This window comes from Dipteris shenzhenensis, chromosome 30 (genome assembly GCF_047967505.1).
Source record: "Dipteris shenzhenensis isolate YYH24624 ecotype China chromosome 30, Dip_SZ_1.0, whole genome shotgun sequence".
Classification (NCBI taxonomy): Eukaryota; Viridiplantae; Streptophyta; class Polypodiopsida; order Gleicheniales; family Dipteridaceae; genus Dipteris; species Dipteris shenzhenensis.
The window spans coordinates 39,035,126-39,107,214 of NC_141625.1; the positions used below are offsets into that span (position 1 = coordinate 39,035,126).

At 42.5% G+C, this 72,089-nt stretch overlaps 1 protein-coding gene across 1 annotated transcript; it reads left to right on the forward strand.

Annotated features, from left to right (window-relative positions):
• Positions 1-35,722: 35,722 nt before the first annotated feature.
• On the forward strand, positions 35,723-40,760 carry LOC147882089 (pentatricopeptide repeat-containing protein At5g27110-like). Its single transcript, XM_087402109.1, has one exon. It carries the CDS (start codon positions 37,118-37,120, stop codon positions 40,565-40,567), a length of 3,450 nt encoding a protein of 1,149 aa, XP_087258235.1. The 5' UTR covers positions 35,723-37,117; the 3' UTR covers positions 40,568-40,760.
• The last annotated feature ends 31,329 nt before the right edge of the window (positions 40,761-72,089 follow it).

The following is a 72,089-nucleotide window of genomic DNA, read 5'->3' on the forward strand; positions in this document are numbered from 1 at the left end:
ACTCTCTTCAGATCTATCTTACTACTTAACCAGACATTCTTTCCATATAGTATGTCGCATTCTTTTTTCTTGTGTATCTAAAATTTTTTCTGGCTCGTGTGGTAAAGATGCGGGTTGAATAAGTTCAACTAGGACTTCATTTCCAATGAGATTATCATCATCTCCTAATTTTCTTTTTAGCCTACTAACATGAAAAGCTGGATGTACTCTACATCCCTCAGGTAAGGCTAATTTGTAAGCAAGTTCTCCAATCCTCTTAAGTATTGTGAATGGTCCACAATACCTAAGAGACAACTTCGGACATTTACCTGTTTTTAGAGATTCTGAAGATTCAAGTACCTTAAGGTAGACTTTCTCATTTACTTCAAACTCCAACTTTCTACGGTGGGGGTTTGCATGACTTCGTGCTCTATCTTGTGCTCTTCTTATGCTATCTTTAGCTAATTTAAGCGTTTGATTCATATCCTCAAGAAAGTCTTTGGCCGCTTGAACCTTCTCTTTTTCGAGTCCCACTGTCATTGGGGCTCTTGGTTGAAATCCATACATCATCATGAATGGATTGAAACCTGTAGCTGAATGTTTGGCACTGTTATATGAAAATTCTGATAAGGGCAAATACTGTTCCCAATTAGTTTGCCGTTTACTTACATATGCTCGAAGCGTATCCTCAATGATCTGATTGACCCTTTCAATTCGACCATCACTCTGTGGATGATCTGCGGTGCTCATATTGAATGAAGTTTTTAGTCTCTTAAACATAGCCCTCCAAAAATGGCTATTAAATTTGCTATCTCGGTCACTAACAATACCGGCTAGTAACCCATACAATCTATAGATATGCTCCACAAATAGCCTAGCTAATACTAGAGTTTTAACATCTTCACTGACAGGAATAAAATGAGTCATCTTGGTCAACCGATCCACAATTACCCACACAGAGTTGTGCCCCCTCTATGTCCTAGGTAGTCCCACAATGAAATCCATGGAGATGCTTTCCCATTTGCTAGATGGAATCTCCAATGGGTGTAGGAGACCTCCTACCTTAAGGTGTTCAACCTTATTGACCTGGCATTTTTGGCACTTCAATACATAATCTTGGACGTCCTTACCTATTCCAGGCCAAAAGAATTGTCTTTTTAGAAGCACATATGTCTTCTGAATTCCCGGGTGTCCAGCACACTCGGACTATCATGACATTCAAAAAGGAGTTGGCGCCTAATGTCATTATCATCCAGGACACATACTCTACCCTTGTAGAGTAGGCAGCCATCTTCAATAGTATATTTTCTCCACTTGAGTCCTTTATCACCAACTTGTGGTGTGTCGCCATTTCCATGCGACTCCTCAGTGAAAGCCTCTCGATTAGTTGGATCCCTGTTTTTAATTGCTTTCCATATTTCAGAGAAGTGAGGATCAAACTCACATTTCCCTTTTAAGGACTCTAGGAAATCATTTTGAAATTGAGTAAAACTCAATTCATTAACAGTCAGCATTCGGCTAAGAGAGTCTGCTACCATATTAAACTTCCCTTTCCTATACGTCAATTGTATATCAAACTCTTGCATTAACTTAGCCCATCTAGCTTTTCTACCTTTAGGCTCTGGCTGATTACAAATCCATTTAATGCTCTCCTGATCAAAGATGATCTCAAATTTTGCACCATATAAGTAGTGCCTCCACTTTTTTAAAGCATAGACTATAGCATATAGTTCCTTCTCATATGCTGAGTAATTCCGTTGGGCACGATCTAGCTTTTTGCTTTCAAAAGCCACTGGTTGACCTCTTTGTATAAGTACTGCCCCAACAGCAAAATCATTGGCATTTGTCTCAACCACGAATGGTTCATTGGAATCCACTACTTTTAAGACAGGAGCTGCCGCTATAGCTACCTTTAATTTTTTAAAACTTCTCTTTTGAGGTTCATCCCATATGAAGGTGCTTCCCTTCCCCTTAAGCTGGTCCATCATCCGAATAGCAATCTTAGCATAATCTTGGATGAATCTCCTACATAATCCTAATAAACCTAAGAATATCTGTAATTCTTCTAGATTTGTAGGATGTGGCCATTCCAATATTGCCCTTACTTTGTCAGGGTCCATGCGAACCCCTTCTTGGGATATTATATGTCCCAAGTATTTCACTTCTTTTGCAAAGAATTCACATTTGGATTTTTTTGCAAAGAGTGAATTATCTCTAAGCAATTAAAACACTTTTCGCAAATGTTCCAAATGCTTTTTTCTAGTTTTACTATAAATAAGGATATCATCTAGAAATACAACAACAAATTTCCCTAGATATGGCCTTAAGACACTATTCATAAGTGTCATGAAAGTTGCTGGAGCATTTGTTAATCCAAATGGCATTACTTTAAATTGATAATGCCCATACCTAGTATGAAATGATGTCTTAGGGACATCCTCTTCCCTAATTCGTACTTAGTGATATCCTGATCTTAAATCAATTTTAGTAAAGTATTTTGCCTATTGCAATTGATCAAAGAGCTCATCAATGCAAGGCATATGAAACTTATTTTTTATGGTGATTTTATTTAGTGCTCGGTAATCTATGCATAAATGCATAGTACCATCCTTTTTCTTTACCAGTAAAACTGGTGTAGACCAAGGTGAGCTACTTGTTTGGATTTGGCTCTTCCTAAGATATTCCGTTAACTGTCTTTTGACTTCCCGTTCCTCCATTTGACTAAGCCTATATGGGGGTTTACAAACAGGGGTAGATCTAGGAATTAAATCTATTTTATGATCTACTTCTCTCTCAGGAGGTAAACCATCAGGTAAATCAGACGAAAAAACATCTTTAAATTCAAACATTAAATCATTGAAAGAAGATTTATACTTTTTAACATTATAAAAAACAACATTACTTTTTTCCGATGCAGAAGACATAAAATCACCAATAAAAGTAAGTTCACAAAGATATACCTCGCATTCTTCTTGGTGTAGTAGTCGTTCCAATTCCATCGAACAAATAAGAGGAGAGTTAGGCACATCATGTTCTCCTTGAATCTGGTAGACTTTACCCTCTTTTTCAAACATAATGGAGTTATTAAGATAACTCCTCTGTAAGCTATGCCCAAGACTGTACAGCCATTCTCGACCAAGCACTGCATCTGTTCGGTTGAGATGCATGATTTGGAAATCCAAGGCATCTGATAGCCTTAAATATCCATCTCTACACCATATATCATGGTGTCCCAAACTTTTTTATCACTACCCTTCACCAAAGAGACCACATATTTATGCGCACAAGGACTCTCATGCAATTTGAATTTCTTAACTAATGCGTAGTTTAAGAAATTATGTGTTGACTATCATCGACCATCACTCTTACTCTTTGCCCCTTAATTTTTCCATGCATTCTCATTAAATCATGAGGACCAAAGGTGGGCTACCACACTACCGATGATAGATAGCACATATGGGTGCTATCCTCATGATAGACCTCTACCTTAGTGTACTTTTCAGTACCATTGAGCGGTCTCTCCAAAACCCACTTCAATGTCTCGTGGCACTCTTTGGGGTCTCAAAGGCTGCAAGCCACCATATGTCCTTCTCAGATTGGACTGAGAAACCCTGCTCAACTTCCTCATCCCCTTGAGCAAAATGCAAGGCGTCGTTCATAATACAAATGCTCACCCTCTCTAGCTTGTGCTCTTTTACCAACTGAGCTTCATCCATTTTTATAACAAATACTAGCTTGCCATCTGTACAATGAAAGAGAAATTCAGTAAGGATATGGAAATCAGAAGAAATAAAGTTGAATGTGAAGAGGGAATTTCTCTTACCTTCTTCTCTCATCCCATAGAATTTGACCATGGCTCTCTGCAAATTCTCTACATCCATGTAAACATTATTGAAAGCATTCATCTCAAACATTTGGATGCTATATTTCTTTTTACTCTTCCAAGTCATTGTGCCACTTACACAATGGTATCCTCCAAGCTTTTCTCTAGCACATTGGTTTGTTTCTTGATGTGCAAGCCTTACAGACCATGGTGTTGGCAATGACATTGCAGATATCTTATACTTTTCCTCCATAGCAGACTTGAAAATTTTAAAAACAGAGTTGTAAGCTTCACGACTTACACCAGTAGCATCACAAGCTCCAAGCACTCCTTTGCTTGGACGAGGCCCTTGAAATCCTTCATTAGCTCTCTAGCAACTTGTTTACGTAGCCCTTTTTGTCTAGGTTCCTTCAACACTTCCATGACATCACTTGGCTTTATTAAACTTCTTAGAACATATGAAGGATCACTATCATCCATTTCCATTGTTCCCATCACATCCTCCATGAAATTCCTAAAGTAGAGTACAAATGAGTCTTAGTGGAAAGAATGCAACACCACAAATATTTTGGGGTAAGAAATTTCATTGAAAATTTGGGGAACTAACCTTGCAGCCCATATTCTCCTCTTTCAGGCACCACTATTGGTGGACAATGCATCCATAGACTGCAATTGTCTTTTCCTCTCCTTCAGTCCCAAAGGTGTTCCCTTCAACTTTTGTACTCATTCTATCGACTTCTCTTGTTCCTTCTACACAACACGTTGAACTTGGCCATAGATAAACCTTTCCAAATCTTGTTTGCTGTCAGCAAGCTTCTGGATTGATTCTTCCAATTCATGTCACTCCAAGTCCAGTGCATGTGCTTTGTCACTGAGTTCTTTGTTTTGCAATTGGAGATCCTGCATACTATTATGCATTGCCACAATAGTAATATTTCCCAAATGTGCAAGTTCTTCTGCTTGGGCTCTCTGCACCTCGCTTGCTTGCATAGCCAATGTCTGAGAAAGGTTCAATCGATTGCAATAACCAAGCAATCCAACATGTCCCTTGCCAACAAACCGAAAAACATCATGCATTGTATGAAAAGGAGGACTCTTTTGGGTGGCAGGGTCTAAAGGGTACAAGTTTCCATCCACCCAAAGGTCAAGATGCTTCTTCCCTTGCAATCGAAGACTGTGGAGCACACTTTGAGGAGTTCCATTATATCCCAAAGAACGTGTGCTTACATATTCTGCCTCCAGTTGTAGGTTCACATGGTACTTGTTGGATATGTCCTCAAATGGTGCCATGAGTACTTAAGGAGAGGTATCAGTGATGCAGGCTAAAATGTAGGGGAGAGCTGGCAAAGATGGAGCAGTGAGAGGGAGAGAGTAGCAAGGAAGAGGGAGGAGGAGAAGCAGATGAGGGCAAGAGGAAGAGGAGGAGAAGAATAGGGTGACAGGTGTAGAAGGGAGGGAAGGAGCTACTGTAGAAGGGAGGAGGAGGGGAGAGATGCTACAAGAGGGAGGAGGAGAGGAGAGATTCTACAGGAGGGAGGAGCAAAGGAGAGGGATCCTGGGCAGCTGGAGAAGGAGGGGAGAGGAAGGAGGGAGGAGGAGTCAGGAGGAGGAGGGAAGAGGGAGGAGGAAGGAGGAGGAGCAAGACAGAGGAGGGGAGAGGAGGAGGGAGGAGGAGGAGGGAGGGAGGTAGGGAGGGAGGGAGAGAGAGGGAGGGAGGGAAAGAGAGAGAGAGGGAGGGAGGGAGATTCGAAATTTGAAATTCAAATTTCAAAAAGTGGCCCCCTCCCCTCATTGATGGGGGGAGAGATGGGCTCAAATGTGGGCTTAACCCACCTAGGTTGGGTTGGTTAGGCCTCTTTGGGACCTCCAAGCCCCTTGCATTAGCCCACTAAGCATTCGCTAATCCATTCCTTATGAGGCCCTTTTGAGACCCCAATTCTCCCCTAATGTATACCAACCTAGGGCCACCAGCAACAAGGACATGTTCAAAATGGCAGAATGTCACCCAGGAGAGCTTAAGCAAGCCTGATTAGTTTTTTGTTGATTTCTCCTCATCCACTAAAGCATTGGTGCTCATAATTCATCAGCATATTCCTCAAAAGGATGCTTTCAATAGCTAGGAGGGATGGATAAAATTTGTCTCCAGTAGAGAGAATTTGACGTGAGGTCATTGGGCAGAGAGTGTCAGCATGGATAGTAGAGAGGATATTTCTCTAATTCCTCTAAGCCAGAGGTGCGCCCTATTAAGGAGAAACTATAGCTGATAGGGCTCAAGAAATGGTGTGGAGATGAAGGAGAACAAGCTTAAGCAAAAAATCGGGGCAGAAGAGGGAAGAAATATGAAGGAAAGAGATGGGAAGAAGATGGTGATGTGGCAACTAGGGGGCTAAAGGGTTTTCTAGAACTAGAGCTTTGATACCACATGTTGGGGAGTGGTGGGAGATAAGAAATGCATCATGACAAGAGTTGAGAACACAACAAGAATCCAAAAGAGTGTTCTATTGATTGTGAGAGAGAAGCCTGTCATATATAGAGTGGGAGAGAGGGTTTCCTAGGTCATAGGCACCTCTCCTACATCAAAGGAAATTGGCACTACATCATAGGGACTTCTTAAATCATTGGCACCTCCTTAAGAGGGCACCTTCTACTGCATCATCACTTGTGTCATGGTCCAAGATAGTACTAAGTGTGCTTCACTACACACACACACACACACACACATGTGACTGCTACTAGATGCACACATGCACCTTAGAGACCCAGCCCTTGATCACAAATATTCCAACAAGTACCCCTGCCTAGTTGTTGTCATATGAGGACAAATGTTTCAATGACAAAGGGTGATGGATCTCTAGTATCCATGATAGTATGGTGATGGATCTCTAGTATCCATGATAGTCGATTCCAACGAGCAAAAAATTAGAAGCTAGTGCATGCGGTGGACTTCACCAATGTGAAGTTACATGTCAAATGACTATCCCATCAGATCATCCTCATCTTAATATTAATTTATCAACATGTCATACAAGACTTTGCACATCTGGAAGGATTTCCCATACCCAACATCTCTTGTCCTACTGCCTTCAATGGTCTTGGGGGTGAGCCTTGTTGTGTTGGGTTGTGATGCTTAATTTATAAAGACAAGTCAAGATCACATAGCTTTTGTGAGGTGGAAGTGATCTTCAAAACAATGTCTTAATTGCTATGTTGTACAACTCTTTGAGATCTGAAGAATTTGAGGGAATTCGACGTTGTCTAGTGTCAATAAAGTTTTGGAATTAGTTAGGGTTCTAGGCCTTAGATCAATGTTGTGTATGGGTAGAGTGATTTAGAATAAAGTTATATTTATTAAATTATTAAAAGTGCTCTTATTTTCTTCTCTCTCAAGCTAAGCTCTTCTGCTTCTTCCCCAAGCTACCTGGGTGCCCAACTTGTCTCTTGCTTCTTTCTCAAGCTACCTGGGCACCTAACTTATCTCTTGCTTTTTCTCAAGCTACCAGGTGCCTTACTTATCTCTTGCTTCTTCCTCTTCCTCAAGCTATTGGGCACCTAACTTATCTGGTTCTTCCTTAAGCTCCCATAATTTTAGAAAGGCCCTTCTATTTTTAGCCCTAGCATTCCCCCTAGATGTCCCATAAATTAAGGGCTAACCCTCTTCTAGGATTCACTGTTAGCCTGATCTCGTGCTCCTTCCTTGTCCAGGGAATCAACCTTGCTAATATATTATCTACTTTAGATATCTTTGTGCCTATATTATGGTAGAGATTAGCTTCTTGTAGTTTCAAGGGCTTTTGTATTTCATGATCTTGCTATTTTCAATGATCCTGGGTACTTTGTTGTTAGATTACTTTGGTCTTGTATAGCATTTAACTATATTATAGGTTCAATGTGGCCATCATTTTGAAACATGTCATAGAATGCAAGATTATATGTGCGAATGCTTTTACAGGTATATTCAAAAAAAGGACAAGCCATTGAGTATGACCAAACTATAATATTTATATCAAATGCTTGTGAAATCCAATATAATATCACCGAGTCACCCCATAGTCCACCTTCTTTAGAAATTGTAGCTATTCTTAATAAATATTGGTCCCTGCTATCAACTTGTATAATGTCTTCGACTAGTCGAATGATAAATGTATGTGTATCTTCAAGTGCACTTGTATTGATTTGTAAAAGTATTTCATGGTATATTTAATTATTTCTTAGATTGTGTGTACATAATTAAGCAATTAAGCAATGCTATATAAAGGCAATCTCTTACATTGTAGCTATTTGAACTTCGGAACAAAACCCATTTGTTCTGAAGTTCCAACTCTGAATTTCCCTGTCGTATCATGGTATATTTGGGCATACTTAATGGCTTCCTCAAAGGTTTTTGGAGAATTTCTTTTCACCTCAACGTTATAAGTATCTTTGAGACCTCTCAGAAAACCCCTTATCTTTTGAAATTCATCAATTCCCTTCAGCTTAAGGACTGCCTCCCTATAATTCGCTAAGTACTAGACTAGAGTGTTTTTACTCATTGTGCAATTGTCCCAAGCCTCCCACGCTCTTTCTAATTGATTTTCCAGTAAAAACTCTTTTAGGAAGGCTTGTTCAAACTCAGTCCAATATCTAGGAATTTTATCACTCTCCCTGAGGCTCATCCACCATTTATAGGCTTTATTTCCAAGGGAAAGACTTGCTTCCACGACTTGATTTTTAGGAGGTGTATTCCTGAGTCGATGAAAGTCTTGCCATTTTTGCAAGAACGTATTAATCGCATCTTTATTATGCTCCTTTTCTTCCCCATTGAAAATTGGCAGTAAGTCCTTAAGGATGTTCGAGGTTTCTCTAAGTCGAGAGGTAGACCTCTCAACTTGATTAGGAGGAATCGGTGATTTTTTAGTAATAGATACCGATTGAGAATTGGCTATCTTAGTTATAGCTTCAGCCAGGGTTTTTAGTGTTTCATTGATAACCCCTAACTGTGTTTCTATATTTTGCATTCGAGTTTTAAGTTAAGTGAATTTTGCATACGAAATTCCATAATCACCGTAATCAATATCCTCCTTTTCCAGATTATCCTCTTGAGTTTCAGTTTGTACCTCCTTATGTATTTCCTCTCCAACTATTGCTTTTCCCTTTCTAGCCCTTTCCTCAGCCTCCCTAATCATATCATCCCTTTCTGGAGTGGTCATTATAAAGACGTATATTTTCTAGAAATTATAAAGCAAAGCGCTTTATATCAGAGAGAAAAATGTACTGCCCACTTCCCTGGTATTTGTTCGAGGCATTGGATTCGTCTTGAAAGTTGTTGCGCTTTCTTTGATTCACGAATTTGCCTTTCAATTTTGCTCTTTCCCTTCTTTGGATCTCGAACTTCTTAGTCTTTGACTTGAAATCGGCAAGGCTAAATGTTGGAAAACTTTAGGATCTTGAAAGAGAAAGAGGGGTGTAAAAGACCTTAGATCCTTTGGAAAAAAAATCTTAAACTATAAGGAGGGGTACAAATTCAATGATGACATGGCTTTTATCAAACGTTGGGAAGCCTTAGAAAAGACATGGCAAAGGGAAAAATGACAATCTGTATGCAGAGAAAAGATTTTTTGTTGTCGCATGCAAGCTGTCAATTAATGACTTCGCTCACACAGTGCCCTGCTGACTTGAAAGCAAGATGTCTAGGTATATGCAACTGTTACCGTGGTAGTTGACTCTGCTTCATTCTGAAAGCAATGGAGACTTAGAGTCTCTCAGTCCCTGGACTGCCCTGGACTGATTGCGGAACAAATAATGTTGTGATGTCTTAGCAAAGATACCAAATCCCTCTTCCAAGAATTCATCTCAACTTCTTCACCTCTCGGTTTACTGTGCCTGTATTAAGTCGCTTCTTCAACTCTCGGTTTAAAGATCCTAGAATTCAGCGTGCTGCTTGCTGTGCAAGCTGTAATGCATTCATTGGAATATACTCCATATTTGAGGGCCAAGTTCCAACGGGCTACGTACGCAACAGTCCGCAAGTGTCAATGTTACAGTTCCTGATCTCTGGAGTCTGTGCCATCACTTAAGCCTGCTGCGCTTGCTATCACACCAATTCACGGATCCTTCCTTTAGTAGTAGATTCAAGTGCGCACAGTTGCTGTGCTATTTATCAATGTCACAAGTCCCCAACTTCAATAGCTACCTTCATGATTTCGCTCAATCTCCTCAAGACCTTCTTGACTCACAACTGAAGATGTCCAACCCACACAAAACCTACGAAGCTCTGATACCAATGTAACATCCTCGTAAAGAGCCGATTCCAGTTCTCCACCCAGCCATGGTCTAGACCTTCAGCTGCTAGCTCACCAAAATAGTACATGAGTTTTCTCTCCCTCTTCTAGCCAGCTTCCCACCCAGATCCTCCCACACAGCCCAATACCTCCCAAGTGGCCAACCCTCATGGTGCCATGTGTCCAAGTGGACCTTACCATTAAATCCCTCTTTAGGTTCAACTAATGCACCCTTCCATTAATTGCCTAGGCCTAGGATTTTCCCCTAGACCCTAGCCCTCATTAGCCACACAGGTAAGTATTGTTAAGCCCTCATGGTTTCCCTCTTATACCGATGTCACGGTATTACAGTTGACGTAACAGACCTAGTGCTATGCCATGAACTGTCAAATCGATTGGAGAGGTAGAATTGCAATTCTCACGAACAGGGGGAGAACTGCAATAATAAGTTCATTCCACTTCCCCCATAGTACAACCACTTGCAAGAGACAAGGAAATTGTAAATGAAGGCAGGCCCAAAGCTCCAAAAGCCTCCAATGCCCCCTCGTGGTGCTAATCCTCATAAGGAAATCCATATGAATGCAACTCAAAGTCCTAATCTTGATAATGGCAAACACTTGTCACGAATTGCTCTCCCACCCCTACTTTCCACACCCAAGACTAGACCCTTGGCCCAGAAATCCCATGAACAACAATTGGACAAGCCGTCCTTTGTGCACAATGCTGCTTCAAAAGGGAATAACAACCCTAGAAGCCTGAAGCTGTGGACGGGTTTCCAACCCCTTCGTGTCCTATGCCAACACTAGCAATCCCATCAAGGAGCAGAGCTCGACGTCACCAATTGCCTCGCCAACAAGGTGAACTTCCAAACACCCCTCGATCAAAGGTTTTACAAGCATTGGGTCACGACAAAGCTCTTGGAAGCCTAGGGCTACTATCAAGGTGAGCGATACGTTTGGGTCCCAAAGCTTCCAATGACATCGAATACGTGACCTCAACTTAGGATTCTTAAGGTAGTAATACCAAAACCTGCGACAACTCTTGATGCAGTCCCACAAGAACCTACCCTCAAGCCCCAGCATGATGAACAATTCTGTGAGCCTAGGAGTGTTAAGAGTCCATGTATAGTGCAACTCAATGAGAAGGCTGCCAAGGTCCTCGAGGAAGCAACACAAGAATCGACCCCAAAAAGTGGGGTAGTTACATAAGAACCTTCCTCCAGGCCCCCGTACACATGCCATCAATGCACACTTTACTCAATGGAGCACTCGTGGTGTTACCTGAGCATAACTGGCTTGCCGCATCAAGGGTCATAGCACCACAAGAACCTATTTTTGCTTCAGTTATAGCCATACAAGAACCCCTATGCCTTACCCCAAGAGAGTTCCATCAAAGTGAATTCCATAGCATTGATACACACCTGACAACTAGCAAACTCAACATGTACTCTACTTGGTGATGATGCAGTAAGCTGCTACTCGGCATTCATCTCCATTGCATTCCACATGATGATCAAGTCCAGGTCTGGGTGAGTCTGTACGGTAGGCATATCACCCACATGCACCAACAACTCACAAGTCCTTAGTATTCCAATGCACCCACTCACATTTACGATAAGCATTAGGTGAATAGAAAATATATTTTTTTGTGTGCATTTTCTTCATGATTTGCTTCAGGGCATGCTAACAGCACGAGTCTATGCATCACCTAGTCCGTCCACCTCGTTTTCCTTTCAGGAAACACCCTCAGCATTCAATAGCCCCTCTTCCTTTCTTTTTTCCCCTTCCCCCTCTCAGTAATTCTAACATTTGTCAACCTGACAACCCGTTGCCTTATAGCTATCCCCATAGATTGTTGCCTTACAACTATCCCCATGAATCGTTGCCTTATAGCTATCCCCATAGATCATCACCTTACAGCTATCTTGATGGATTATCGCCTTCCTCCCATCCCATTGGCTCATCGTCCCAACCCACCGACCCATTGCCTTCCTTCCATCCCACTGCATCACCTTATCTATCCACCCAGCCATTGGAATATCAAAAACTATAAAAAGGCACCCTATCGCCTCGGATCGTTGCCTTAACAAAAACAACAAAAATTCGACCATATTTCCCATAGCCCCCTGCCTCTTCCATACTGCCTTCTAGCCACCTTTTGGATGTCCTCAGCCTCGTCCTCCTCCGTTGACTCGCTTATCACCCACCTACTTTCTTTCTTCCACATGGATCTCGACAACAATGAGTGCTTCAAATTTGGACAGAACCTTGGCCTCCACCCCCCAAATCCACTTCCCATTGGCCCTTTTGAATCCCAAAGCACACTCTCTGGGACTATCAGAATGCCATTAGATATCCCGGCAGAGGAGCTCCAAACCGAAGAGGAGATCTCAACCCAATAGGCCTCCCAAGAATTGCCAGCAACAATTGCAACCATGCCCCCGAAATCATCGGGGAAAGGCATGTCAGCTCCAACACAGGGGAGTACAAGGTCGTAAGGTCCATGACACACTTGCCGCTAGGAGAAACATGGCTCCAACAACTCAACAGTTATGCCATCCACTCAAACTATATGTATGAGGGGCACGATTACACCATCTACTACCACAACATGGCCACATACCAATCTCTTAAGGAGCCAGAGGTACAAGCCCATTGATTATCTACCATGTCACCTCGACATGAAGCTCCTCATGAACACCAACAACTCAAACTCCATCATCATCATTCTTCGCGATGCAATAGGCACCCCCCACTTCTACCACTGCAATGTGGACATGGTGTGCTCTACCTTCGGCCTCCTTGTCATTACAGACAAATACTTCCACAAGAAATCCCTGCACGAGGCCCTCAACAAGATTTGCAATTATGATAGGAAGAAGAGCAAGGGCCACATTCACTTCTATGAAATAACAAAGTTTGAGATAAAATATGGCCATGAGTGCTCCAGTAGTACCCAAGTCAAACACATGGACCACCACCAAAATCGATCGTGCCAACCATCCTTGCAAGGTTGGCAGCACCATAGGTCACCAACTAGGCTGATTACTTCTGCACGTAGATGAGGGAAGACCTCAAGATGCACGGTGAGGTCCTGGGAAATCCAATGTTTTATATGCATGTGCTTTGCCACATGTTGGGGAAACAAGCACCACAGGACTCATTCCAGTTGAAGAACAGGAGATGGTGGCCAACCCCAAATGACTAAGAACAGATCCAAGCCCCACCCCCTCTAGCTATACCACTCAGCAACCACTTGACAGCAAACTGTGCGAACATTTGACAACTCCAACTATTGCATTTAAAATTTTCACTAAATTCACTTCTCTTATGCACATCACCTGTGCCCTACCTTATCACTCTATCACTTGAACCCACTGTCACCTGAACATTCTTCCATAATCTGAATCTCCTAGAATGTGATTTACTTGCATCCATAACCTTGGATTTTTTCCCTCCCTGCTGAAAAAAAAAATCCCACGCTTCTCAATGCATTTGCCCCTGTGACTCTCCATGCTCTTAAGGCTTTCTTGGAAGGGAACGTGCATAATTATTGCCACCGTGAAGCTTTCACGCAAGTCCTTGTTTCTCTTCAAAAGCTATCTCATCTAATAATAGAAATTGTCTCTTTGGCTAGCCAGAGGTGCGCAGATTCTCATTCTTAGGTTGTATGGTAATGGTGAGGGCTCACTCCTATGAAAGGAGATCCTGAAGGGTTTGGATTTGTCGGTCAAATCCCTGCTTGAGCCTAGCATTCTGGTCCTCAGCTTGTGCCCTTCATTCGTTTGCGGTACGAAGGTTGGATTCCACCTTGTCCAACTGCTCCATCATGGTTTGAACCAAGGATTCACTGGTAGAGAGCTCATCCTTGAGCTTTGTGACCGTAACTTCTAGCTCTTTGACCTCGATACTCCTCTGCCCTATCGAGGGTGGTTTGCCTTGTAGTTTGTGCAGCAACCATGCGGGTGTGCATGCACTGAGTTGTGCTTGGAGGAGGGAGGAGGACAATTGGGAGGCTTGCTCTTGCCTCCACTGCAAATTTTTTTGTACAACCTAAGGGAGCTAGGCCATTGCATTTAGCAGCAGAGGTGGAGCTCCATGTGGTTTGCCTGTGGGAGCTGTTGGGTTGATATGGTACTCTAGCCTCCAGGGGCTGTAAAACTATAGGGCTTCTGTGATCCCAACCCAGGCTAAGCTGCCTGACCACTTATCATTGCACAACCTTTTGCTGTAGCTTTGCCACCTGTCTCACTGGGCACTACACCCATGCAAATCATTAAAATTCAAGGTTCGCTTGGAGAGACAACCACGCTGGTTCTTGGCATAATATTGAGATGAAATTTATCATTCTGAACACCTTCGTCCTCGCAACACAGTCTCTGGCTTGACCACCTATCATCGCACAACCTTTTGCCCATGCAAATCATAGGTTCGCTTGGAGAGACCACCCCGGTGGTTTTTGGCATAATAATGAGATGTAGTCTATCATTTTTAGCATCGCCTGAGCACAGTCTCTGGCCGAACACTTGTCATCGCCCAAATATCAAGGTTGTCTTGGAGAGACCACTGCGCTAGTTTTTGGAGTTATAGCTCCATTATCTATTTTTACATATTAAAGGAGGAGTTCTATGATGACTAGCATGATGGCAAACAGAAGGAGATCTATGATAACCATCGGACTGGTTCTTGGAGTAATATATTTGTGTACCAAGAAAAATGTATTTCCTTGTGCAACCAAGCAAAATGCAATTGACGATATGGTCCTTGAGGGGTCCCCTTTAGGGGCAAGGGCCATATCGACCAGATAGATATGGCATGTCGATATGGCCCTTGCCCCTAAAGGGGACCCCTCAAGGACCATATCATCAAGAGCATTTTCTAAAAGTTTAATTGTATTTTTCTAGATGTATCTCCATGCAACACAATGGTGGGTCATTGGAGCTATTTTAGCATTATTTTGGTCATAAACCAAGGAAATTATAGTCCTGCTTTACAAGCATTTTAGTCCTTGTTGTAGTAAATATAAATGAGGGCAAAATTATTCTGAGCCACCGTGGTGACTAGAGGCCCGGTGGTGCCATTCAGATAATCAACTACAATTGTGAAGATTGAGCAAAAGAGATTACAGTGTATATCTACATCCAATAACACCTTATATAAAAATTAACAACTTATACCGAGCAAAATTTGAATAGAGAATCTTACATTTATAAAAACTTGGCAATTGTTGAGAGCCTTAAAGGCCAAAAGATTATAGCTAGCGACCATAACCATTCAAATATAAAAGTTAACAATAGTGCATACTAAGAGCCTCAAATTGAACAAAAAAAGATTACATAAATGTAATAAAAACTTAGCAATTGCTAAGAGCCTTAGAGACTAAAACATTACATCCAGTGAGCCAAAAGATTGTTGAGAGCCTTAGAGGCCAAAAGATTACATTTAGCCATTGCTGAGTGGTTATGAGCCTCATCTGAGCAAGAGGGAATTTGTATAACTCAGTATTTCCACCAGTCTAGCTTGTTATGGAGCCAAAGGAGGAGACGATGGAGAGGCCGAAGACCATGCACATTGCCAGGACTCAGATTACGGCTCCCCCAACAAGTCGAGAGTCCTCTCCTATGAAAATACTGAGGCCTTTATCGACATCTAGGGGGAACCCATACAACACAGACATAAAGAGGCCAAAGGTGAGCATGTCATCTAAGGTGGTAACATGCAAATATGGGGGGACTCGACTATGGGAACGAAGGGTCTACACTAGTGCCAGCATTTATACTCTAGGTGAGGAGCACAATGCATCGAGGGGGGGTGGTAGTAGGGATGGTGAAGATGAGTGGGTGAGCAGAGATGAGTAGGGGAGCAGATGAGTGACGAGAGTTAGAGAAAGGAGCATGGAGCAAAGTAGAGCAGGGGCAGAAAAGAGCTAGAGGAGGGGTGTGGAGCAAAGTAGCAGAGTGTGTGGAGCAAAGTAGCAGAGCAAGGGTGAATGAGAGCAACGTAGTAAAATGCCAAATGCCACGAGTCTTATATATTATACAGTTTGAGCCACCGTGGTGGTTGGAGCCCGGGTTTCCATCCATATTAACAGCATGCCACTACGGTCATATTAACTGCAAGTCACCGCAATGGAATCTTAGGCGCCACCCCAAACTCGGGCTGGTAATTATGAAGCAGACACCATGTGGTGGCTAGTAATTAACTGCCAGCCTATTGGAATCTTAGCCACAATAGACATGGCTAATGAGAGCCACCACCACTAGACAGTAATTCCCACAAAAGTAAATCATGAAGCCTAATCACCTCTAATCACTCCCTCTAATCACTCATTAGTACTCTACTGAGCATGCAAGCCCAATATTGGTAATTTTTACTGCACTTGTAGTGATCATGCATGCTTAAGCCCGATGGTGGGTGAGTAGGCCTCTACGGTAGCTGGTAATTAATTGCGAGCTTGGTGGAATCATTGCCACGACAGATGTGGCTGATTAGAGCCATGGTGCCACCACCACCAGGCAATAATTCCCACAAAAGTAAATCGTGAAGCCTAATCACCTCTAATCACCATTACCATGCATTCTAGTACTATCCTGAGCATGCAAGCCAAGTGATTGGTAATTTACTGGACTCATGGTAGTCATGCATGCAAGCTCGGCCATAGTAACAGGAAGGTGAGTAATTGTGGGCCACTGTGATGGCTGGTAATTAACTGCCAGCCTGATGGAATCTTAACTGCCACCATAGACATGGTTGGGAATCTTAGATGCCGCCACCTCTAATCACTCATTACCATGCAAGGTAGTACTGCCGCCTTAAATTAATCAAAATTCGAGCCAACCACTATGGTGGCTCTCACCTTGACAGTGTAGTCGGGCTACAAACTTAAGCCTCCACTATTCCATTCCCTTAACTATTTCGTCTTTTATCCCTCTCGATCGTTTCTTTCTCCCTTGCACTCGGACTACAAACTCATGCCTCCACTATTCCATTTCCTTCACTGTTTCATATTCTATCCCTCTCAACCATTTCTATCTCCCTTGCACTCTTCTTGCAACTTCTATCCCCTCTCGTAATGGACCGTGCACAATCCGAGACCTCCTCACACAATCTTTCCTTCCCCTATGCAGCATAGTGCGAGAGACTCTCCTCCCCTGATCTTGAAATCATGACATATGAGAGCTCCTCTCTCACATTTCAAAAGCCCAATTTGAATTCTCTCAAAAACTTCACCAGGTTGGTATAGGAGGTGAACGTGAAGGAGGGGTAACTAGTCTGTCAAGGTTAGAAGATTACCATCACTGAAAGCGTGATTGAAAATGTGCTCCGCATTCCTGGAGGCGATTTGCAAGCACACTTCTTTGAGAAGCAGTGGAAGAGACAGGATATTCTACATGTATACCCCAATGCTTAGATTAGTTAAGATGGTGAAGTCAAGCTTTCTAGCTTGCCAACACACCTCCAAGATGTGCTAAAGAAGACCATTCACTTCTTTCCTGATACGAGAGGAACCGTGAAGTTTTTCAAGCAACAGTAGAGCAACTAAAAGGATGTGATGTATCTTACTCAAGGGTGATCTCTAAGAGCATGATAACGAATGTGGAGAATTGCATGGATGGCGAATCCTATTTGTCATCTCAATCCATTGGAGTTGCAATGCACTTGATGGCATCTACCCTTAGAGGGATTTTTTAGTAATACGATAAGAAGATGTCTCAAAAGTGACTTTTCTACAAGAGAAAGCCATTGATGCAGCAAAGGCAGTGCAACTTGAGAAAATTCTCAAGGAAGGTGCGGAGGCCAAGGTAGAGGAGGCACAAGCGAGGGCCTTGTAGGCACAAGAGCAAGCTGAGGCCACTGCAAAAATGGTCAACATGAAAAGGCATAAAAGAGAAGAAGCAAAGAAGCGCATCAAGGAGCTCTGAGATAGGCTTGAAGAAGTCAGAAGTGATGGGGACATCGCGGACAAGGAGCTAGCAATGATGCAAAAGGAGCTTGAAGATCAAAGAGCTAAAAAGGAGGGTCTTTACAAACGGCTCTGCAACATGTAGAATGCATTGAACATTGAAAAAGACTAGATGATGGAGGAGCTGAAAAGGGAAAATGTAGAAACCAAAAAGGTGATGCAGGAACTACGAGAGAGCTTCAAGGCCAGGAAGGATGGGGCAGAGAGTTGCCAGGGTGGAGAAGACAATGAGGTAGCTTTCCAGCCCAAGAAGGATGTAGAGAGTAGCCATAGTGGAGCAAGTTGCAGCAGCCATGATGAGGGTTGTTTTTTCAAAACACTATTGGAAGTTCAAAGAGTAATATGCAAGACCTTGCAACAATAAGATTATGATAGGGGTGTGCATGAGCTTGTCGTGGCTTTCGATAGTTTTGAAAAGCATTCCGTCATCCTGAGAGATTTCCAAACTAGAGTGAAAGTCTTGGAAATGGCCCATTTTGATGTTTTTGAGCAATTTAAGTAGCTTCAACAGAAGCTGAGGGATACAGATGAAGCTGATGCATAGAGTGAGCAAAGAGTGGAGGAGATGAAGGAGAACATCTGCATACTTAGGATGAGGGAGGAAGGAATCAAGAAGCAACTTTGTCATGTACAGAGCAAGATTGTGGTATTGATGGTCACAATAGTTAAATCGAATGCCTATTCTACTATGTAGTAGGGTCTGAAATGCATGGTCTGCCATACCCCCATCATAGATGACTGCATGATCCGATGGCCTGTGTGCTACCACCCTGTGCATGTTTTTTGCTTTGGGGTGTTTGTGCATGCAAGATCACTATGTAGAGACTGCCATTTGCCATTGCCCAGGTCATGGATAGATTAAATGTGCTTGCCTGTTATAGCTATCTACAAGATGAGAAAGTAGATGTTGTAGCTCAATTTGCCATTTGAGAAAAAAATGCAAAAGACAAGGACTTCAAATTGAAGAAGGCCAAGACCGAGCCTAACTGCGAGGAAAAGGAGCCTTAAGGGAGGAACCCCCTTCAAGAAAGGAGCAAGAAGGGCCAAGCGTGCAACAACCAGGAAGCTTAAATCAAGGAAAGAGGAAGCGACATGAAGGGAGGGGCCGGGCCCCTAAAGGAAGGAACCAGACCCATTCTCGAAAGGAGCAAGGAGGGCCAAGCCTACCAATCAGGGAGCTAAAAAAGGTGACCTACTCAAAGCAATGTAGAACCAGCCCCCTGAAGGAAAGGAGTCCTTGAGATGTAATTTGAAGGAAAGGAGTATTTGAGATATAATCTATGGAATTTGTGTGTAATCTATTGAATTGTTAATCTTCTCTAGAGTTTACTTGGCAATGTTTTCTCAGTTATGTGACAAGATAGTGTCCTTTGACATGCCAAGGACCATAATGTGAGATGAAAGATTTCGATTAGACAACTATTGTGAGACTAAAATATTTTGATTAGTCAACTAATGTGAGACAAAAGATTTCAATTAGATAGATCTATGGTGCTCGTAATAACTGATTTTGTATCTACTTGCTTCCACGTTCGTACTTAAATGTTTTAAGTAGCTCGGTGGGTGAAATATGATGGTTAAAGATAACCAATCTAAAGGGGACTATTTTAGTATAGCTTTATGCAACAGATTTTAGGATAGCACGGCAATAGTGTAGGGATAGCACTGTAGTAGTGCTTGATAAGTGATCGCCAACACAGTGGTTGGTTGCACTAGGATATTAACACTCACGAGTGCAGTGGTTTGCTTCTGTTATTACAAGATGATGTTAATTAGTGTTTAAATAGAGCTTGCTTAATAATAGCACCGCATCCATCATGTTCACTCTTGCCATGGCTAGACCCAAAGAAATTCCACATCATGTCTAGACCGTTCAGGGATTTGAACCTTGAGACAAAGTAGAATCCATGGGCTGATTTAAATTGAGAGGCAGCACCATCTGACCACATCCAATGTTGTTTTATATTTTTTGTATGGGGATTTTCCTTTTTCAACCATTTTCAATGCAGTAGAAAAGCATGCTACACAAACAAGGTATCATGTTCCCTATCATCTGAAATGTAGAAATGGTATGTGCATTGCACTGATATGGATTCCTATGAGTTAACAAAGCAGATTGGCATCAGGCATGGAAGAATCAAGCAAATGACTGTACGTGATATGGAAAAGAATTGTTATCCACTTGTTGTACCAGTGAGCAGTTTGTATCTCATCTTGTTTTGGAAATGAATAATTTTCAACAAAATCTATGATAGAGACAATAGTGTCATGGGGAAAATTGGCAAGGCATGTCCTTAACTACTTATCCTACCAACTAGCTGTGAGATTGTGAAGCACATATTTTGGAATGGATTGAGCCACGTGACCTACAAGCTCCCTTGGTTGAGTGCTCTTATATGACAGTAGCCATCTCTTTTTATTGGATCCTTCAACATTGAAATATTCAAATCTCTTCCATTTTAGAGCAACATGGTTGTCTTCCCTCATTTCATTTTGGACAGACATGAAATGTCTTCTTCTTTAGCTTCAAACTGCAATGTGGGGATGGGCAAGAAGCGAGTTTTTTGAGCGAGTTTTGAAGCGAGTTTGTTTTGGCAACCACCACATTTTGTTCCACCTATTCCACTTGTGACACCTCTGTGGGTGTGTACGTGTGTGCATGCATAACCCCTCTACGTGTGTGTGTGTGTGTGTGCATAACCCCTCTCTCTATGACCTCTGTGTGTGTGTGTGCATAACCCCCCCCTCTGTGTGTGTGTGTGTGTGTGTGTGCATAACCCCTCTCTCTATGACCTCTCTCTCTCTCTTTCATGAATGCAGACGAAGAAATCACATGCAAGCACTGGAGATAAGTCCATGCTACTTGCGTTTAAACCAAAAATTTAGTGCTTCGAGTCTTAAACAATAATAATTTTACTAACATTTCAAAGTAGCATTACAATTTTGTTTATTCTTCCATGGGCGGCACATGGAAGGGGTTTTTGGACACAAAATCCTCAACAGTCCCGGCATGGTTTACCAATCGGTGTAGATAGGGCAAGAGACTTGATTGGAGAACTGTATCCATGCAATCCCCCATAAAAGTGGGTGGGACAATGTATGTGTCTGCAGGATTTTGGTCCATCTTATTTGCATTTTCATCCACAAACAACGTTGCTGAAGGGTCAAAGTGTTGCCAATCGATGTCGGCCAAGTGCTTCCCAAACTTGGACTTCACATGCCCCTGTCCTCTTCCTACATCTGTGACCTGTGTGGTACATTTATCCTGGCTATACTCAAACATAAAGAAGGGTGTGTAGCCAGTGGCTTGGTGACATTCTCCCTTTAGCAGGCCCAACAATCTCTGCAGATTATCCTATTGTATCGAGCTCCAAATAGCCACTTCAAATTGCCTCCGTACCTCTTGTAGGAACTCGGCCACACTAGGTCTTAACAGGACCCAGTGGCTCTGCAGCTCTAACACCTTGGCCAGCATGGCACCCTGAGTCCTTAGCCTCCTATGGTAGCAAGACCCCGTTCAAATAAAAAATCACTAGCTTCCTTGAAGCTGGGGGCAACTGTTCATAGCCACAAGCTTGATGAGATTACAAAAGTGCAATATTGCATAAAGGAAAAACCAAATTGTACGTAGTTGAATTTCATCAAACATTCATGTAGATGTCAAACTCGAATCCATACTCTGCCTCTTAGAAATCATGCTTCCCTTCCCTCTGTGGTGAGGCACAAGACTCTTTGCCCCTCTTGCACTGTGGGTTCTGCCAAATCTCTACACCCTAGAAAGTTGGCAGTATATATAACCATATAATCATGTGAAAACATGATCATCTCGGCACAAATTTCACATTATATATAACCACATGTTCATGTAACTACACGTTCATGTGGGGGGAGAGTTGGCACACTTTCTCTCCAAAAATTATAAGACCAAGGAATGTGTTGTTTCTTGGGATCTTGGAAGAGCGTGTATCCATGTTCTGAGAAGGCCTACAACAACCGCATCCAAAACAATTGTCTGCATTGCATGCCACCTACCATAACACTAAAATGCAATGCAAGCCCAACTTGTGTTTTAAACTTTGCCAAAGCTATTACACAATTGCTAAAGCAGGACCTCACATGGGGATATCATTCGCATCGCCCCATTCCACGATGCTGCTATCATCATCCATGAAGTCATCCAACGGGTGGCCCTATGCTCCTTACCTTGGTGCACATACATCATTACATGCATCATGTGGAGCTACATATAAACATACTTGAATAAATCATAATATGTGTAACATGTGCATCATGTGATCATGCTTGAAAACCCCTTTCATGATTACAACACGTACCTCTCTCTTTCCCTACACACATATTGTGGTTCTGAGTGCACCACCTGCGAGCAAAAAGCATCCACTTCTAGCATCCTATTTCTTCATGCAAACGCCTATCATCCCCGATCTTTATGAGAAGGACCTCCAATCCTTTCATTGTCCCTATGAATATAAGGACACCATTGTTTGCAAGCACTCGATCTGCAAGATTGAATGTGTTGCAAGCATTTTTGTCCAAAATCGTTCCACCACTGAACGACATCCCCTAGTCCAAATATCGGCGATGCATCAGAAAGGCGAACCACCATGATTTTGCATGAGCTATCTGTGCTATCACCATCTACCTCTAAACACTTCCCGTGGTTCAGCTCCTCCAAAGACTCCAATAACCAGTTGAAGTTCTCATAATTCAGCTCATTCCGTAGTGAACTTCTTGCCTAGAATGGATTGCATATAATAACCCGCCATTTCAGTGGAATGTACTCAGTGGATGGCTCCATGCGTGTAGACATCTCACATGCAACATCAAGATGCCTCTCTCGAACCTCCTCGCCCCTAGCTGTGTTCAAGAAACTCATAGTTACTAGTGCCTCAACAATGGATTATTGATTTGCATGGATCTTATTGCTTCTAGACCCTACTTACAAGTGGACTGTTCGTGCTCTCTTGGCAGGTCCTCCTCGTTCTCTTTGCATTCACCTGATGCTTGTATGTTTACAGTTGTGGCCACATCAACTATGGCTATAACAGCTAATAAAAATTATATTTTAGAATGTTGTTTAGGATAATAATTAATAAACAAAGGAGCATGCTACTTGCGTGTTTGGGTTGGATGTCTGGATGTAGTTGTACCCCCACTTGCAGTAGTGGATTGAGGCCAACTGGCAGTGGTCCCACTTGACTACTTTGTGTTGGTAATTCATCAAGCGCCTACCTTGCTGCATCTAGGAATTCTGTCACACGAAGCTCCTCCTCACCTTGATCTCCGCATTGAGCTTTTCCCCCTATAGCTCCTGTTTGGATGCTTCCAACTTGTGCAGCCAGTGGCTCCATTTCTGCAGAAGCTAATACATTGCCAATTATTTGAGGCCCTCTAAAAAAATAAAAAACAACGTACATGCGACTCTTAATCCAATTCAAATTTTGTCACAATCTTGTCTCGTGCCTTTAGGTGTGGGACTATCCAAGTCTATTAGGTTTATCTGGCCTCCCGATCTTTTTTTCTGCCTCCTTGTCCTTTCAGCTGCTTCTTGCCTGCTCTAGTAGATGCAAGCATCCTCGCCTTGCTTGCTTCACTTTCTGTAATGTAGAGTCCTTTGTAAGTACATAAATTACCTGGAAGAGAAATCTTTTGGGGGACACTTAAGTTTGTACATACTATCATCACAGGCTTCTGTGGTTCTTTGGGCCCCCTTAGTTTGTACATCATGTACATTTCTTTCTCTACTCGTGGGTGCTCCCCTTCAGGGTAATCCAAGAATAGAGGGCACTTCTTGTACACTTCCTCTGGCCACTTTTGATCCAACTGGAACTCCTCATACATTGATGCATCTGGATCATGTATCGTGGCCCAATCCTCGCACTTGCCTAGCAAATGGCTCACGGCTCGTTCGGATCACCACTTCTGCAAACATGAAACTAGCACATCCAAAAGGATGATCTTGCCAGGTTAGTCTCTCCACTATGAAACACAAATACATCAACAAAAAAACGTGTGTCATGAAAGCATACCGATACACATGCCTCTAGCTTGCAAGCTTTGCACCTTCCTTGGCTGTTAAGGCAGTACCAGGCTTAAAATTTTTGTGGACGTGCATGAAGAGGCACTCCCTGTGTTTGTGCTTGGTTTCCTACGTGTGTTTGAAGAACTTATTCTCATCGCACTCAATTGAGTAGAAATTTCTCTAGCGTCGTAAAATGTGGAGTCCACCTTCATGCATTTTGGATCATAATGTCTCCCATCTCAGCCAGGTCCTAAAAACCACACTTCCATCTACAAAAAAGTGCCCGAAACAAGTGTTCATCAGTTGAGCAATGACGACATGATTCAAAAGCAAAGCAGTCTATTCATCGTGGGTTTAGGATGTGCTGAAGCATATGCTCAGGAATGCCCATCATGACACACATCTCCTTGTTGTCGCTTGCTAGAGCTTCCATAGAACTTACTTCATCGTCCTCAGTCAACCCTGATGTTACGAGGCTATACAGTCTCTTCTCATTGATCGCCTCTGAGGGCTTCATCCCTCAGTCCATAGTGGTGACAATCCTACAAACCAAAAGTGGTTTCAATAAACAATCACTTCGTACACAATAATCGTTGTCATTCCACATGCAATCCCCACAATTTACTTACTTGTACCATCTTGCCCCTAGTTCAGGGTCAGCCAACTTTAAGAGTTGATGCGTACACTTCAAGAGCTTGTCGTTCACATTGTAGTATGCTTCGCTCCATTTCTTTCGAAAGTCAGCATCCAACAACTCATTGCGGCTGTGCATGACTGAATGCAAGTGTTTGTCATATGTGTCCTCCACATGCATTCGTTGCCTTATCATCAAACATATTACGAGAACTAGAGAAGGAAAGGGAAAAGTGTCCCATTATTGATCCTTGGTACCTTCCACATCACTTGTGTGATGACTAGAAGAGGGTTTTTGTACCAATACACTTTCGTAGCTGCCTTCTTCCTATGGGCATCCAACCACTATTTTTGCTCAGTTGACAATCTTTGGTGGATTGCCACATTTGATATAGCACCCAACACTCTGGCCTCGCAAATGAGGTCCGAAAAAGTGGTGGTAACAACCCCCTTTTGTGCTAGTCTAGAGTCGAAGGCAACATATTAAACGATCCTTCAGCGAGGGTGAGTTTCCACAAATTCTTCGTGCTTTTGGAGCCAGTGCGCATTCCACTCCCTTTTCACATTCTCATCCATGTCTCTCTTTTGCATCTTTGGTGTGGCGGTGGACACGATGAAGACACCCAAACCTAGCAAGTACCCACTTGAGAAGAAAAGTTTCCTGCATCTCTTGGGTGCGGGATGTGATCTGGCGGATAGTGGGCATTGGGAGCAGTTGACACAAGGGGATTGGGGGAAAAAGGGATAGTTTTTTCCACCTACAAGGAAATTTTTTTATTTAGCCCAAACATTCGTTCTCACTCCATGCCTTGAGATTATAGACCTTCAAAAGACCGAACTACTCACAATGAATGATTGTAGCTGGTGCTTGATGCACTCCCGCACGATTGTCTTGTAGTAGGAGGCACTCAGTGCCATCTCTACAAGGACACCCTCTTCATCATCGTCCTCGAGCTCCTCTCTGGCGAGTCGCTTTAGTGCACTTTGACCTCTGCCTTCGCCCCCGAGAAGAGGGTGTGCTCACACTTTTGCTATGCTCGTTGGAGGAGCTATCCTCGTTTTCCTCCTCCTCCTCTTCTTCGATTGAACTCTCTCGCATCACAAGTTTCCTCTTTCCTGTGGAATCCCGCTTAGAAGAACCAGAGGTAGCCCCAACAGATGTCGCCAAGGCTCCACGGAGTTCCGAGGACAGGCCTCCCATTGATGATGCACCAATAAGAGTCTGCACGTTTGAGGCATCGAGCCGAATTGTCCTTCTTCATCTACCTCCCCCTTGCTTCTACCACGTAGTCTTCCTCTTGTAGAAGTTGCACCCCCCATCGGAAGCATATCCTCATCATCGGGCTAGGCTATATCATCAAGTCTCTATTCACAGAAATTGGTAAAATGGGTTCAGGAAAATCCAACAAAGCCTACTCTAAGCTGATGCAAAGGAAGAAAGACATGATAGAAGAGCTCGCCACTTGTTTAATGGGCCATACGAGTAATGCTTTCTCTTTGAGGTCCACTTCAGCCCCATCCTTGTTGATTTCTTTCAATGGGGCCTTATCATACATGCATGAAATGATGACACCAACGTCGTCGGATCGAATGCCTTTTGACTCATGTGTCTGACAGATGTGCGCTTGAGCCATGGGATTGTATTTGTCATCATACAAGATCACGATGTCATCTTGCTTGAATACGGGTGATGCCATTCTTGCTAGGATGCGGATTGAGGATACTGTACAAAGTTAGGGTTTGCAAGACCTACATTCATGGCACAAAAACCCTCATTACAAGACAAAAAAGAGAAAGATAGGGGGGGAAAGATAGAGGCCTTTCTGAGGCACAGACAGAGAGAGAGAGAGAGAGAGAGAGAGAGAGAGAGAGAGAGAGAGAGAGAGAGGGGGGGGGAGGGAGGGAGAGAGAGAGAGAGAGAGAGAGAGAGAGAGAGAGAGAGAGAGAGAGAGAGATGGGAGTGTGTGTATGTGTGTGTGTGTGTGTGTGTGTGAGAGAGAGAGAGAGAGAGAGAGAGAGAGAGAGAGAGAGAGAGAGAGGTACCTTGATAGCTCACTCACAAAGTGAGTATCATGGGGGAGTACCTTTTACCAAAAGCATGTTTAAAAAAAAAAAAAAAAAGCTTATTTTTTATTTAAAAAATTTACTTTTTAAAATAATTTTTTAAAAAATCTCCAAAAAAAGGGTGAAGTTGGCGCCCAGAGGAGGGCGCCGGCGGCCTCCTCTGGGTCTTCACCCTTGCACCTATTCTTGCATTAAATACTCATTAAATGCTATTTGTCAAACATCAATTATATAAAGACCCCTACCCCCTGCCCCCCCACATCTCTCTCAAGCTCTCGTTCTCTCTCAACTCCTCCTCCATATCCTCTCTCTCTCTCTCTCTCTCTCTCTCTCTCTCTCTCTCTCTCTCTCTCTCTTTCTCTCTCTCTAAGATCCCTCTTGAAATGGCCGGCCCACTGGTGCAGGTTCTAGCAACCTCAACAAAGTGCGGAGCTATTTGAACTCCCTCTCGTCGGAGCCAATGATACGATATGCAAATGGCAGAACCGTTGTGCTAAGTGAGGATGAACCCATGATAGGCAAGGGCATTTGTGTGATGGCCATCACATATGTAAATGGTCGCTTGCAGACTATGCAAGTGGAAGCCATTCAGAAGAGTGGATTGGGGCAGTTGTACATGCTGAACACGGACTTGTTGCGTGACTGTGCTGGAGAGAGGAAAGAGTGCACCTACCCACACTCCACCCATAATAGATCTCACCCAAAGCCTAGCCAATTTGAGGCAGAGACCATGCGAGTCTGTGGGATTCAACAAAACGCAAGAAAAGGAGAGACAACAGCCTAAGTGCGAAAGTCATTGCAATTTGCTACACTGAAGACATTTTGGCACGAAAATACGAGTTTCTCTAAATAGAAAGGACATCTGTAAAAAGCAGATGAGACGCAAGGTGTCTGAGGAACACATCATGCTGGATACAACGCAGGTCAATGGTGCCTAAACCAACCCGATGGTTGTTTATGATTGAGCTTTGGGATACTTTACTTGTTTCATTTCTTAAACTAGGCTTGGACTACATGTGATTGTCCTAAACCAAGCTGGTGGTTTGAACATCATGCAATCAATCACCAATTATATGATTGTCCTGAACCAGCATGGTTCAACAAACATTAGTTGTAATCCAGCCAGGTGGCATGGTTGAGTAGAAATTAATAGCAATATATTTCACAATAGAATAGTAATATATTGTTATTTTACTAAACCAACCCAGTGGTTGGAACATCATGCAACCATGGCTACTTCAGCTCAATCACTAGTTATGTGATTGTCTTGAACTAGCGTAGTTGAATAGACATTAGTTATTGACCAAGCCAGTGGTTGAAATTATTGTGTTTCTTAGTACTTAAATTTAATTTCTTGCTATTTGGGTCATATACCACTATCTCTAGACCGGGATGGCTTGGACTTAATGTGATTGTCCTAAACTAGCCCGGTCTTGATTCAAGACAAACAGTTCACGACGACTAGATTCGGGCAGGCAGCTGTGTTAGATTGTGAAAGTGAATGATGAGTTGATGTTCGAGGGTGGAACTCAAGAAGTATTCCATTTTGTTATAAATTTGGAGAACATCTTTTGCCACTCTTCTAAATATGTATCGATGAATGGCCATGATATAACACTACGGTATAATTGTCTTTTCTTATTTTGGATACTATTATGATAAGCACATACTCGCTTTTCAGTAAATGTTTGCTTCATTTCTATGAATGATAACAATTAGAATATAAGAGTACCTGGTCTTTAGATGTGCCTGTAGATAACTTCTTGAATATAACAACATTGATGTGGATAAAGAGTTGGCATGTGGATGTTTTTTTTGTAAGAATATTGTTGTTTTTATTTTGATGAGGAAGGTCAACGCTTTGCACCAGTCGCTTCATTCTTTCCAATAATTACTTTCCAGCTTCCCTGAGACACCCGTTAATTCATAATATTTAAGTATGCACTTGAGGAACATCCCTGTCTCATCAGACAAACAAACTGGAGCGCTCATGATGCGCCATAAGCAACTAGCAAGAAGAACGGAATGATGAAGCAAAGCGATCACAAGAGGGTCTTCCAGAGTGAAGAAGCAGAAGAAGTCTACACCTTTTCATATACACGGTCCGTTGCAGCAGTTGATACCAATTATTGGAGCTCTTCAAGCTTCTAATAATTGTCTTCACCGTTTTCCTGATTAGAAAAATTTTCAGAAGTTTCGTGATCAGAAATGATGCATGCGAGAAACCAGCTGTTATTGCCTTAAACATGTAATAGCTACCTGCCAGATCGATTGGATTTCAGCCTGGCGGTCTCCCCGAAGGAGAAAAATCTCATCCGAGTACCTTAGGGAGTGGAACAATGACTTGAGGTGAGGTGCTCGAGGTCCACATTGTCCAAGCAGTGCCACACACCTACGCTAGGAACGAATTATGAATAAAAACTTCTATAAAGCTCATGATCGGTCCACATATGAGACGCAAGAGAACTCACATGTACGCTACCAAGGATAAACCAACGGTCAGCAAATTTATGGATGACGGTCAGTCAAGCGATGCTCCTAACAACTTTCGCAAGGACTATAGCGAGATTGTTGGTTGATCTCAAAAGGATCAAGGAATGCAGGATCCATTTGCAAATTTGTGGGAGTCGAATGACGATCAGTTGAATGATGTTCCCAGTGATTTTCGCCTAGACGCTATGATGATTGGTGGCCTTCGAACTCCAAAGAATTAAGGAGTACAGGTTCCATTTTCACAGAAATCAGAAGCATAACATTTCGAACAGAAGCTGGGACATTCTTAATTGTCTTTCGAGAAGGTGAAGCAAGAGATGGCATTTGTCACCCTCAGATTTGTGCCGTTCTTATTTTTCGGGTAACGCTGAACTCGGTCTACTCTCTCTCTCTAGCCTTATTTCTCGGCCGCTCAATCCACATTGCTGGCCTTCCCTTTGGCATCCACAGCCTAGCTCACACATCTCTTCTACGATTCCTTCTATACATTTGTTTTCACATGCATCACCACCTCGCATAAAAAATCTTATCCTCCAGCAACTCACTTAAATGAAATTACAGTCCAGGTCTGTTTTTCCCCTCGCTTCACATGCAACCTCTCATTGTCTCTATGAGTGGCTTATCCTTTGTAAATCTTGAGTATCACAAGTGGAGCTTCCCTTTTTCCTTATGGGGAAAGCTAAAGATTTTGTTACAAGTAGAGCTTCCCTTTTACCGGCCAAGGTTGGAGTGCTCACCATATGGAGTGGTTTAAGCCCGATCACACCAAAGGAGAGCAATTGATCGGAGGCAACCTTAGTTTCAAGCCTAAACAATAAATGATTATACTTGAGCAACAAGCAATGTGAAGATGTCATAAGATTTCAGCATAGATGCATGGAGCATAATGATACCTGAGACTCCCACTTCCGTCGAGGCACCAATAGATTGCAAGAAAAAATGGAGCTGAGAATCTAGAGACAAAGCCGATACATGACGGGGAAGCTTGCCTATTCAAGGTAGATGGGTTTTGAGTGGCAGCGGCAACAACAAACTACACTTTGGGATTGGAGACGGGTGTTGTCTTCTGTTGTGCTGGGAAAACCTCACGTTCGATACTCAGGATAAAACTTGTAGTAGAACCATCTCAAACACTGAGCTTTTCATGCTCTGATCCGCATTGCAGCTTCCATTGTGAAACCAATCAAAAACCTGATGTCACACTTTCTCGACTGTGGACACCGAAACCCCATGATTCATGATGTAGAAAGCACCTGAATTTTCACTAGAGGAAGCTAGTTCATCCACAATGGATGGAACCTCACATATAGCACTAGAACAGCCTTGCTAGGCGAAGGTGAGGGATTAAGATGGCGAGGTTGGCATGGGAGGAGGGAAGGAGACAAGCATATGTAGTTTTTTTAAGGACTTTTGGGATCGCAACTAATATCCATGCAAAAATCAACTAAAAAGAAAACCATAAAAAAGCAAAGGTCATTATTATTAGAGACGACTTGAATTAGAGTGGAGGTGTATCCATGCAAAAATCAACGTAAAAGCAAATCATCAAAAAGCAAAGGTTCTTATTAGAGTGGAGGTGACAGGACTTGAATTAGAGTGGAGGCACTTGAATTAGAGTGGAGGTGACCACACCTTGAATTAGGGTGACACGCTTGAATTAGGATGACACGTGGCTCAACCATGGCTTGGATTTTGAATTGATCTCGCTATGCTACCTGCCTAAATAGCAAGCCGTTATTACTGACATAAATTATGATTGAAATTGTGAAATTCAGAAATGAGAAGTAAAGTATTGTTATTTTCTAATTGTGAAATTCAGAAATGAAAAGCAATATACTTGTTATTGTCTAATATGTGAAATTGAGACCGTCAGGCTAAACCAGCCCGATGGTTAAAATTGTGACAGTGTCCTAAACCATACCTTTGGTTGAAATTGTGACTATCCTAAATGTGTCCTAAACCATTCTGATGGTTGACTATCCTAAACGTGTCCTAAACCGAATCGAGCCCAACATTACAAAGAACACAAAACTCCAAATTTCTCCACGATATTGGTGTATGATACATAATTGCGCCTGGAATTATGTTCCAAGGAAAAAAGCAAATAAATAGTTTTAGTACATATTTGGGGTTTTGGGAAATGTTCTCCTGTTGCTGAAAATGACTTGCAAATTGTCATCTAAAAGCATGGGTTGGTGTATGAACATGTTTGCATTGGCATCCATCCCAAACATGCGTAGGTACACAAAATACAAATGCTTGCATGCAAGGAATGCCTTCCCCTCCATCACTTGATCCATGAAATCCCGACAACTACACGTTGGGTTCTTGGCAACATCAACATTATAACTTTCCCCCATCACTCTAGAGTTTTCAGTCTCTATCTTGAAAACTTCATGTTTCAAGGCTTTCAATATTGTGTGGTCCTTTGCTGTTGCTTCTAGAGCAAGGGCAGAATTGATCCTTGTAGCTTCAGCTTTCGAGACTCCCGGTCGATATCTTGGTGTAGATGCATTTGAATGACACTCTATCGGTGCCTTGTGTAGAACAAATCCTCCCATCTCTAGGGAGTTTATCTCATTCTCAGTGAGGTTTGTTCCACGAGCTACTGGCCATACTTGTGGAACTCTGGCCAGGGAATTTTTGATTGAGGAGCATATATTCCAAGTATGGTCCACGCGGTCACTGCAAAACCACATGTATTGCCTTTGCAAGCCCGATTGATTGCTTGATTGGCCTTGCGAGGTGGACCACTCAATCATCCCCCAAAAGGATGGAACTGGCACTCCTACTGCTATGTTCTTGATATTTTTCTTGCCCTGTCGTTCCCCTAGACATCCTTGACGTTGCACTTTATTGCGCAGTGAAATCCTTCTAATTGCCCATACGGTATTGTGAACTTCAGTCTCCATCACCTTCTCCAAATATGTATCGACCGCCGTGGGCTCCGTTTCCACTTCTTCTGTCGCGCTTTCAAAGTTGAGTTGTCTTGCTCCTTTCTTGCGAGGCTGGTTTGTTGCCACAAATTCTGGCCTGTGCATGGCATTTTCCTCCTCTGTTGTCACCTTATTGATGCTTTTACGCTAACAAGCCACTGTTATGTTGTCACCCCTAAATTCAGGCTCTTGATGCATAGGAGTGATGCTTATGACACCGTCCACCATCCTCAACATTGCCGCAGGGGTTGGTCTTTTCCCTTGATTAGCTCACCTTGCAAGGTTCTCTGCACTAGGGCTGGCACCATGGTACTTCCCTCCAATAAATGCATGTCTCTTGGTGCTTTGCAACAACGCATTGGCCAAGTCACTGACACACGCATCGTGCAAATTCAACGTCCCCTTGAATCCTTTGGCAGCCAACCAACTTGCATGTGTAGGCTCAACAAGATTTGTCGTGGGCATGTGCGATATATCCTCCGCATCCTATCAAGAGTGAAGTACAGTGAGGGCTTCGTTTGCAAATTTTGGTGGGAAAATAAAATTTTATATCTGTGAATGGATACTCACAGCAACAAAGTGCTTCCACCAATGCAAATATCGAACATGCCACCAGCTCAGCCAACAATCCATCACATAGATGTTTGAATCAGAAACCTTCCCTATGGCCCACCAAGCCCGAACATACCTTTGCTGTGTGGTTGCATCCTCCTTTGTCGATGCAAACCTCCACAATCAGCACAAGTGTTTGTGCTCATCTTGGAAGCTCCTGTGCACGTATTGGGAGGTGTGGATCTGTAGCCTTTGCTCCCAATGGAAAAGGCAAGACCTTTCCCAGCCATGCATCATGTTCTCTGGTCCATTGTTGAAGACTGTTCATATTGCCCTCCAGTTCGCGCTAGCCTCGTCTACCATGAAGCCTTTAAAGTCCGCACTAGGGTGCCCACACTTCTCCACGACATCATTTAGCTTCAACCAGAAAATCATATGAGCCTCAACGTCCTCCTCTTTCATCTCGCACATGGCAACAATCATCAACTCTTGGACGCTGAATCATACAACTAAAGTTAGGCATAAGCATCATCCTTTCGGTACTAGAGGGAATGTAGGAATACTAGCATTCGCCTTACCTCGGATCATATACATGAGCAGCCATCATTGTCCACCTGCATATGTGCCGTGCATGGTCAAAACATACCCAGCTATTTCATAGATCTCCACCACCAGTGCGGCAAATGCAATTCACCAGATCTACCTCTGAACCAGGCCTTATTGTCAACATCTTGAAGATAAAGCATCTGCTTTCATCATCAACCGCTTGACTAGGGAAGAGGCTCCCATGGAAAAATCTGTGAGCACATCTTTGCTTCAACTTCAAGAGCATGGACTCCATGCCTTCATCACTTTCAGCGTGAGCACCGCATACCATATGCTTGAACCTGAGCCAGGTTGTCCATTCGACTACGTGTTATGTTGCTTCTAAGAATGCAAAGAAAATACATTTGTGTGTAGTTGCCATTGGGTTGGCCTTGTATGGTTTACCTGTGCCTTTCGACAAGAGGCTCCAACTCCTCAAGCATTGCCATCAACTCATTATCCGTAAGGGAGATGCCTGGGTCGCGGATGAGGGCACTTGAGACTTTTTTTTGTGACTACCATTTGTAGGTGTTTGGGACTTGCTGCAATAAAGTCCTTCACCATCTCTTCGACCGTGCACCTAAGGTCTTTTACGTGGGCTCTACAGGTACCTCTTTGCACCTCGTGATTATGCGCACCCACATGGAAAAAGAGTCTTGTCATTTTGGGCCCCGCCATCACGTGTCACAGTAGGTGTGTGGGGGAACTAGAGTGTATAAAATCCCTTTGCTCCAGTAGGTCAATTAATAGATTGTCGAACCGTACTGCATGGATAGGTCGGTCCATAGCACACCCATTGCCAAGAAATTGAGTTAGAGAATGTTGACTATGTCTCTTTGATTGCATGTTATAATATTCTCTCGTTTGGTGTAAGAAAAATGAACAACATTCCGATTGTTGGAATGTCTGCTACTGGCTTGGGAACCTTGACTTGTTTCTTTTGCAAAAGGTCCCCCATTCTTTTGAAGCAATGCGAATGTGTACTTTGCTCCATGCCGTCCATTGCACTCGCTCCATGCGGTGTGGGTGGCAGTTCGAATGCAACATTCCTATTGTACGTTGTCGGAACTTACATCAACTTCTCCACTATGGTTGAATTGTGCAACAGTTGATGAAGCAGTCAATGACGTGCCCAAGAAGACCTGATGTATGACGACATGCTAATAATGATTGCTTGAGGACCCTCCATTGTGACTATTGTATCATTGTCATCATCGATCAGTACTGTGCCATGGCCTCCTAATGGTTGTTTAGCATGGCTTGGACTCGGCCTCGAGCTTGGGCTTCCTGGGCTAGCCATGAGATCTATTGTGGGTGTAGCTTGTGCAATGGTTGCCTTCCCTCGCGCTAGAATGATGGGTTCGTGCTTTACTTTTGCTCTACATTCAACTCCTAGAGCCACGTTGGTCCTTTTGATTGACAACATCTTCGACATTATGCATCCAAGCCATTTCTCCTTTGTTTCAGGGGACACCAACATAGCTAATGTCTCCCTCTTTGTAGCTGTGTACCCCTTTCACTTTATGTAGGCCATTTCTTAGGTTAGAGAGCATCGCCTCTTGGGTGTGCATTTCCCAAGGTGTTGGTAGGGTTGTTACTCTACAAACTTTAGGGTGCAGGCTAAAGCTTGTGAAGACTCGAGATTGGTAATCCCCCGAATGGCCTGATGTTGTTACCTCGAATGCTCTTACCAATTGTGACACCACAACTCATGTTCTTTGCTCCGATGGCAGTGATCGAATGTGTGCATCTGCGACCGCCTGCTATATTGCGAATTGGAGAAGCTAATGCGCCAAAGCAACATGAATTTCCTTGCCTTACTTAATAGAATCAGAGTTGCCTCATAGACTGATGCTAACCTTCACCTCCTACACAATGTCCACCTCAGGGAGCCACCCCAAAAGCGCACTGTCCACACCTTTTGTACACAAACGCTTCCAAGGATAAGCACGATTAGTATGTCTTTGACACTCTTAAAATGCATCCCCATGTATTGAAAGCGAAAGACATCATGCAAAAATCATCCAGAGTAAATCAATAAGCATCCCGACAAACACCAGAAGCAGAGTTAGACTACACAAGGAATTGTAACCAAAACCGGGGATGCTCATAGAAATATGCTCTGCGTAGGTTGGAGTCGGGGAACCTGAACAGAAATGATGGGATAGTGGATGGGGGAGATGGAGTCTTCAAAGATAGTAAGCCATAAGTCCTTTGAATGACCCAAGATAGGCACGCAAAAACGTTCCAACTTCCAACAACAAGTTCCTGTACAAAAGCGACACACCAAAGCAACAAGTCATAAGTGAGTTTCAAGTTGGGAAGAACCGCCTCAACACTATTTCACGGAAGCAGTGCTCAGTTCAACCTGCTGCGCTGTTCGAACGGCACACCACTCGCAAGGGCTCACAATGGACTTGATCGAGTTCGATCCTTCCAATATATAACAACATATGGCCTTGTTTACATATGGACCATTCTCTGCCTCCAGGAAACAAGAAACAATGAAAGACCTAGCGTGCATCTCCCAGGATTGCAGCACATTTCCATCAACTACGGGCTCGACATTGCCACGTACTATAACCTCGGCATCGACCTTCTCTACCCGTAAAGAACTTTCTCCGAAGGCTGTGAGTGTTTCCTTTGCATCTTCAATACGTTACGACACGAACAAATCGCTATCTCAATTTATATAAATTGCCGAGTGCCAAGACAATAACCTTGCTTCAGGCCCTTCACAATATGCTCCAGCTCATTCCACCCACGACTCCAACCTACGCAGTAGGAGACTTCCTCCACAAGTGTGGCAAACCTACAAGACTTAATGTCTCATCACAATCTGCAGCAAGTAGTGACCCTACCCACAACGATCTATGGATCCACTTTTGACCACGTATGGACCAACACAAAATACTCCCAGACGAAGAATATGTACAAACTTAGTGTGTTGGCAGGCCTGTTGAATTAAATTCAGCTTGTTGAAAAATTAGCCTAACATGGCATGAGTCTAGCTCTGGTTTGACATTCTCAAGATTTCTGAACTTAGAACCATCTGTAAGTAATTGATGTCAGTTCTGTTTAGTTGGAGGAGTATTGCAAATTGTTCACTGTTACAATTTCGGGGCTTTGCTTATGGCAATACAAAGACGAGGTCCTTTATTCACAAGACTCGACGGAGCCAGGCATTCCGTTCAGGACAAAAGCACTGGAAGAAAATCTTCAAGTACAGGTGAATTTATAGATTACAACAGGATGTTCCTGTGCAACCAACAAATTCTTATGCAAAAACTTCAATCGTTCAAGTCTACAAGATTGGGTCTTACCTGTGGCATTCAACACAACAAATCTACATTGCTGCCTTGGGCTGACACAAGAAGATGACCTACCATATCACAGCTGAAGCGTCAACATCGATTTGCGCTCAGTTTTGTACTAATGCTATTTTGCTCGTCCTAGAAGGGCAGTGATCACAATGCACATTGAATATTCTTAAGGCCATAACGAGCGACATAATGATGGGGATCGGCTTTCAAAAAAGGATTCAGAAACGAGAACACTCCTTTTCAATCTCCAAACGTGCAAGGTATGCTGATAGTTTCTTCAGGAGGCGGTCCAGCAGTGCACGCACATTGCCCCATAAGAACAAATCACAAGCACAACCTTTTCTTGGCAATTCTATGTATGAGAGGCTTACGAGTTCATGCAACATTCTTCCACTTGAAAGAGAGCACTAAGGCACGTGATGCAAGCGTAGATGTCTACCTTGCAAGTGGTTTGAGACCTATAGGAGGAAATGCTCAGTCATTGCTGTTTATGCAAACATGGAATCATTGTAAACAATTGGCCATTCGCTGCCTTGAGGAAGCACTTGGAACAGAACCTGAACCATGCAAGGGTTGTAGGAAAATGGACATGTTCTGTGAAACCCGTTCACGTCAAACAATGGCAAGCATCACGAAAGGAGAGATTGGATCTGCTGGACCATCCTGACCTTCAGGTGGATATTGCTACCTTAGCTTCTTTGTTGAGTTTCTGTAGAAATACAAAGGCCCTATCTGATGGAAGGCATGTCCACAGTCAGATGATAAAAATTGGACTTGAGAGAAACCTATCTCTAGGGAGCCTTCTAGTTCAACTGTATGGAAAGTGTGCAGCTCTGGAAGATGCACTGGCATTATTTGCCAAAATGCATCAGAGAAACGTATATCTGTGGAATTTTATGATTAAAGCATGTGCTGAACATGGGAAACGCAAGAAGGTTTTCCAACTCTTAGACACGATGAAGCAGGATGGGATTAACCCAGATAAGATGACCTTCGTCTGTGTTCTTAGTGTCTGTGCTAGCCATGCAGCACTAGTCGAAGGCAGGTGGGTTCACACCCGTATACAGGACAGAGAACTGGAGTCAGACATTGTTGTCGGAACTGCCCTTGTAAACATGTACGGAAAGTGTGGCAGCCTTGAGGATGCACACAAAATATTTCTAAAAATGCCTGAAAGAGATGTGGTTACTTGGACTACTATGATTTCACTGTTTACTCAGTATGGGAAACCCTGGCAAGCCTTTGAACTCTTTGACCAAATGCAGCAGGATGGAGTAAAACCAGACAAGTTTACTTTTGTCAGCATTCTTGATGCATGTGTCCACCATGCAGCACTCGCCAAAGGTATGCAGGTTCACAAACAGATCCAAGACACAGGGTTTGAACTAGATGTTGCTGTTGGAAGTGCCCTTGTCAACATGTATGGTAAGTGTGGCAGCTTGAAGGATGCATGGAACGTGTTTGACAAAATGCCCAAGCGGAACACATTTTCGTGGACTGCCATGATTACAGCAGTTACTCAATATGGTGAGGGAAAAGAGGCCCTTGATTTGTTCAATCAGATGCAACAACAAGGAGTAACTCCAGATAAGATCACTTTTATCAGCATTCTTGATGCCTGCTCCACTCATGCAACGTTCACTGAAAGTAAGCAGATGCATAGGCACATTGTTTACAATGGCTATGAGTCAGATGTTGTCGTCGGGACTGCCCTTGTCAGTATGTATGGAAAATATGGCAGTCTGGAAGATGCACAGAAGATATTCGACAAAATCTTACAGCGGGATGTTGTTTCATGGAACACTATGTTGTCCGTCTATGTGCAGCAAGGCCAACACAAGAATGCTCTCGAACTGTTCACGCAAATGCAGCAGGAAATGGTGCCAGACAGGGTGACATTCCTTAGCATTCTTGCTGCATGTACCACCCTTGCTGACTGCAAGAATTTACACGCGCATATCCTGGACAGTGACCTTGAGTCAGACATTGCTGTAGGAACTGCTCTTGTCAATATGTATGGCAAATGTGGGAGCTTGGAGGACTCAAGGAGGATGTTCAGCAAAATGTTGAAGCGGGATCTGCTTTCTTGGAATTCCATGATTGCAGTGTATGCCTGTCATGGGCATAGTGAAGAGGTGTTTTCCCTTGTAACACAAATGCAGAGGGATGGATGTCTGCCAGACAGTACCACCTTTGTTAGTATTCTTGCTTCATACTCCGATCCAGAAATGCTAGCTGACTGCAAGCAGATGCATTCTTGCATCCTGGATAGAGGATTTGACTCAGATGTGGTTGTCAGCAATGCTCTTATTAATAGCTACAGTAAGTGTGGAAGTGCTGAGGACGCTTGGATTGTGTTCAATCAAATGCCTGAGCGCGATGTTGTTTCTTGGACAACCATGATTGCAGCATATGCCAAACAAAAACGGTTCAAGGAAGCCATCCAGCTTTTTGACCAATTACAGATGCAAGGATTTCTGCCGGACAAAGTCACCTTTCTGAGCATTCTCACTGTATGTGCCAGCCAGGCAGCACTAGTGGAAGGTGAGTGGATACACTTCTGCATCATGAATCATGGATTGGAGTCAGACATTGTCCTTGGAACTGCTCTTGTCAACTTTTATGGAAAGTGTGGTTGTGTGACGGATGCAGGGAGGATATTTGACAAAATGGTGGAGAGGGACTTGTTGTCCTGGACTGCCATGATTGCGGTGTATGCCCAAGATGGGCAAGATAAAGAGGTTATGTATCTTTTTGATCAAATGCAGTTGGAAGGATTCTTGCCTGATAAGGTCAGCTCTGTCAACATTCTTGCTGCATGTGCCAGCCAAAGAAAGCTCATTAAAGGGATGAAGATTCATGTCCATGGCCTGGACTCTGGATTTGAGTCAGATGTCATGGTAGGGACTGCTCTTTTGAACATGTATGGAAAGTGTGGCAGCCTGGACGACGCACGACGGATATTCATAAAAATGCCTGAAAGGACTGTGGTTTCATGGAATGCTATGATTGCGGTATATGCTGAGCATGGACAGGGTGAAGAGGCACTAAAAATATATCACCAAATGCAACAGGAAGGGTTACTGGGAGACAGTATCACCTTGATTAGCATTCTTCTTGCATGTGCCTGCCAGGGAGCCCAAACTGATGGTCAACAGGTGCATGTCTGCATTTCGGAAAGCAGACTTGAAGCAGATCTTCTCGTGGGGACTGCTCTTGTGAACATGTATGCCAAGTCTGCTAGCCTAAAGGATGCACGGAGAATCTTTGACAGGATGCCAAATCGGGATGTTGTTTCATGGAATGCCATGATTGCAGGGTATGGTCAGCATGGCGAAGGAAAGGAGGCCCTCAAGCTCTTTGAACAAATGCTTTGTGAAAAAGTACAGCCAGATGAGATAACTTTCATCACTGTCCTTGCTGGGTGTAGCCATTCGGGTCTTGTTGACGAATGTCGTCATTGCTTTGCGTCGATGTTCCAAGACCATGGCATGTCACCTAATTTGGAGCATTATGTCTGTGTAATTGACTTGCTTGGGAGGGCAGGGCAGCTAGATGAGGCAGAGAAGCTTATTAACAGCTTACCTCTTCAACCTACAGTTGTGCCATTCATGGCATTGCTTGGTTCTTGTAGATATAATAGAGATATGAAGCGTGGAGAACATGCTGCAAACCAGGTGCTCGAACTGGACCCAGAAAACGCAGCACCATATTTGTTGTTGTCAAATATTTATGCTACAGGTGACAGAGGGAACGATGAAGCAAAGTTTTTAAATCAGATGTGGGACAACGTTATGAAAGACAAGCCACAAAGTTATTTGGCTGAGATAAAGCGAAGGGTGAATGCACTTCTTGTAAAAGACCAATTACGCTGTCAAAGTCAGCAAATACTTGCTGAGTTCCAATTGATTAATGAATGAGAGACCTCCACTCAGTCATGAATAATTTTACCTGGATCAGAGGGGTGAGGGGTGAACAAGTCTAAGTTTGGCAGTCAGGCTGAGAACCTAAAACTAAGCATACCTATGACAATACTTTTAGGTGTGTGTATTGGCAATGTGAAGACAGATATGATGCATGATACTACAGTACTCTACTGTAAACTTTAAAGGCCCCTTTTTAATTACACTGCATGGATCATAGTTGGCTCCAGAGAAGTAAATACATTGCATCCAAAGCAAGTAGTGCTCTGCATGCAAAGTGGCCAACTAGCTGCTGGGGTGGCTAAGGAAATGCCAGAGAGAAGAATGCAAGAGACGGCTTTTCTGTGGTGTTTGGAAATTAAGTGCTTTTCTAGAGCCAATGATTTTAAGGCCTCCTGAAAGATTCGAAGGATTAAAAACGTGGAGGGTCCTTATGCAGTAAAATGATACAAAGGGACTTTTCAGCCTGATCATGATATGCTGAGGGCCTAGTGACATAGTGAATTTCTTCTCTATCAGCACTGCTGTTTGATGGATGCAGGTATCGATGCCTTTGCTGTGTGTGCTCTTTCTATGGAACAAACTCTAGGAGCTGTAGAGGTGGTTTGGTGCATGATGATTAGATACTTCCACTTACAGCATGTGCATTGGCACACATCAACATGTTGGAAGTTACTTCCCCACCTGTGAGGACAGGGGCAGTACACGAGTAGAGTATGGGTAGGAGACTGATTTGCATGCCCTAAAATTATGGGGCTGTGTTCCAGTACCTGATGCTGACAAACGGTGGCAGTGTTTGGACAGTATATGGGCCAAGGCGTGGCCGGCACAACATATAGGCCGGAGGTTGGCCACTCTAGGTCTGGGCAGACCTGATCAGCCTGCTGGTTGGGCAGGACAACAAGTTGGTTCTGTACAGAACATGGTCAGCCCTACCTGGGTCAGCCTGTTCCTACAGCCAGTCAGCCATATGAGGGGCAGATCTGCTCCTATAAATGGAGGCCTTTTGGCCTGATCCATCATTTCACTGAAAGCCCTTAAGGCAACACACGTGTAGATCAGACCTCGCTTGTGCTTAGTTTGTCATACAAATGACGATTCAAAGGTTGAGCTGTTACTTGGTTAGATTAGAATTCTAGATTCTTAATTTTCTCAAGAAGAAACCACGAAGCAGGCCAAGCTAAATTTTGCATTTTTATTACTCAGTGGTTTGTCTGCCTGACTCAGGATGTACAAGGAACAATGTTGAGTGGGATGATTTTAGTCAGAGAGGTGGAGAATTTATTCAAGATTATAAAGACATTGCTATTGAAGGTCTAGACTCTTGGAAAGAAGTTTCCAGAAGAACAAGCACGTTCCATGGAGGTTTATGGAGCGAAATCAAGTGCTTCAATCCTAAAACGTTAAAAGAAATTATTCGTTTAGAAAAAAGAATTGAAGAAAAGAGGAAAGATGGCAGTAGATTTGGTACAAGAAGAGATCGACTAGAGTCTTTGAAACAGATAGGAGGATTTATTTCCAATAATGGAAATCCCAAGGCAAGTCTGAATGCGCCATAAAATGGGGTACCAAGCAGAAAGCAATTGGACCATGAGACCACCACCAAGTGCAGGAAAACAGGATTGTGTATTAGGTGTGATGGAACTCATAAGTTTCTGGAACGTCTTTTCAGAAAAGGAAAGGAACAAAAGGCTGATTGATAAAGGGGAAGTAAAAGTCAAAGTTGTCTTGTAAGAGACAAAAAAATAAAGATGAATCAGAGAACCAACTTCTCAAAGCATGGGGACATGTTGGTGCTCTATTTTGGTTTGATCCAAGTTCTACTCTTAATATCATTACACCAGAGATAGCTTCTTCTTTGAGGACCGCGCCAAGCTCTGAAGGTGTCAAAAGGGCTTCTTCTGCTTATTAGGGATGCTCCAATGAATGTACTTACACCAGTGGATAGTCAAATGATGATTCCTTTGCAGAGCTACGTTGACCACTTAGATTTTCAAGTGGGAAACATAGTAGAGGTGGAGTCTGGACGTGATTTAGGGGCAACCTTGGCACTACAAGATGCAGGCAGCTATGATTATAGGAAGAAGACTATTACAATTCAACACAAGGATCGTGAAATCACCATTCGGGCTAGAGTATCAGGCAACTTGATTCCCATGGTCAACCATATTCAGGCACTGAAGGTATTTAATAAATCTGTTTGTTCTTATTTGATTTTTGTTCCTGAAATGGATAAGGTTTGAGACAGGGATAGTGTTACTTTCGAGAGGAGAGAGTTCTTAGAAGAGTTTAAGGACAGTTTCCTTCAGGACTTGCCAAAACTGTGCTACCATTAGACAGGCTAGAAGATCTTACTATAGATTTGATTCCTGGTACCACCCCGCCCAATAGACCGCCATAGAGGGTGAGTAAGACCCAACAAGGAGAAATTCAGAGGCAGATTCATGAGCTACTAGAACATGGTTTGATCAGACTAGTAATTCGCCTTTCTGTTCTCCAGTGCTTTTGTCAAGAAAGATGGTTCTTGGAGAATGTGTGTGGATTGTATACAAGGCCTTAAATAAAATGACGATAAAAAATTCTTTCTCAATTCCAAGAATCTTTCAAAAGTATAAAGCATTTGTTGGAACATTCTTTGTTGATGGTGTTCTTGTACTTGGTAAGGATGAGAAAGAGCATAGAGAGCATCTGAGAATTGTATTTGGACTTCTAAAGGAGTACCAAGTGTATATCAATGCTAAAAAGAGTGAGTTCTTTCTCCCTAAAACCCGATTTTTGGGGCATATAGTTTCCAATGGTGAAATCAAAATGGATCCTGATAAACTGAAAGTAATCCAGGAATGGCATGACCTGAAATCCATACATGAAGTGCGATCTCTTCTTGGATTACAGAATATTCATTCATCGCTTTGCTCATAAAGCATCTCCGTTGCATGATTTAACCAGAAAAGGGACAGCTTTTACATGGAGTGAGAAAGAGAAACATCAGCTCCAGTTTTAGTGATTCGCAAAAATCATTTTTGGTTCAAGCTGATGTCAGTGGAGGTTGCATCAAAGACAATCTTTTGCAAGGACACACCATTGCTTATGAACAAAAGACTCGGAGATGCAGAACTGAAATATGATGTGTAGGAAAAATCCATGCTTTGAAAGTTTCGAAGCATTATCTACTAGGAGTTGATTTCTTGATTCGAATGGATCATCAATGTATCTGGTATTTTCTCACACAACCATTAGTGCAGGAGAAACATATTCTATGGGCTAACTTTAAAGCCGCTTTCAATTTTTAGATTCCTCTAGGTAAAGAAGCTATGTTTGCCGCTGCATTATCTCGAAGGCCAAAATTAATGCTATCTCAACAGCTCATCACGAGGAGCTTACGATGGTGAAGGAACAATACAAAGATGATCCCGATTTCTTCACTATATGGACTGAATTAAATCAAGGTGGAGGCAAAAAAGACTACTATCTTCATGATGGGTACTTTTGGAATTAGAACATGATCTATGTAACAAGAGATTTGAGGCCAAAGGTAATTGAAGAATCCCATAGTCCTAGCTTTGATGGTCATTGAGTATTATCACTAACTCTTAGACAGCCTGAGAGACATTTTTACTGGCCGCAAATGAGAAAAGATATTTTTAAGCATGTTACTTCCTGTTTAATTGGTCAAAATGCTAAGTATGATATACAAAAGCCTCACACACTACTTCAACCATTGTCAGTACCTGAAGCACCTTGGGAGCATATTGCCATGGATTTCATTACAGGTTTTTTCAAGTCTTCTCAAGGACAGGATATGATATAGACTGTGATTGATAGATTCATTAAGCAAGCTTAGTTCATCTCTTGTAAGAAGATTGTTAAGGCAACTAAGGCATGCACACATGCACCTTAAAGAAAGCCTTTGATCACAAATATCCCAACATTCATGGTGGTCAAGGATAAATGTATGGCTAGGATCTCATGCTAGCAAGGGTGCCCAAGAGTCGAGGTTTACAAAAATGGGATAAACTCCCCTCCTAAATTGTTCTCTCTCTTGCATGTATAAGGATTAATCATAGACCTTTGAGTGGACCTAGTTTCTCATGTCTGCAAGATGTACTATGGAGGCAAACACATGTCACATGGCTTACATCATATGGTGACCAGAGGTGATTTACAAAGACTATAAGAACTAAAAACACATAACATTCCTTTTGGTGTACTACTCCAGGTAGAGAACCTCACAATTGACTACTTGACCAAGTGATGACAAAAGTTCAAAGATATTGGACTTTAGAAGGTCCAATCTTTATCTCTATCACAAAATGTGTCTTGATTTGCTGATGCTACCACAAAATTGGTTACTTCATTTGCTGATGGAGTTCTTTTTTCAACCATATTTGCCTTGACTTTCTTCTTCTCATTGCAAAACTTCTTAGAGTGATTGTTTTTTGCCACAATAAGTGCAAGGATTGATCCTATAGCAATCTTTGTCAAGATGATTAGTCTTTCCACAATGTTTGCATGCTTTGTACTTGTCCTTTGATGAGAATTTCACTATAATATGATGCACATAATCATCTCCCAAACCTAATGCAATAATTGCATAGGCTCTCTCTAGCCTTTTAGCATATGTTGGTGTTGTTGAAGTAGAGTCACTTGCCTTCCCCTTCCCTTGGTTGTGGTGGATTCACCCTTTTGTAATGATTGATTCCTTGGCTTCACTGAATCCCACAAATTCTCCTTCATAAGCACAAATTTAATTTTCATCTGCCAAGTATGGAAGCCTTGGCCATTGAATTTGTCTATTTTAAAGGTAGGCATGAGGGGGTCTTATCTTTATGATTAGGCAGTGTCTGCTCTCTTATAAATGGCTATAAATCTCAACCATACAAGTGCATATTGCAAGCAATGAAATTAGAGAATCCTAGTATTTTTGCATTAGAATAATATTATGGCTTTTTCTTCACAAGCTTTGTCACTTTCTATTGACATATCTAGGTGCTTCTTTTCTTCTTTTTTGCTTTTTATTTCACATATGAAGCAACAGTAGAAGAGAAACAAGAGCTAGGCATTTTGAATAAGCATATAACTAAAAGTTTACTGACAATAAACCATCCTCAACACTTTTTCAAGCTTGCGTCAAGCATCCAATCACCAATACTATCCAAAATTGTAGTGTAAAGACAGAGAAAAGTGAAGACCTTAGTTCAAACACCTTGAAGCAAATTTGAGAGGGCTTTTGAAGCCAAAGTGAAGCTTGCATTAGGGGAGAATTGGGGTCTCCAAAGGGCCCCCAATTAGTGTTTTCTAATTTCAAGGGATTAGTGAGGTATTTGAGGTGTACCAATGGGAGTGCTCCTTTTTGTGGGGCAACGCCATGTTGAGGTGGAGGGTGGGCCGACCTGCAAACAGCCCCTATTGGCTACTCCTCTTACATCGGGGACCACTCAAACCATCCCCCCCCCCCTCCCTCAACCCATGCTTGACCCTTCTCCCATATGCACCTCCCCCAAACAAACCTACAAGTCATTCAAGAGGCGGTGGGCCCTTTTGGGCAAATTTTTCCCCCCTCTCAGCTTGTTACAGGCCTGTCCCCTCCTCTTCTCTGGTCTAGATCCATCCTCCCTCCATTTTTCAAATGTGGGAATGCATTTGGCATCTTCTTTGCCCCCTCCTGCTCTGGTCCACTGTGTTTCTCCCTCTCCAACACCTCCTGTAGCAGCTGCTCATTGTCTCTCCACTCCTAGCTACAGGACAGCAGCAGCTGCTCATCCCCCTCTACTCTTTCTTCCTCCATTCCTAGCTACAGTACCTCCTGTAGTGGCTACTCATCCCCCTCTGCTCTTTCTCCCTCCATTCCTAGCTACAACACCTGCTGGAGTAGCTGCTCATCCCCCTCTACTCTTTCTCCCTCCATTCCTAGCTACAGCACCTCTTGGAGCTTCCCTCAATCTTCAGCTGCACCCTCTATACCTTCTCCCTCTCTCTCCCTCTATCGGAGTTGCTGTCTCCCTCCAAGCTGCACTTTCTAGTCCACTATTGCTATTGTGACCTCTGTATAAGCATGGTGAGGAGACCATACATGTACTCTGTGTCCCACAGGAGCAAAAATGCACTGGGTGAATGGGTGCCTTGCACCTACAGCTTGAATGATTGGATAGTCATGAGAGGATCTGCCAAGGGTCCACATAAGCTTCCCAAGAGCAAAAGAGGTGATCTTTTGCATGAATGGAAGGGCCGCATCATGAAGTTCAAGCTTGGGAAGAAAGGATTGCTTACAAAGGTGCAACACATCTACATGGGGAAGGACATGCGCCTTCCTCCGTCAAGCAATCAATCAACAATACCATCGCATTGTAAGTCAGCATTTTGTGTAAGATTTTGAAGTGTAATGAGTCAGCTTGAAATTGTATATTGAAATAGAACCAGTGTAATGAGTCAGTTTGAACTTGTATTTTGAAATAGCACTTGTGCATAGCAGATGTATTTCCTTCAGACTTTGAGGAGTGGGAACCAGTCGAGTGCTTCTTAGGTAAGTTTACTGCCATTCATGAGGATTTAGGAAGGCAAATGCATGCTGGAGAGAAGTCCTCTGCTTTGAAACAGAGAAATATCTATTGGTATAATGCCAAATACATTACTCCAAGGACGGCATCAGGCTATGGCCATCTTCAATGCATTGCAACACCACAACTTGAAGACATGGATTGCAGCATGGTGGACACAAGAACAAAGCAATCATACAAGGAAAAGATTACAAAGGATGTGGGCTTGGCCATGAAGTTTACATTTGGCTCTAAATGGGTAAGGTTGTCTTGGTTTATGCCTCTACACATTTTTGCTTCTTATTTTCATAATATCTAGATACACAGAACAAAAACCATGTGGTCATGCAAGTGCCTACATGAGAATGCCCTTGAGGAATTGCTTGGGGTGAATTGGGGAAGCAGGTCAGGTGAACAAAAGGGTGATCTATTTCAATGCCATGTATGTAAGGACAATGTGGTTGTCAAGTACCACATCTCCCGCCAAATGTTATATTTTTCTTTCCAATATAGGCGCTGGAAGAAAACAAGTGACAATTGGCTCCCCCTTGACTCTAACGATGATGATAATACAGGGGTAAGTTTATGTATTGGTTCTCATTTAAGAGATGTTAAGAATGTGACTGTCACGTCACAGTGGACTCTCAAGTACGTGCGGGAACATGTATTGGTCATGGAGGATGGCATGTCTGAGTCCTTTCACTTTACCTTATATGGTGAAAAGGTAGGAAAGGGTGTAGAGAAGCTTGTGCATAGTGCCACTTTTATCCCTCCTGCAATATTAAAGATTGTCTAGAAAATGTGGGGTGGAATAATTGTGGATTTTGACATTTTCCAATTAATAGTGGTGCAATTAATTTTGATGTTTTGAATGGCTTTGTTTCATGTCAATGTCAAGTTTTTTCCAAAAATTTTATAATTCTTTTTATTATTTTTTATATTTAGAACATTTGGGTATATATAGGTTATAAAGTTACTTTAGTTTCAAAGTTTCACTATCATAGCCATAGTTCTCCTAGCTACCAAGCTACCTAGGTCTGCCTTCCACGATTTCATCTCCCGTACTCCATTAATTGATAGAGAGGAGGAGTTATTTCCAGTCTTTGATAAGAGCATAGATGTCCTAGGCACCTACTTGGGAGCCCGAGATGATTTTGAAGACCTCATCAAGTACATGCAAGACTACATCACGAGTTTTGCATATCAACTTGATGAGTCTACAAAAAGATGGGTCCCAATTGATTATTTGAAGTACTTGGTCAATCAAGAACCCAGGTTCGTGAAGTATTTAGATTGCTTTCGAGCCCAGCTCACACCCCTAGGGTTTAGGGAGGTGGACACTGATGACCTCCTAGCATGTGGAGTCATCAGAAACACATGAAATAGGTTCCTATCCTGGGAAATGACCTTTATTTTCCTTCTCTAGGAGGGACAAATGGAAGAGGAGGCCTCGACCTCAAGCCTTGACCCTGCCCCTGCCCTTTCCGATCCTCTTATTTCTGTAGATGAGCCCAACATCTATAATGAAGAGCCCATAGATGAAGAAGCTGAGGAGCGGGAAGCTGCATTGGCCCTGGAAGTGCTCCAGTGACCTCCTGAACCCCATTCTACTTCTCAAATTCCATCCACCTTGGGCACCACCTCTATTGACCTTGCAACAATGATATGGTTTCTTTCTCCCCTTCTTGTCTCGCGAAACAACAACGTCACCCTGCACCCGGTCGACATATACTGCGGGAGCCGAGCGTCATCGAGGAGAGCACGTTCTACGATTACCGTAGGCAATATGTGATACGAAAGCCCAAGGAAACGCAACGTGGAACGGTCGGTCTTGACCTCTTCGGCAACAGGATCGCAAAATGTGAGCGAGTAGTCAGATTCACTGACTACCACCCTGGACATCAACCAGAGGGGTACTTCTACAACGTGCTCTTGCAAAAACTCAGCTTCAGGAATGAAACGGAGCTCATATCACCTGCCAACACAGCTGGATCCTACTTTGTCGAATGCCAAATGCGCGGCCTCATATTGAGCAACGAGGACCTCGAGATATATGTGACCGAATACACGCAAAGGAACTTGCTAGCGACTGACCACATGGACTAGTTGATCAATATGATATTGCAAAAGGTTGCGATCATCCGAGACTGCCCGATGGAAGCGCTTAACATCGACCAGCAAACCGTCGAAGGGCCAACACACGCGAGGATGTTGCAAAAAATGGCCGAGTTTCGTACCGTCGCCAATGCCGCATTGACAGTAGAACAACAGAGTCTTCGAAAGCCTGGCTTCAACAAGCTCGGGGCTGCACGTTGTTTGTGGAACACTAGGTAGCGGCAAAAGCTTCTTGATACGGTACTATGTTTCGCATCTGGTAGCGCAAAACAAAACGGCAATACTTTGTGCATCAACAGGGGCGGCTGCGACGCGGCTGAGCGGGATTGCAACCATTGTACACTACCAATTCAAGATCCCGGTGCGCAGCAGTCAGTACCCATTGAACATCCATGAGACGGATGAGCGACACCTCACAATCAAGGAAGCCAACGCGATCATCATTGACGAGATGTCCATGCTAACAAGGATGACTTTCGATCTCGTGGTAAGACAAATCGTCAATGTCACTAATGGCACATTGCATGAGCCATTCAGACACAAAATGCTGATAATTTTTGGTGACCTGGCGCAATTACCGCCAGTCTGCAAACACCGCGAGGATCTCTGCGAGCCGTGCCACATCACGTCCTCCGCGCACTGGCCTGCAGCGAAAATGTACCACATGCAATTCTCGGTGCGACATGCATGAGACATGCCGTTCCTGGCATTCTTGCATACCATAAGACTCAGGACGCCCACAACTGACGAGATTTCCGACTGTTTGGGGCAGTGCATTGTCGACAAGGAAGGTGCATGCCACTTCATCGATGTCGAAACAACCATCATTTGCACACACAGAGTCGATGTCGCTACCTTCAACGATGAGCTTGTGGAGAAATTCAACACTCCCGAGATGATTGTGCATGTTCAAATACACAGTAACGCTGCGAGCGAACCAGCTCTCAAAGAATGGTTGGAGGACAAAAGCTTCAACGAGATAGGAAAAATTTGCGTGGGGGCGAAGGCAATGATAACGGAAAACATCGACCTCGCAATAGGTGCCGCAAATGGAGCAATGTGCAAAATCAAGAGCATCAATGCAACTAGCAGGGGGGAAATCAACGGTATCATTGTCGTTGTGGACACAACGGCGGCCGTGCTCACATTACAACGCTCGAAGCATCAGCGAAAGGCAATAAATGGAAAATGGTTCCACAAGTCCACATTTCCACTGACCCTAGCATACGCTATCACGGGACACAAATCCCAAGGCACAACCATATCCAACAAAGCGTTGCTCATATTCCGAGGAGTGTTTGCCCCTGGCCTGGCATACGTGATGTTGTCCAGAGTGACTGAGAGAACGAGGCTGCGCATACTACATTGCCCACATCCAGACATATTCAGACCAATTCCACGAGAGTTCTCACAGCCGACAACACAACCACGCGCATAAAGGTATTCACTACCAGAGATTGAAAAAGGCAGAGGCAAGTCATGAATATGTTGCGTCAAACATGCGTGCAAGGAAAATGGTTTTAATATCTTGTCTGTTGTCGAGAACAGGTGCAGAGAATCATAAAGCTCGGGACATTGCAGCATAAGACATGGACGTAGACAAGGTAAATTCCACCAGCATGAAAGAATCTTTTTTTCTTGAAGATTTAAAAAGACGGCTCATTTGAAAAGACGGTGTAATAAGTCGTGCCTGCAAGCAGCTATTTGCGCTATACAAAAGCAACACGAAGGCAACAAAACCTCCACCAGCAAAGAGGAGGTTAACCACAAAGCAATTCCGGCTAGTAAACAATGCAAGAGAACGTCCGGGAGCTTACATCAACGGCTTCAACACGTATGCGGAACTACGCGACTTCATTGACAACTGCAATAGGCGTTTGCCAGCTAAAAGAGAGCCGGGAGGCTTGAGATTCGCAAATGGTGCGTAATGCTTTCGAAAATAAAAAAAAACCGCAACAGTTGAGAAAAAGAATTAACGAGTTGCCCCGGTGACGACAATGGAGAAGCTTACGTATATTTTCGACAGGGACTTATACGAGGAGCGCTTCGGTATTGGAAACGATCCTTTCGCGGCAACAGAGAAAAACCAGGGCAAGTAAATAAATGCATTCTATTATGGACGTCAAACGGAAAAAAAAAGACCGAAAAACTCGATGACTAACGTAATTGTCAATGTTTACGCAGGTACGATATTGAAAGACGCGAGCCTTGAGATGAAGGAGGAGCCTCCACTGAAGCGCCCGCGCAAGGGAATCGCGCGAGCCTCGTCGTCTAGTGCATCACGTGCAAGCCCAACAACAGAAAGTACATAGGGAGCATGACGGACCTGCCGCGGAGGATCAAACAGCACAATAAAAAACCACCGGCGAAAATGAAAGAGGACTTGCAACGTTACAAGCCCTTCGAAGAAAATTTCGAAATCAAAGTTTTGGAAACAACAGACACCGTAGACAAAGCACGAACTTTAGAGCAGTACTACATAAGGAGCCACAACACAGTAGGTCCATTAGGTTACAACACGCTCGAGGGCCATCCGGCCAGAGCGCGGAAGTACTATTTCCTAAAGCGTAGGAACATAATTTGACCCAAAAAATAAACATTTGTGCCTTCGAAAAAAGGGATCCAATGAAGTTGCAAATGGTGCTGGAACTTTTGTCGTACATGCAATGCAGCTTTGGGTTTGGATTTTTCCTGTCACAGTTGCATGCTTCTGGCTCAATTTGGTTTTGATTTATTATTTATACATTTCTGAAATACATCTCCTCGTCGTTCGCTCGAAGTGGAATGACAATAGATTTGCTTACAATGCAAAGAATAGGAATTTGTCTTCCTCCGAAAAAAAGAAAAACTACGTTTTACTGTCGACATGAACAACATCTCTAAAAAAGGTTGCATGCAATTGAACATCAATCTTCTGCATCATTTCTGACAACGTGACTCATGTGAACCTCAACAAGATAGCAAAAGAGAGAAGTATTCATCAAGAGCCCAGCTGGCCAAGCACTCTAGTTCAGGCTCAAAATATTACAAGTGGAGCTTTGCTCGTTACTCTACACACACAGTGCTCTCATCGTTGTTATCCTAGACTGCAGTTCTGACCCTTGTTGCCATAGGGTTAATAGTTATCTAGTGTTGTAATAACAAAAATGTTCCTTTGTAGCAATAACAAAAATGTTCCTTTGTGAAGCATAGCTAGAACTGTGGTTATCATGCATGAAGATGAAATTTTGTTTACGCTATCTCACTGATTTGGAAATTGCGCCTGAATAATTGCGATCGCTCTTTCACGTTTCATGATGGGTGAGATACAAGATAACTGCTGTGAACGCCTACTTCTTTTTGCTGGATGCAGTGGCACTCTACAGTAAAAAACAGTATGGATTCATTTCACAATTGTCCACTCGGCATGTATTCGCAGCGGGCGTTGCTTTGTCTCTTTTCACAGTTCCCCTGTGGGCGACTCCAATTTTGGTGATGGGATGCTGTAAATGTTCGTGAAGCCTACTTTCTCACAAATCCTCGACATTATCATATCCAGGAGAACATTACGCGGGCTTTTGCAATCTTGGGCGTACAAGAGAAAATCCCCTACGGATAGAGTGGCCAGTTCAAGAGTTATCGTTTCGTTGCACGCCTGCAAAGTGGCGCAGGAGATTTCACCCACTAACTGGAATGGTCCATGCCCTTCATCGATGTTATCTATGACCGCCACCGCCGCTGAGCACATCTTCCTGCATTAACCAGCAGTATTCCTGTCTTTGGGAGCAAGGCATTTGAAGGTACTAAAGTCTTTTGCGAAGTACTTCCTGTCGAGTAGCGGACATACTTGTTAGCATGGCCCCCAATACGAACAATGAGATTTTAGGCACCTGAGACGATAGGATCCAGTGCCTCCAGCAAGCTGCAAGCCAAGGAACATGGATTGTTAAAGCAAAAAAGTCAAACGCGGCAGCTTAATAGAGATCTACAAAGGGGCTGGAGACGGTGGAGAAGAACGTAAATATCCAAAACAATTTGGATCTCGTTTCTGGGCCTCATGGTCAATATTCTACTTTACGATCGTTCCAACACATCTATTTGTAAGGGAGCAACAATCCTAGCATGGCACAGAAACGGGAGGGACGGTGAGCAGGCTCAATGAGGGCAAGTCGGGTAAGGGTTAAGACAAGATGGGGCGGGCAATCGTAAGCTGGTTGACGACAAGAAATGGGGATGAACGAGAAGATGCAAGCACAAGCAGGGGATGGATGATGATGAAGAAGAAGAAGATGGAGATGAAGAAGATGACCAAGACGAAGAAGAAGATGCAACAGCAACACACCAGTAGGCGAGCAAGAAGATTCAAGAGAAGAGTAAGAAGATTCATTCAGCTATGTAGCTGCAGCATATTCATAGCTTACACAGCATGGATCCTCGTCTAGCTTCCCTTTCTTACCTCTCCAATTCCCATGGCTTCTGCACTTCCCTCCATTCTTCCTCCTTCCGCATCCCCACGCCTTTCACTTGAGATCTTCATCCCCTGCCCCATTTACAAACCACCTCAACTGGTGCTTCGAATTGCCGTGATCAATATCAAGTGGCTAGCCGGAATGGCAACTCTGCCTCCGAGCGCAATCTGTGGGGTTCCCATTCCAAGACCTTCAAGCCTGATCCAATCGGGGATTGCTTGATCACTGCTGTGGTGGGCAAGGAACATGGCGGTCATACTGAGCTTCGACTAAGAGTGATCTGGTAAGCCACAGTGCTCTGGGAAAGGTGGATGAGGGAATAGGAAAGAGGAAGAGTAGACGGTGTTGCCTCATCCAAAACTACCAACTGTGACAACCAAGCTCCTATTGTACACACCTCACAGTGCTGGGGAAGGGCATGAGCTCCAAACATATTTGAAGATCTATGTCACAATGCCGAGTTGTACATCCACTTCTTGTGCTCCTGATCCTCAACTAACCTCAACATCTGATACCATATGAGAGTGGTGTAGTGCGAAAGCAATATGAAAAAGGAGAGGGAAATTGACATGATAGAGGAAATGATAATTGTTTTACTGTAGAGAATCCTGCTTAGTTAGTTGACTTGACCATAGGGTCAATTTACCTAACTAGACAGCCTACAAGCCCGGTTTGCTGACCTGATCCAACTAGGGTCATGTCTTGTTGGGTTGACCCAACCAATCTGGTCATTTGAGTCAACCAAGTTTGGGTTCCCTAATTGGGGCCCAATTGGCCAATCCCTAGGCCAGCTCTAAACCTATCTCATTGTGGTGGGCACACCCACAAAGAAGCCCTCTCTCTCTACTGTATACCTAAGATGCCATCAACTCTAGCAAGGACTACTTAATGTTTTACTTTAAAGGGTAGACCCAAGCAAGAAAATCTAGAGTAATCATCAATTAAGTTCACAAGATAAAGACGTTTTACAAGTGATGGCACCCTCTTCACTATGAATGACCTACAATATCCCTATCAACTTTGACTAATCCATCCTCAAGGCAAGCATTCCCAATGTATTTTCCCCAAAATACATCCCTCAAATCCATGTCTAGGAGGTGATTCTAGCAAAGGCATATTCAATACCATTTTTAATCCCTGCACTAGCTATAAACTTATGTAGTTTGTACATACAAACCCAGTGTGCCATAACTTTGCCTCTTTCATAGCATGAGCAGTGTTAGCTACAAAACAAGCCACATGCTTGTTGTTGTCAAATCTATCCAACTGGTATAACTCCTGATTAGAAGTCGCAGATTGACCATTTAAAAGTCCATTTCATGGTGCCCAAGTATGCAATTGTCATCCTCAAAGTTGATAGCATAACCAAGAGAAAATTGAAAGAAGATTCTTCTTAATCCCTAGCACATACACTTTCTTCTTACTCCTTTTATGAGATGAGAAGTATTGTTGGCATAGGACACTTTCTTACCAATTGGAGCAAATTGTAAGACTTTAAATAACTCCCTCAGAGACATTATGTACCTAGATGCACCACGATTGCAGTTTCAACCAAACATATGTAGTTTTGACCACACTAAGTGATGCAACTTCCTATTTGTCATCATAGAGTTACACACACGAAAGCCCACCACAAAGTAAAGCATAGTAATTATTAGCATTGGAATGGCTAGAATCTATAACCAAAGTGCTAGATTCTCCCATCTCTCTCTGCAATTCTTTTCACGCATCCACAAATGAAGTGCTCGAGATTTTTGCAGTAACGAACTTGATAACTAGGTTGGATCACTACTGGACTAATAATGGCTTGCATGAATTTTTCCCTTGCATATGGCAATAAGGACCTGATCTACTGCAAGTGAGCAAAATGTGCTCTTCTTGCAAGAATCACATTGCTTCCTAGAATGTAAGTGGGTTGGAATAAACCCTTATAGCCAAATGGAGTAATGTGTAGAAAGATAAGTATGACTCGAGCAAAGAGTTCAAAGTCGTGGAAATGAACTGATTGCCTAGAATCAATTCATACACATTGAGCAACTACTCATAAGACCTAGAATAACATTTCTCAAGTGTCCCTTGATGTTTTAGCCTAAGCATCCATCATTGCTTATAAGACATAGAATAAGCCTAACCGAGAGTGCGCATAATAAGTGCTCCTTGTTGTGCTTGGGTAATCTAGGCTTACTACCCACCACATCATCTAGCACCTCCTTGAGGTGATTTTTTACCTACCCCTGGCTAGCTCTAAGTGAGGCACGTTTGTGTAAGAAGAGAAATTGGGAATTTTTGCTTTGTGAATGAATTTTATGATTGGTCCAACTCCCCACTTGCTATTTGTGTTCTCTCTCTCTCTCTCTCTCTCTTAACTTCATTATCTCTCGGAGTCTTTGTACACACCATCACCACAATAATTTTTTTTGTTTTTTTTAAATCTCGGGTAGGCCTTATGAATGATTAAAATTTCCTTTGTCCTCCCTTGGACTCTCTTCCTTTTGATTTGCACCCCAATTTGCATTCTTTTTCTTATCCTTTTGCTCTCTTTTCAGCTTGTAGCAATCCTTTTTCATATGGCCCTTCTTGCCATACTGGTAACACTCACTGTTTCGTGCCCTGGATTTGCTACGAGACTTCCCTCTTTCTTGGGACTTCCCCCTGAACTGTGATCTGCCCCTTTGCACATTTAAGGATGCATCCTGCTTGTTGCCATCCATAGACTTCCATCTAATCTCCTCGGCCAACAAGCTACCCATAACATCATCAAATTTCAGTACTCCACCAGGTGCAGAGTTATTGATAGTTGTACGGAAGATATCCCATGAGGATGGCAATGAACATAAGAGAATATTGCCTTAGTCTCCACATCAAAATTCATCTTTTGAGCCTGAAGCTGGTTGAAAATAATATTAAATTCATTCAAGTGAGAAGCAATGGAGACCCCTTCCTTCATCTGCAGCTCAAACAACCTCTTCATGAGGTAAACTTTATTAGAGGCAGTTTCATTTTCATAAGTGACACATAGTTTCTTCCACAAATCTTCCGTAGTCTGCTCATTTACTACTGTGAAATAAACTGACTTTGCAAGATGAAGTCTAATAGTAGATTTTGCTAATGCATCCAACTCCTTCCAATCATCCTCAGACATATTTGCAGGCTTAGCTTCAATCCGTGCCAAGGGTTTAATCTACTTCTTTTGAATAAGCACATCCCTTATTTGTTCTTTCCACAAAGGAAAGTTTGTCCCATCAAACTTTTTAATGCTAAAAAACTCCTTTTTAGACATGGAAGAGGATGCCATGATGCAAATGAAGCAAAAATCCCAAATGCTAGTGCCTACAAGAGAGAATCACACCAAATACCAGGTGCACCCAAATGTGTATGCCACAATAGAGTGAAATATCACCAAAACTCATGTCTGCTGACTCATGTGCATATACTATGCATCCATATGAGCAAATCTGGCCTAAAAGAAAATGCCAACTGCAATGGCAATCCAAAATGCCAATAAGTGCCAAATGACTCAAGCATAAACACTGTCCACTGGCATATGCATTAATAATATCTCATCCAAGAGAGCCATCACCTGCAATGTGTCAAAGCTGTCCCTCAGCATAAAATAGCATCTATGTGCAAAGCGTCCATAAAAATAGCATCCCACAAGGCAATCTGAGCCTATCAGCGCATCCAATAAGGATCGCAATGCATCCAAATGGCCTATAAATCATCCACTACAACCTAATGCACACCACGAATGAGCACACACTGGTCAAACTGCAATCAAAGTGATCTGCATAAGGTATGCTCAAGAAATCGTAGTCCCACGGTAATGACCGCTACTAAAAATAGAACCTGAGATGCCTCAAAACATGGGCACCATTGCATAATCAGCTCAGCAAGAAAATTTGCAAATATCTCTTTTCTACCGGAACTTCAAAATCCCAACCGATGAGTGAGAAATGGGAGTCAATACTTATCCACTGCCATGTGGCATAAATCTAAGGTTTCAAAACCTTAGAATGAAAAATGCATAATAGAGAGACGAAATCGAATACACAGAGATCTATAACTCTGAAAATCCTCCACTGAATCGCGTAAGAATTGACAGGTAGGGGTTTTTGGGCGTCCAAAACACAATGGGATAGACGGTTTTGGAAACCGTGGTCTCAATCACTGGGTCCAACACACGGACTGAAAAACGTTTTTGGAAACAGAGCTGTTTGTAAACTCCACCGGAGTGCAAATGATGAGCAACATAGAAGTTTTAGGACCTCCTGAGTCCATGGGAACTGACAGATCTACAAATGGTTGCTCCAAACTTGAGTTCTAACATGTGGGCAGAAAAACGCAGAAACTGACACAGTGAGTCAGAAATCCAATGAAATGATTCCAGATTCAAGAATGAAGGTGCTTCCAAGCTCTTGAAGTGAAGTGAACACCAAAAGCGAGCAATAATTGCCTCTACAAGTCAATACGGAGTCTTTGTCATCGAACGGAACAAGGAAAAGCTCAAAAAACGACTTTTTTCTTTGAAAACACTTAACAGGCTCTCAAAACCACTTCACAAAACCATAGTGACTTTTCCAAAGGTTTCTCCAAGGTCTCTACACACTCGGATGCAAGTAAAGTCACCCACAAAGCTTCTCCTTCCTCCCACAGAGCTGCTGAGCTTCCAGGCATTCATGCACACTCAGCTAGATCACCCGAGCTCTGATACCAGTTGAGAGTGCTCTCAACGAAGCAAGAACGGAAGAGGGAGAGAGAGAAACAGAGAGCCACACAAGTTTTGGTGGGTGCAGAATCACCCTAATCTTCTTTTTCATTCATTTATATATGTGTTTGAGTATTGTACATAACCAGGGTAAAGGCACAGTGACCTTTAACCCCCACAGAAGCAGTGGAGTTACTCATGGATCGCATGGGTATTGATCATCACACTTCTAGCATCTATTATCCAGCATCCATGGGTCAAACAGAGTGGACCAATGGCCTCCTTTGTAAAACCATGGGAAAAATGGCCACAGGAAACAGGAGCCAGGGGGATCAGGTCACTGAAGCCATGTGGGCTTACAACATCACTCATAAAACATCTACAGGTCACACTCCTTTTGAGTTGGTATATGGTACTGAGGCCGTTTTACCACGAGATAGAGATTCCAGCTTTGACATTGGCACAAGAACAAAGGATGATAGAAGATGAACATGTAGAGGCCCGATTGGTGCAACTTGAGAAGCTAGATGAAACCCGACGCCTTGCCCTACATCAAACAGAGATTCAAAAGAATCGACAAAAGGCCCGCTTGGATGCTAAGATTCACAAGGGATGGGAAAGACACTTTGCTGAGGGGGATGTGCTGCTATGCTTTGATAGCAGATTAGACCACCAAATGGATAAGAAGTTTCTGCTACTATGGACCAGTTCATACAAAGTCATCAAGGAACGTAGCAATGGGTCTGTACAAGTTCAGGAGCTGCATGAGCCATATTGCAAGAAGGTGATTAACAAGCATTACCTCAAGCCCTTCTTTGTGTGTGATGGACCCAGGATGAGGTGGCAAGATTCCTTGTGCCAACCCTCCACTTGTCCTCCTAGAGGTTTGAACATATTATAAAATTGGGAGAGACCAAGGGAGTATCATAGACTTGAGATATGGGGCTTGATTTATGTGAAAAAATGAGGCAAAGGGTTGTTGCACACAATTGAGAGTGCGTAATCGCCTAGCCCACATGGGAGACTTTTCCACACACACCATACATGTGGGAGGATGCATTTATTGGGAGAGAGCCCCTCTCTTGGCTATAAAAGGAGGGGGCTATTCCTTGATGAGACACGCTCATTCTTGTAAAGCCACCTAGCTAGTACTTTGATTTCTCCCTTCTCTTCCTCTCAAAATAAAGCATGGTCCTCTTCCCTTGATGTCTCCATCTTTGCATTCCTCCTCCCATCATGTACATGCTTCTCTTCCCCCTCTCCCTTTCCCCTTGTGTCATAGTCTCCCTCTTCATTCCCTCCCCTTCTATTTCCTTTTCCCCTCCCATGATAACGTTTCGCCCTCACGTTCTCCTTTCCTCTATGGCTGTCGAGCATCGCCATGCTTAGCCTCTAGCCTCTGGTCTTGATTTCTTTTTTGGCTAATAGAAATGCGCACACATACACACAGTATAAAAGACTCCTATGAGCATATTGATAGGTACACCTTGAATATTCTAACAAGATGACATTTCTTTTCAACTTTAATTTATATTGAGATTTTCTCTGTGTATTACATTTTAAACTTTTTTCTAGTGACTTTAGACCTTATGAATCCCTTGTAGATTCTCTTTACTAATATAGGGGTCTCTCTTTTCCATTTTTGAATAACCCCTCCCTTTTTTCTCACTCCTTGTTCTTAATCCTAATTAAAAATGTTTTTAATCTAATGCCTTAGCTTAATTGCATTTTTTGCTTTTTCTTGAATTAAATCTATAACCTTATTTAAATTGATCAAATGCTTTTTATCTATGTGTGTATATATATATATATATATAGGACTATCCACATATTTTCATTGAATTTGGAGTTTTTCTTTTTCTCCATGTGTATGTGAACATACAAAGGAACTTGGCATTTTGGCTTTTTGCTACTCTTATGTAAACGTACACACACAAAAGATTCTATTAATTAACTAAACCTCCATAAAAATGATGAAGATCTAGAGGAGAGAATCACATGCCTAAAAAAGGAGATAACACAAGTTGAATGGGATACAAATGGTATCACTAAGGAAGGAAAATAGCTCCAAGTTTATTTCGATGAGAGGCAAATAGAGTAAATATTCTTTGATAGACAAACAAGTTGAAAGGTATATGGGTTTGGATATCTGAGGAGCTCACTCCTACTCAGCTCAAACAAAGGAGTATCGAACTTATGCACGTAAAGCTGGAAAGTGGGCAGTCTACAGAGATGGAGTGGCATTAATTAGAGATTTCAAATCTAAATCTAAAGACCCTCAGTCTTAAACTGATGTAACATAGGCCAATTCATGATAGGACTAGAACTTAGATGTGTGTTAGCTATAATAACCTCGAGTTGAGATGCCATGTGCACCCCTTGACTCTCTGGTTTTATCCAGATGTTGTAAGTCATTTTTAACATTTTGCATTTTGTCCCATAGGCCTATGAGGTCTCCCACGGATATTAATATGAAAATATATATATCTCTCTCTCAGAGTAGCTCATCATCATCATATGAAACCCTAGCCACCAGTTTATCGCTAGGCCATCTTTAGCATTGCTAGTTCCTAAGTTGAACCCTAGAGGTAGTAGAGGGATCAAGAGTTGCTAAGGGGTGGTTCGCAGGCTAGGTCTACATCAGCCCTAAGCTAAGCAGAGCCTGTGGCTTAGCTTGGAGTGTTAGACTTAGCAAAGGGGTTTCCAATACCGACGATGGCCAATATGGAGTTTCCCAAGACCAAACTGTTTGCCTCTACCTCGACCAGCAAGCCCTCCTATTCTGCTATTGCAACAACACCTAGCCCATTCACATTGATGTACAAGCAAAAGATTGGTACAGATCCAAATGAACAGATTTATTATCTATAGCAAGAAGTAAGGGAGGTCAAGCTTTTGATTGTAGCCCTCGGGAGGAAAATGAAGGAAATGGCAAGAAAGAAATCATATAGGATGTTATGCAGATACACAATGAAGTAGCATCTGCACCACAATTGGTGACGAAAAGCTCTCTACCTCCTATCACCCATGCTACATTCACACCATATCCATACTCATCTCTCCATGGTCACACAATCCCATCGAATGCTTGGGAGCATCTTCTCATTGAGGTACACTTCCTTTGTGCATGAGAGGAAGAGCATGCCCACCTCATCCATAGCTTGAGCTAGAATATATCACAGCTCCATAAGGTGGTCGCAGCCGTAGTAACAACCCCGAGCAGTGGTTGAGGCAGTGGAATCACAGATAACTACCATGTCGTTAGCCATCACAAGGACCTATAAATGAGTGGATGTCGTGAAATGAGAGCCTACGAAGACCACTATTTTAGCCACCATTTTGGAGCAGTAATAGAGAGCCAATAAGGCTCTCAATGTTAGAGTATAAAGCATCCCTGCCACACCCACCACCCCCATTGATAATGCCATCAGCTTCGTGATGATACATGATGACATTACAGAGTTCTCTAGGCAAGGAGATACCCTCCTTCTTGGTGACTTCAATGCACACACATGTGATAGAGAGGTGCGGCTACAACAAAAGTGGGATGGGAGGATCTGCCACCACCCAGGGGCTATGGTGGATGATCTTAGTACTATTGAGTAGCCTCCTCATACATAATTTTTATACACTCATGTGCCATGCATGCTATAAAATCCATATGTAAACAATGTTTGAGAAATTTTTAAGGTCTTTACAAGAGTTTATACCTCTCTGTAAAGGATAACATAAACACCAAGCTAACTCCACCCTTTGCCAAAGATTTCACACACTTAAATTAAGAAAAAGCTTGTATTCCAGACAAAATTGCATCACATGATTATTAATACTAAAATTCATCTTTGTCATTTCCAACTTCATTATTTCAATGATAATCAAGACATCGCTTAATTCACCTTTAAAAATAAGGTCTACACTGGCAAAATATTATTTTTTTCCTATTTTGTAATCCTCAATGATTTTATTAAGGTTTAAATACTCACCTCTTTTACAGAAGGGTGCATGTCTTCATAGTTTTCTTGCAAGTTTTTCAAAGTAAGCTATATCAGCCTCGAAATGCTTCTTGAAAACATATGGACATGCCATGCAAATACCTTTTACCTTTTCCATATAGCTGCCAACATATCTCTTTGGCATTTTAATCACTCTTGTAGATCTTGATGACACCAAGGGACCCTGAAAATTTAGAGCTTAAAATAGTTACACAATTAGCAAATATGAAAAGAGCACAATATATGTGGATAATATTATACCACAAGCACACTGGTGGTAAAAGGGACAATAGAGTGATCACACAAATGGAGTTATGCATAATCTAAGACAAGCAATAACTTTTTTGTCTTAGAACCACATTGGCCTTCCTTGTTCCTATTTGCACTTACTTGATTCCACTCCTTTAAATAATGTGCACCATTTAATATCATATCTTTTCAAAAAGAAATTATACAATGATTTACAAACCAATGCAAATTTACCTTTCTCTATTTTTCAGTTTTCTTGCCCATATTTGATACTCTAGAGCAAGGGCAGCTTCTACAACAACATTGAGATTCTCTTCAACTTCAACATCTTGCTCTGCTGCTAGAAGAAGAGATGGATTTATCTAGATGAATGGAGGTGCATCTACATCCTCCATTTCTAGAAGAATTACACAATAGGCTATTTCTAGGGATAAAAAACGGGTTCCTACAGGACTCGGTTGTAGATCCAACTCTTTATCCTTTGAAATTTTTCTAAAATTTTTTGGACTAACCTATGCCTAAAAACACTATCATCCTAGTGACATTCAATGAGTAGATTGACTAGAACCCATTCTACTCTATCTATCTCTAGCCAGATCATGTAAGGCTTAATTTTCTTCATGATATAATCTACCACATCTCTAAAAAGATCCAATGTAGAATGTGCCAATGACATCTATCTCACGATAAAAAATTTCATACGAATGAGTAGAAGTGACAAAGTCATGGTATGCCTCATGGGGTGTGACCATTGGAACTTTGTGGAAGATGATGAGAGCAGGGAGAGTTTGTGTCTAGGAGGTGAGCACAATAAAGGCTATGTTCATACCTATGGCCCCTTATATAGTTGACTTCAGACTCTTTAAAGACCCTTAAAAGTCTACTGCAATTTAGGTAACAAAATATTGGATATTGTAATATATTGGCTTATTTTTTAATAGATCTAGTTCAAATCTATCACCATGATTAGATACTATAAATCATGAGGATAATTTAGCACAACATTGCTACCAAAAGCAATCAATGTTTTAAAAGATTCATAAAGATAATATGGCCTCATTGATAGAATCCATAAATTGTGAACTAAAAAACTACTAATTTTATTATGTTAGTACAAATAACGTCACACTTAACAAAAACTATTACAACACACTTCCAAAACTATTACATTTATTCAAAAGCTATTACGACACACTTCAAAAACTATATCATATTTTCAAAACTATTCAAGCAAACTTTAAAAACTACTAATTTAATCAAATATAAACTCATGGCTAGTACAAATTACATCACACTTCAAAAACTATTACATTTATTCAATACCGGTATGAATGGCCAAGTTACAAGGATGCTTTCATTTGTCAAGCATTGATGTTCCTTTGAGTCGCCTTCTCACTATCTTCCCATTTAGTGTAAAGAAAAATCACTATCATCAAAGGTGACAATGATGTATTCACGAATGTGCTTCAAGATTCAACTATCCATGACCTCAAGATATTGGATTTTCCCATTGGGCATATGTATCTCTAAGGTATCTCTACTCTGTGGTGTCCACTACATGACAATCCATAGGTATCCATGTGCCATGATTATTTTTTTAAAGTCTATAAGCATATCTTATGTAGCAAATACTCCACACTACTTGATATCATATCACTATACTTTCTTTAGTAAGTATACATTGTAAATGGTCTCCCTTTTGCAAACCCTCCCTAACATCCCACATTGGGTATAGAAGATTATCAAGAAATTTTTTTGCTAGGTCTTTGCATCCCCACATATGGTCTTTGTTCTATGATGAAGGTTGATTTGAAAAAATAAATAAATATAATGGATGGCATGAACTAACTAACACCCACAGATTTTGAACTGAAAGTAAACCTTATTGATGATTCAGAATATCTGATCTCATCTTCATCTTAACTACATCTATAGAGAATGGATCAGGAACACTCCATTATGGACTATCAAAGTTAGGGCAAGGAATAGGACGGAGGCTTCCATATGCACCTTCTCTTCGAGGTACTTGGTAACATGAATTATAGAAAAAAATAGTAGACTTTGTCAAGGAGGAAGAACTTTGGCTTGAGAACATTAACTCCCTAATGTTTAAATGAAAAGCTTGAAATGTTCCCATGAGACTATTGGGTTTCAACTTTGGTAGAAGGAAAAATACATAGGAAGCAAAGAAAGATGTTAATGGGCCAATCAATCTCTCTCTCTCTCTCTCTCTCTCTCTCTCTCTTTCACACACACACACACACACACACACACACACAGACACACCTCTCTCTCTCTCTCTCTCTCTCTATATATATATATATATTACCCCTCAACCCCCCCTCTCTCTCTCTCTCTCCCTAACATCCCTCAACCCCCCCCCCTCTCTCTCTCTCTCTCTAACACCCGTCAACCCCCCCTCTCTCTCTCCCTCCCTCCCTCCCTCTACTCGAATCCAAGGATGGTGCCATCCAAATAATCATGAGCCATTTTAAACCACCGCCTTAATTAACCAAAATTCGAAGAGGGTGCCATCCAAATTTAATCATGAGCCATATTAATTGCATGCCACCGCGATTTTTGATTATTGACTACTAGCCTGGTGGAATCTTAGGCACCACCCTAGATGCCACTTCGCCACCGATGGTAGTGGCAATTAATTATGATGTGGTTGGTAATCATGAAGCAGACACCACCATCTTGGTAATTAATTGTGGTAACTAACTGCACTCTATTGAGCATGCAAGCCCGATGATTGATAATAACTACACTCTACTGATCATGCAAGCCCAGTGGTGGTAACCAACTGTAGATGCCATCGTCTTGGTAATTGACTAGTAATTAACTGCACTCTACTAAGCATGCAAGGCCGGTGACTGGTAGTTAACTACACTCTCCACTATGGTGGCTAGTAAGTAACTGCTAGTAAGCTCTCACCTTGACAGCTTCTTGTAGTTAGGCTACAAACTTCAGCCTCCGCTATTCCATTCCCTTCACTGTTTCATCTTCTATCCCTCTTGACCGTTTCTTTCTCACTTGCACTCAGACTGCAAATGTAAGCTCCCACTATTCCATTTCCTTCAGTGTTTCATCTTTTATCCCTCTCAACCGTTTCTTTCTCCCTTGTACTCTTCCTGCAACTTCTATCGCCCTCATAATGGATCCCCTTGGATGGACCGAGCTCCAAAATGTGTTTGCATAGTTTGAAAGCTCCTCACATAATATTTCCTCCCCTTCTGCACAGCAGTCCGAGAGCTCCACACACAATCTTTCCTCTCCCTCTACAAAGTGCGAGAGCCTCTCTTCCTCTGATCTTGAGATCGTGACATCTAGGAGCTCCTCACTTGCTCTTCAAAAGCCTAATTTGGATGCTCTCAGCAACTTCACTAGGTTGGTATAGGAGCTAAATGTGAAGAAGGGACAAATAGTCTATTAAGGTTAGAAGATTACCATCATTGAAAGCATGATTGAAAATGCACTAGGCATTCCTGGAGGCAATGTGCAAGTATACTTCTTGGAGAAGCAGTGGAAGAGACATGATATTCTAGATGTATACCCACAATGCTCAGATTCGTAAAGATGGTGGAGTCAATCTTTTTAGCTTGCCAACAGACCTCTAGGATGTTCTAAAAGGATTTGATGTCTCTTTCTCAAGGTCAATCTCCAAGAGCGTGATAACCAACTTGAAGAATTGCATGGATGGCAAATCCAAATTGTCATTTTAGTATGCTGGAGTTGCAATGCACCTGCTGACATCTACCCTCAAAGGGATTTTTGAGCAATACGATAAGAAGATGTCTTAGAAGGTTACTTTTCTACAAGAGAAAGCCACTGATGCAGCAAAGGCAGTGCAACTTGAGAGAATTCTTCGGGAGGGTGCAGAAGACAAGGTAGAGGATGCAGAAGGATGTAGAGATCAACCATGGTGGAGCAATTTGCAACAGCCACAGTGGGGGCTGTTATCTAGAATCACTTTTGTAAGTTCAAAGATTAAGCTAGAAGACCCTATAACAAGATTACAATAGGGTTGTGCACGATCTTGCATTGGCTTTCAAAAGTTTTAAAAATTAGTCCATCAGGAGAACATACACAGCCTTAGGATGAGGGAGGAAGGAATCAAGAAGCAACTTCTTCATGTATAGATCCAGACTATGATATTGATGGCCACAATAGTTAAATCAGATGCCTATCCTATTATGTAGCAAGGTTCAAAATGCATGGTCTACTATACCCCCATTATAGATGACTGCATGATCCAATGGCCTGCGTGCTACAATCATGTGCATGTTTTTTACTTTGGGTGTTTTTGCATGCAAGCTCGGTATGTAGAGTATGTCCTTTGCCATAGCCCAGGTCATTGACAGATCAAATGTTCCTTCTTGCTACTACAGCTATCTACGACGAGAAAGAGATGATGTAGCTCAATTTTCCACCTAGGTAAAAATTGCAAAAGACAAGGAGCTTGAATTGAGGAAGGCACTGCAAAGAAAAGGAGCCTGAAGGGAGGAACCAGCACCCTTCAGGAAAGGAACAAGAAGAGTCGAGCCTACAACCAGGGAGCTCAAAGCAAGGAAAGAGGAAGTGAGATGAAGGGAGGGTCTAGGCCCCTTCAAGAAAGGAGCAAGGAGGGTCAAGCCTACAATCAGGGAGCTCAAAAAGGTGACCTACTACTCAAAGCAATGTGGAACTAGTCCCTAAAGGGAGGAACTAGCCCCCTTCAGGAAAGAAGCAAGGAGGGCCGAGCCTACAATCAGGAAGCTCAAAAAGGCGACCTACTCAAAGCAATGTGGAACCAGAAAGGAGTATTTGAGATGTAATCTATGTAATCTATTGAATTATTAATGTTCTCCAAAGTTTACTTAGGCAATGTATCTATTTTAGGATAACACTTTTCCACAATGCGATTCATTCTAGTATAGCATCGGTTGGTCACCAGTGTGGTGGTTGGTTGCACACTAGGATATTAACTTCCACCATCATGGTGGCTTGCTTCTATTATTATTATTACAAGATGAATGGCATACAATTAATTCGTTTAGGATTTTTGGATCAGTTATGGGATTTCATATTTGTCAATGTAAGAGCACTTGCTAATATATATATATATATATATATACATATAATAATGATTGAAGTGATGTTTTCTTAGCTATGTGACTAGAGAGTGTCCTTTGATAGGCCAAGGACCATGATGTGAGACGAAAGATTTTGATTAAATTGAGTTGAAGATTTGACATAAAGTGGTTGGATAATGCTAATGAGAGAGAAAGAGATGTCACTATGATGATAGTAGCACTCGGCAGTAGAACACTCTGAGTCTAGATAGTGTCAAGCCAGGCCAAGGACCATAGTGTTAGATTGAATATCTACATATATATATATATAGGTCTATATATATCCAATATTATAGACAAAGTGATCGAAGTGATGTTGTACAAAGCTCCAAAGTGATCAAAGTGATCCAATTTTATAAATATTTCCACAGTGATTGAAGTGATGTTGTAGAAAGATGTCATTGTACTGAAAGCCTTCTGTGAATATAAAGTTCTTTAGAGGTGGCACACTTGATCTCTTGGAGCTTCGGCTGATCTATTTTTATGGAGGCAATGGAGTACTCACTACCTTCCCCCCCTTCATATTGAAACGTTGCAATACTTTTGAAACATACTCCTTCTGTGAAAGCCAAAGGAGATTCCTACTTCGATCACGTGTGATGCGCATACCAAGAATATGACCTGCAAGTCCCAAATCCTTCATATCAAAGGCCTCATGCAACTTGGCCTTTAATGCATCTAACTCATAAGTATTCTTGCTAGCCAATAACATATCATCCACATATAGTGCCAGGATTATCAGGCTATTATCCTTAGCCCTTTTAGTGTAGAGGCAATGATCAATTTCACTCCTTCTAAAATCTTGGGACCGAATGAAAGCATCAAACTTCTGATACCATTCTCTAGGTACTTGCTTAAGACCATAGAGACTCTTCTTCAGCTTGCAAACTCAATGCTCTTTGTCCTTTTCTTCAAAGCCTTCCGGCTGCACCATGTAAATTTCCTCATGCAAATCCCCATGCAAGAAAGCTGTCTTGATATCCACCATCTGCATAAGCTCCATATCCTCTGCTACCACTAGTCCAAGCATGCATCTAAGTGTGGTCATCTTCACAATCGGAGAGAATATCTCATTAAAGTCCACACCCTTCTCTTGCTTGAACCCTTTAGCGACCAAACGGCCCTTGTACCTAGGCACATAATCACCTGTGACCTTCATCTTGTAGACCCATTTACATGGCAATGCTTTCTTTCCATGTGGCAAAGAAACCAAGTCCCAAGTCTTATTCTTTATAAGTGAACTCATCTCTGATTGCATAGCATACTCCCACTTGCGTTGATCCTCGTGCATCATAGCCTCTCTATAGTAAGAAGGCTCCCCACAATCAGTAAGCATCACATAGTCTACCCCTGGAACAAACCTATTAGGCCTAGAGACTCTAGATGATATTCTCAAGGGCATTTCAGCTTGCTGTCCCACCTGCATATCAGCCACATTTGGCTCATCATTTCCACCAATAGATGATCCATCATCTACCCTTGATTGTATACCTGTGGGAGTACTTGGTGGTACCATTTCTTGCACATTTGGTGCATGGACAACTTGTTGTCTATCAACATATGTAGGTGGATTCACATCCTGGAAAGTGATTCTTCTCATTTCCACATCCCTCATGGGTGCCTTATGCATCTTCTTCTCATTGAAGACTACATCATGGCTACATATGATCTTCTTTGCTTTTGGATCCCAGAGACGATAGCCCATCTATCCACTTTCACCATAACCCATAAAGATGCATTTCCTAGACTTAGGATCTAGCTTCTTTCAAAGCTCTTTCGGCACATGTGCATATGCTTCACACCCAAATATATGCAAATGAGAGTAAGAGGGCTTCTTGCCACTCCATGCCTCTGCAGGAATACCACCATCCAAACTCTTACTAGGTGATCTATTGATCACATGCACTGCAGTCTTCATTGCCTCAGCCCAAAAACCACCAGAAAGATTTGCATTGGAAAGCATGCATTGCAACCTTTCTTGAATGGTACGGTTCATCTTTTCTGCAACTGAATTTTGCTCTGGAGTATGAGGGGATGTGAGCTCCCTCTTAATCCCATGTGTATCACACAAATGCTAAAAGTCATGAGAGAGATACTCTCCACCATTGTCAGCCCCTAGGCATTTAAGCGTTCTACCTGACTAATTCTCAACCAAGGCCAGCCATTTCTGAAATACCTGGAATACATCACTCTTCCGAGCTATAGCATAAGCCCACACTTTCCTAGTTGCATCATCAATGAATGTCACATAGTATTCAGCCCCGCCTAATGACCGTGTAGGCATGGGACCACATACGTTTGAATGCACCAAATCAAGCTTTTCAAACTCTTTCTTTCCCCTTCTTTTATGGGCTGATTTAGTCTGCTTCCCATAGAGACAGTGCTCATAAAATTCAAAATCAAAGAAACTCAAATGCGGTACATAACCCAAATGACATAAGAGTTTCATTCCATTCTAGCTCATGTGCCCCAACCTACAATGCCACAAAGAAGTGCTTGGCTGCTCGGTTATTGCAACAACATGATCAAATACCCCTGATACATGTAAGGGATACAAAGTCTCACACTTGGCACCCCTGGCCAAAAGCATAGAGCCCTTCTGAATTTTCCAACTCTGAAAGCCAAAAGTGGTGTGAAAACCAGCATCATCTAGTTGACCCACTGAAATAAGACTCTTGGTCAACTTAGGCACATGTCTCACATGTTTCAAAATAAATGCAGACCCATTTGCAAAAGAAAACTTTATGTCATCTACTCCCACTATGTCACATGCATAGTCATTTGCAAGATGCACACAACCTGTCTTTCCACTGTCATAAGTGGAGAACCATTCCCTATGGGGGGTAACATGGAATGAAGCACCAGAATCCAAAATCCAATCCTGGGAATATGCATCATTTGAAGTGGTAAGCAACTCTGCAAATAAACTAGACATGAAGAGAATGTCATTGTCACTATCATGTGTGACTGCATTGATCTCCTCGATCTTCACTTTTCCTTTGTCCTCCCTTGGACTCTCTTCCTTCTTATTTGCACCCCAATTCGCATTCTTTTTCTTATCCTTTTCCTCTCTTTTCAGCTTGTAGCAATCCTTTTTCATATGGCCCTTCTTGCCACAGTGGTAACACTCAATGTTTCATGCCCTGGATTTGCTACGAGACTTCCCTCTTTCTTGGGACTTCCCCCTGAACTGTGATATGCCCCTTTGCACATTTAAGGCTGCATCTTGCTTGTTGCTATCTATAGACTTCCATCTAATCTCCTCGGCCAACAATCTACCCACAACATCATCAAATTTTAGTACTCCACCAGGTGCAGAGTTACTGACAGCTGTACGGAAGGTATTCCATGAGGATGGCAATGAACATAAGAGAAATATTGCCTTAGTCTCCGCATCAAAATTCATCTTTTGAGCCTGAAGCTGGCTGAAAATAATATTGAATTCATTCAAGTGAGAAGCAATGGAGACTTCTTCCTTCATCTGTAGCTCAAACAACCTCTTCATGAGGTAAACTTTATTAGAGGTAGCTTCCTTCTCATAAGTGGCACACAGTTTCTTCCACAAATCTTCCGTAGTCTGCTCATTTACTACTGTGAAATAAACTGACTCTGCAAGATGAAGTCTAATAGTAGACTTTGCTAATGCATCCAACTCATTCCAATCATCCTCAGACATATTTGCAGGCTTAGCTTCAATCCTTGCCAAGGGTTTAATCTGCTTCTTTTGAATAAGCACATCCCTTATCTATTCTTTCCACAAAGAAAAGTTTGTCCCATCAGACTTCTCAATGTTGAAAAACTCCTTTTCAGACATGGAAGAGGATGCCATAATGCAAATAAAGCGAAATCCCAAATGCTAGTGCCTGTAAGAGAGAATCACACCAAATACTAGGTGCACCCAAATGTGTATGCCACAATAGACTGAAATATCACCAAAACCTAAAGCTCAAAGCATCAAAAGATGCAGCTGACTCATGTGCATGTACTATGCATCCATATGAGCAAATCTGGCCTAAAAGAAAATGCCAACTGCAATGGCAATCCAAAATGCCAATAGGTGCCAAATGGCTCAAGCATAAACATCGTCCATGGGCATATGCATCAATAATATCCCATCCAAGAGAGCATAACACTATCAGTGCATCACCTACAATGTGTCAAAGCCGTCCCTCAGCATAAAATAGCATCCATGTGCAAAGCATCCCACTAGGCAATATGGGCCTATCAGTGCATCCAATAAGGATCGCAATGCATCCAAATGGCCTATAAATCATCCATTGCAACACAATGCACACCACGAATGAGCGCACATGGCTCAAACTACAACCAGAGTGATCTGCATAAGGTAGGCTCAAGAATTCAT

Coding starts and splice junctions, on each gene's coding strand:
- LOC147882089 (XM_087402109.1), top strand. CDS start 37,118: ATGCTCAGTCATTGCTGTTTATGCAAACATGGAATCATTGTAAACAAT.